At 33.7% G+C, this 72,089-nt stretch overlaps 1 long non-coding RNA gene across 1 annotated transcript; it reads left to right on the forward strand.

Annotated features, from left to right (window-relative positions):
• The first annotated feature begins 904 nt into the window (after positions 1-904).
• On the forward strand, positions 905-29,150 carry LOC116423098. Its single transcript, XR_004233569.1, has 3 exons — positions 905-971; positions 23,661-23,749; positions 29,062-29,150. It is a non-coding gene; the product is annotated as an uncharacterized LOC116423098 (long non-coding RNA).
• Positions 29,151-72,089: the final 42,939 nt, after the last annotated feature.

A 72,089-nucleotide genomic window follows, 5' to 3' on the forward strand; every position in this document is an offset into this window, starting at 1 on the left:
GAGAAAAATAGAAAAAAAAAAAACCTTTATAAACTAGAGCAAGATAAAATAAAAAGAGACAGAAAAATAACTTATACAATGATTATCCAAAATTGAAATTTACAGAATAAAATCAGATAACAGCTGAAACTGAATGCTGTGAAATTTTAATGATTAAGTTTAGTTTCTTTCCTTGTTTCTTTGCAAAGCTGAAGAACCATGGATATGGAACACTGAATATAATAGGATATTATTGGATGGATTTCTGTTTTTTTTTTTTTTATATATGTTTATTTGATGAATCTTTTCTTGATTTCTTTAAAAAAATTTTTAATTTTAATTTTTAAAAGAAGGGATGGAAGTAATGCTAAAACAAAAGTTTAAAAACATAATTTCAAAATATTATAAATGTTACATACCTTACATTTATATAGAAGTCTATAAATAATGCCCTTTGGCTCATTACAGTTATCCTTCCCTATTGCAACTTTATCTACTGAGGTTTTTATATATTCTGAATTATTATATGAAATTAAATGGGAATTTTGTGGGAGTTTGTAAAAGCTTTACAACAAAAAGGACAGTAGAGAACACTGAAAAAGTTTAGAAACTCATAAATGCCTAAAATATATGTGTAGTATCATGTAATATCATTTTTTTATCTTTTATTTTTTTATCTTTTTATCTTTTTTATATCTTTTAATATATTATAATTCAGGTTTTTCTTTGGTATGAAGGGAAGGTCAAAAAATTTGGCTCAGACTTTCTAGTTCATAGGCATACCACACTCCTAACTGCCTTGATGTGAAAAAGAGAGTTAATTTTCATCACAATGCTTTGAGGTAACCAGGATAGTCATTATTACTCCTATTTTACACATGAGGAAACTAAGTCTTAGAATGTTGTGATAAATGAATTCCAAATATTTGGCAGAAACAAAATGCTTTCCCAGGTCTTCTGAATTTGTATCCAGTGCTCATTTTCCTCTGCTTGTGAGTACACTGTCTTGACATGTAAGAGAGAATGATTTTATATATATATATAGCTGAGAGCTTTTGAATTGCTGATGTTTTTAGCCTATTTGTCCATAAAGCTAACTTTTGTAAATATGAATCCTATTTTCTCCTTAATATTCTTCAAAAAAACCCCACTAGATGTAGTTCAGTAGAGAAACTCTTTCAAGCAGAAAATTCTCAAGTATTTTCACTGACTGTTCTCCATTCCTGGAACTTTCTCCCTCCTCATCTCAACCTCCTTGACTTTCTTCAAATCTGTTAAAATTCTTGCTTTCTACAAGAAACCTTTCTCAGCTTTCTGTAAGCTTTTTTTCTTGGGATTATTTCTAATTTATCCTGCATATTTTTGGTTTGTACATTGTTATTTCCTCCTTTTAGACTTGAAGCTCAACGAGATGAAGTGAGATTTCTCAAGACAGTTGTGAAAATTGAGTAAGGAAGGCTTCATCTACCCCAGAGTTGGAGTAGACCTGAAGGTCATTGACTCAAGGGCATACCTAGGTCCCTTTCTTGCTATCCTCCCATGACATATTTTCTTCCTACCTCTATCAAATATGGGCAACTATGTATTTATTGGCCAAAGTTCAATTTCCTGGGTAGTTCCCAAGATCCTCAGCCAATGAGCCTCCTTTCGATTGCTCATTCTGCTGGAGGGACACCAGCTTCTCTCGAGAATGTATAATAAACTTTCGTTTTGCTTCTAGCTATATATTTTTTTAATTAAATGGTGATCACTCACCTTTCTGACCACACAAAGCTAATTGTTGTTTTCTAATCTTTTTCCTCTTAGACTGTGAATCTGAGATCAGGGACTGTTTTGTGTGTGTGTGTGTATGTGTGTTTATTTTTGTTTGCCTTTTGTGATTGTACCTTCGCTGATTAGCACAATGACTGGCCCCATAGTAAGTCTTAAATACTTGTTAACTTAATTTGGTTATCATATTTCTTTTATTTTTGTTTCTTTTGTTTACCTATATGTATATTTTTTGTTCGTTTTGTTTGTGTTTTGCCATTGTTTGTACCTCCAATGATTAGCACAATGTCTGGCCCCATAGTAGTTCTTAATAAATACTTATTAACTTAATTTGGTTATCCTTTTATTTATTTAGTTAGTTTTTGTTTGTCCATCAGTTTTCTTCTTGCTATCTAAATGAGGTATTTCCTTAATTTTCAACCTCAGTCTTCTAAACATTTTTCTTTCTACCCTTTCACCATTAAAAGATTAAGGCAAAGCTTCAACTGACCCCATTTTGTGGATGATCCCCAAACTTAAATCTCTCGTTCTCAACAAAATATTTTATCTATACAAAATCCGTGATAAATATATCATCTATAAGATCATTTCTTAACAAGGTTCCACTGATGTTCAGGACAGTAGAAGATTAAGTCTTTGTCGGTCCTCATATGTGCTGTTAAATCTTGTACAAATTGGATATTTTTGGAATTTTAGTTTCCTCATCTATAAAATGAAAATAAAAATATTTATTTGCCTTATCTATCTCACAGGATTGTTGTGAGGACCAAGTGAGATAATGACTTTCAAATTATGTAAATGTAAGCTCTTTTAAGCTTTATTTGTGATAATGTTTTTGGAAAAGGAAAGTTGACATTAATTTGTCTGCAAATAATTTAAGCATCATAATTTCATGTTGACATAAAAATATCTAATCATGGCATTAAGTAAGAACATTTATTAATGAAGTATCTTGAACCCAAACAAATGCAGAAAGTGAAGATTCTTTTATCTGGAACAAATAGGAGCAGGGACTTAAAATCAAGGTAGAGGAACTCCCATTAAACAGATTAGACAAATATTCACACATATTCACACACTGTCATTCTAATGACACTAGTCAATGTTTTGAGGAGGAATAGGACCATAGGATTTCTTTTCTTTTCTCAGAATAGAACATAAAAAGACAAAATAATTATTTTGGATGTAAAATTGGAATTGTTAGTTTGGGGCTTACATGTCAATTAACTAAATTGGCTTTTTAAAATGAGGATTAGGTGCTTTTGAGGAACAATGTGTGAAGCAGGAAGTCAAACTTCAAGTTTCTGGTACTGTTTTATGTTGATTTTTCAGAATTTTATTTTACAAGTATTCATGAGTATAAATATTATATTTTAACAGAAAATTGCTTTTTCCTTAAATGTATCACATAAAAAGGTATATTGAATTATCTGTGTGTGCATATATGTGTTTATATATATATATACATTTTTATGCACATATATTTATAAATTTGATATCACTGTCGGTAGTTCCATTTCTTCCTGAAAATCTGCTCTCCCCAAGTCTTCTGCATCCAGAGAGAGGACTATGGGGACTGAATGTGGATCACATCATGCTATTTTCACCTTTGTTGTTGTTGTAGTTTGCTTGCTTGTTTGTTTTTCTTTCTTCTTTTTTTTCCTTTTTGATCTGTTTTTTCTTGTTCAACATGATAAATGTGGAAATATGTTTAGAAAAATTGCACATATTTAACCTATATATAACTTGTCTAGGGGAGGGGATGGGGGAAGGAGAAAAATTTAGAACACAAGATTTTGCAAAGGTAAATGCTGAAAACTACCTTTGCATATACTTTGAAAAATAAAAAGCTATGCATTTTTGTTTTCCTTCTCAGGTTTTTTTTTTTCTTTCTTTCTAGATCTGATTTTTATTTTCTAACAAGATAACTATATAAATATGTATAGATGTATTGGATTTAACATATATTTTAACATATTTAACATGTATTGGACTACCTGCCATCTAGGGGAGGGGGTGGGAGGTAGGAGGGAAAAAGTTGGAACAGAAGGTTTTGTAAGGGTCAATGTTGAAAAATTACCCATGCGTTTGTTTTGTAAATAAGAAGTTTAATTAAAAAAATTAATTTAAAGTTAATTAAAAAAAGAAAAAGTTATTATTTTAAAAAAGAAAAAAAAAGAAAATCTGCTTTCCCCCAAACCACAACAACAACCCACACTTCCCTTATTATTAATAAGTATAGTGAAGCAAATTAAATCTACTAAATGATCATGACTAGCAATATCTGCCTCATTCAACATTTTCAGTCTGTCATTTATCAGGAGGTAAGAGGAATGTTTTATTGTTGTTGTTTTTGTTTTTAAATCATTAGTCCTAATGGCTCTTTTCAACAATGAGATGATTGAGCCTATCCCAACGATCTTGTGATGAAGAGAGCCATCTATCTATATATACCCAGAGAGGTCTGTGGGAACTGAGGGTGGATCACAACATAACATTTTCACGCTTTTTGTTATTGTTGTTTGCTTGAATTTTGTTTTCTTTCTCATTTTTTTTTTCCTTTTTGATCTGATTGTTTTTGTGCAGCAAGATAATTGTATAAATATGTATGCATATATTGGATTTAACATATATTTCTAACATGTTTAACACATATTGGATTTCTTGCCATCTAGGGGAGGGAATGGGGGGAGGGGGAAGAAATTTGGAACACAAAGTTTTGCAAAGATCAATGTTGAAAAATTATCCATACATATGTTTTGAAAGTTAAAAAAAAACTTTAATTAAAAAATCATTAGTCCTCTTTATTGGTTATTGAATTATTATTTTTAAAAATTTGGTAGCAATAGTATAAATTGTTCTCTTAGTTCAGCCTCACTTTGCTATGTATCATATTATACAAATCCTTCTAAGTTTTTCTAAATTAATTCCTTTCATTATTTCTTCTAACTCAATATTTATTCATTCATTCCATTCATAATGTACCATGCTATTCATTTCATAATTTGTTCAGCCCTAATCCAATTGATGGATACTTCTTTATTTTTTCTTTCTGATTCTTTGCTACAGCAAAAATTGCTGCTACCTCTTTGTGGTTATGGGAGGTTTTTTTTTTTTTTTTTATTCTTTCTTTTTTATTTTTGAGGTATAGAATTTGTAGTGAGGACTGGTATTACCAATCATATGACAGGTACAAAGAGTATTCAGAATTGATGGCTTTGGGGGTGTAATTCCAATATGCTTTCCAGAATGACTGGACCAAATCACAGTTTCATTAGTAGTGAATTAGTGGGCTTATTTTCTCATAACCCCTGCCATTTTACTTTTTTTTTTACATAACAACTGCCATTTTACTTTTTTGGTCTTCTTTGCCAAACTAATGGATATGAAGTAGAGCCTCAGAGTTGCTTTCGTGTGTGATTCTCTTATTATTAGTGATGCAGAGATTTTTCTATATAGTTGTCAATAGCTTAGATGTTTTCCCTTTAACACTGGCTGTTCATGTCCTTTGGCCCCTTTTGGGGGAATAGCTCTTATTCTTACATGTTTCAGTTAATTTCTATAAATTATTCAGGTTTGTCTTTATTTCTAAACAAGTATTTTGTGATTGTTTTAATAGACATTTTAATAAACGGGCTCAAAAATATTTTATATATTCTATAGTTAATTTGAATGGAATTTCTCTATTTCTTCCCATTGCATTTAATAAATAATATGCAGAAATGTTTATGGTTGTTCTAAGTTTATTTTATATTCTGGTACTTGTTCTCTCCAAAGTTATCATTATCATTTGCCAAATCTAATGGCCTTTTCTCAGTTCTTCTCTTTCTCCACCTCAGCAGATTTTTACACACTTGATTATTCTCTTTTTTGTGACATTGTTCTCTTCTGGAACTCCTTCTGCCTGTCTGGCCACTCTTTCTCATTCTCTTTTGCTGAATTTTTATCCCAGGCCTTGCTTAGTAACTGTGGGAGTCCCTCAAGACTCTGTCCTGTTCTTTTCTTCTCTACTTGATGATTTGACGGCTTCTTTAAATTCAGTTATCATCTCCATGTATGTAATTGATTCACAGATGTATTTGTTGAGCCTGAACTTCTTTCCTGATCCTTAGTCTTGCATTTCTAGATGCCTATTATAGATTCCAAACTATATATCTTGAAGACATCTTAAACTGAATTTTTTTTTTCTCAAATCTCCTCTTCTAAACTATCCTATTGGTAGTATCCTATTGATAGTATCAAGGATACCATCATCCTCTCAGTCATTTAGGATTGCAAGGTAGGAATCATGCTAAAATCCCCACTTTCATTCATTTCACAATCTAGTTATCATCAAGCGTAGTCAAGTTTACTTTCTTTTTTTTTTTTAATTGTTTTAACTTTTTTCTGGTTATACACATGTATTAACTTAAAAAAAACATTTCTTTATGAATCATGTTGGGAGAGAAAAATCAGAACAAAAGGGAAAAACCACAAAAAAAGAAAAAAACAGAAAAAAAGTGAACATAACATGTGTTGATTTACATTCAGTAGCCATCATTTTCTTTCTGAATGTAGATGGCATTTTTTATCTAAAATCTTTTGGGATTGCTTTGGATCACTGAATCACAGAGCAGAACCAAGTCTTTTATAGTTGATCATTGCACATTTTTGCTGATATTGCTGTATTCCTGGTTCTGCTTGTTTCACTCAGGATCAGTTCATGTAAATCTTTCCATCATCAATTTTTATAGAACAATGATATTCCATTACTTTCATGTACTGCAACTTATTCAGCCATTCCTCAGTTGATAGGCAGGCATTCACTCATTTTTCAATTCTTTGCCATCACAAAAAAAGTTGCTACAAACATTTTTGTAGATGTGGATCCTTTCCCCTCCTTTATGACTTCCTTAGGATACAGACCCAATAATGGAACTGCTGGATCAAAGGATATGCAGTTTGATAGCCCCTTGGCCATAGTTCAGATTGCTCTCCAGAATGGTTGGTTCAATTCTCAACTCCAACAATGGTGCATTAGTGTCCCAGTTTTCCCACATCCCCTTCAACATTTATCATTATCTTTTTCTGTCATCCTAGCCAATCTGAAAGGTATGAGGTGGTACCTCAGAGTTGTTTTAATTTGCATTTTTCTAATCAATCAAAATAATGCACTTTCTCGAATCTAAAGTGATTTAGAGCATTTTTATATGAATATAAATGGCTTTATTTCATCATCTGAAAATTGTTCATATCCTTAGACCATTTATCAATTGGGAAATGAAGTTTACTTTTTTACTATCTATCATATATATAGTCCTCTCTCTACTTGATATGGCTACCACTTTGGTATAAGCTCCTATCACCTCAAATCTAAACTATTGCAAAAACCTTCTGCTTATTCTCTCTACCTCGAGTCTCTCCTCACTTCAGGTCATTGCCTATTGCTCTAGAAAATTAATCTTCCTAAAACCCAGGTGCCTCTGATCATCTCACTGTCCTTTTCAATAAACTCAAATGCAGTTATTAACAGGAGCAAATACAAAATCCTCTGTTTGACTTTTAAAGTCCTTTCTATCTCTACCTTTCCAGTCTTCCTTCCATGTATTCTGTAATCCATGACACTGGCCTCCTTTCTGTTCCTTTTATAGGACAATCTATGTTCTGATTCTGGATGTCTTCACTGGCTCTCTCCCATTCCTGGGACTCTCTTCCTACTCATTTCCACCTCCTACATTTGACAACTTTCTTCAAGTTTCATATAAAGTTCTACCTTCTCCAAGTAGTCTTTTCCAGTTTTCCCTATTCTTAGAGCCATCTGACTAAGATCATTTCCAGTTTATCCTGTATGTATCTTGTGTATGCAAAGATGTTTGCATATTGTCTCTTCCCCATTAGATTGTAAACTCCAGAGACTGTTTATTTTTGCATCTCCAGTGTTTAGGAGAATATCTAGAACACAATAGGTGCTTGCTAATATACTGAATACTCACTAAAGCTAGTGTTTAATTTTTTTTAATCTCTTTGGTGCCCTGAGTAGACCATAATATCATCCACAAAAATGGTGATTTTTGTCTTCATTTTGCCTCTGCCTTCAATTTCTTTTTCTTGTCTTATTGATATAACTAACATTCCTCTTTTTGTTTTATTTTGTTCAGGCATTTTCAGTCCTGTCCAACAAGACTAAAAACAACTAAACAACAATGAAAGCATCAAGTGTGGGAGAAAATTATTCATGTAGCTTCCTAACTGGAAGTCTGCATACTACATTATAAAATATGGTTTATTATAGGCAGAATACGTGCAAGAATTTTGTGGTGGTAGAGTCTCAAGAATAATAATGAGGGAAGATGGAGCCAAGATGTCAGAATAGAAGCAGCAATCCAGTCAAACTTTCTTAATATTCCTAGCCAAAGAACTTTAAAATAATGTCTCAAATCAAATTTTGGAGTAGCAGAGCAAACAAAAGTCTACTATGAGATATTTTTTATAGTCTAAGACAATTTAGCAGATTGGCAGAAATGGTCTATAACATTGGGATAGTGGCTAACCAGGCAAGATTGAACAAGGCAAGAGGACCATTCGTGGGCCTTGAAGATAGCATCTTTAGTGTCTCTCAGTCCAGAAATGTTACAGTTATCAGACAACTGATCAGAAAAAGATTACAGGGGATCCTTTGCTGGCAGTGGGTATAGCTGGTACTATCAGCTCTGTTGCCCATATGGAGAGAACTCTTTCACATTTTCTTCCATTTTTTTTCCATTCTTTTGACTTTTTTTTTTATTATTATGATTTCATGAAGTCTCATGGAGACATTAGCTTCCACTTGCTCGTCTTCTTTTTAAGGAATTATTTTCTTCAGTGAACTTTTAAACTTTTTTTTTCTATTTGGTCAATTCTGCTTTTTGAGGAGTTCTTTTCTTCAGTGAATCTTTGTGCCTCTTTTTCTATTAGGCCAATTTAAAAGTGTTATTTTCTACAGGTTTGGTTTTTTTGTGAGTATATGTTTCTTTTGCCAAGCTGTTCATTCTATTTTCATAATTCCTTATGTCACTCTCATTTATTTTCACAATTTTCCCTTTACCACCTTTTTATCTTTTCCAGGAATTCTTGTTGAATTGGGGTCCAATTTTGAACTTGAATCTTTTTGATTTTAGTTATAGCTATTTTCACATTGATGTTTTCTAAGTTTGTATCTCAGTCTTCCTTGACAGAATAGTAGCTTTTCATAGTCAAGTATTTTTTAAAATTATTGTTTGCTTATTTTTCCAATCTATTTATTGATTTTGAACTTTATGTTAAAGTTGGGCTCTATTCATCTTGGTGTAGGTATTGTCCCAATCTTCAAATTTCATCATTCTGCTCTTTTCAAAGCTAGCTCTAGGGTTCTGCAAATTTTCAGTGCTTCCAAGATGGGATGATCCAGAGTGAGATATGGTCAGTGTTCCTTTGGTCTGTACTCTGGCCTTAATGCTGGAAAGACTCCTGTTCCCTTGCAGCTTCAAGTGGTATTACTTCCCTCTGCCTTGGAACTTTTACCAGGGCTTGTTCCTTTGTAACTTAAGGGAACTCCTCTCCACCCTGCAACCTTGATTCAGAACTTCCTAAGGTCAACAGAACTGATAGTACCCACTGCCAACAAAGGATTCCCTATAATCTTTTTCTGACCAGATGTCTGACACCTGAACATTTCTGGACTGAGAGACCCTAAAAATGCTATCTTCAAAGCCCATGAATGGGCTCCTGCCTGGTTCATTCTTGTTAGTTAAGGGGTGGTTGGGCAAAGCTTGACCCTTACTCTTATTAGATAAAGGGGAAAAAAAAAAAAATATATATATATATATACACACACACACACATAATACATACATACACACACATAGTTGGGTATAGAAATCTATTTTACCCATCAGAGAAATAGGGAGAACTGGAGAAGAAAAAGTGTGCATGTGAAAAGAAAAGGGAGGGTGGATTAACAGAGGCAGTGGTGAGAAGCAAAATAGGTTTTTGAGGATAGTAGGATAAATGAGAGAGAAAGCTAAAAAGAAGAGAATAGAATGAAGGGAAGTATGTAGTTTAGTAATCATAACTGCAAATGTTAATGATTTGAGGTCAAGCAGTCAATTAGAAACAAAAATCTAATAATATTTTGTTCACAAGAGACACTTGAAAAAGAAGTACATACACAGAGTTACAATAAGAAAATGGAAGAGAATCTGTTAAGCTTCAACTGAAATAAAAAGTCAAAGCAAAAGCAAAAATTGACCTAATGAAAAGAGATAATCAACGAAACTACATTTTCCTAAAAGGTACCATACATAATGAAGTGAGAGCAAAAATTTTCACAGTAAATTTCTCAATAAGGTCTTTTATTTTTTAAGCATATAGGGAAAGGAATCAAATTTATAAAAATAACAACCATTTCTCAATTGATAAATTATCAAGGGATATGAGCAATTTCTCACTTTATTTTTTACACTTTTTTTCAATATGGCTAATAGAGAAATATGTTTTGCATGATTTCACATGTATAATTGATATCATATGGCTTGCCTTCTAAGTGGGTGGGGAAGGGTGGGAAGGAAAGAGAGAATTTGGAACTCGAAATTAAAAAAGAATTCAAAATTTAAAAAAAAGAAAAAAGTTAATTAAAACATGTAGGCACACTGGAAATCACTTCTTAATGTTTTTTTTCAATAATGTCACTGATTGACTCACCTGTCAGTTATTTTTAGTCTAGGTAAGTGCTAATTTTTAAACTGAGCTTTCTAGGTGGTATGCCAACTGACCACTTTTCTAGTTAGTGACTGGGAATAGAATGGTAATGAAAAACAATAGACCCATTTTACTCTTCTTTCCCACTTAATTGATTCAATGAAAGAAGAAAGGCTAAAAATGTTGAGTGGCAACATTTCTTAGCAGATCTTCAGACTATTTGTATAGCAAGACTTTTCTTCTTTCTTCTTTAATTATAGATCTAGATCTATAATTATAGATCTAGAAGATTTGGGAGTAGGAAATACATTTCACAGTGAATGGAACTGCTCATGTAATGGGTTAGTGGATATCAGAGCCTTCCTGATTACAGAACCAGTGCTTTTCCCATTTGCCTGCTTTTTAAAACTCTTAAGAGCCTGGTTCCTTCTTCATTTTACATTCACACTACACCTGCTTCCTATTTGGAGATTTATCTAGACTGGCCCCCACCTATGGTGAGCCATATTCCATCTCTATGCTTTTGTACTTTTTTTTTTTTTTAACCCCAACCTCATCCCTCCATGGTTTGGAATGCTCTCTCCTCACCAGCTCATCTTGGAACTCTTCCCTTTTAAATTGACTTCAAGAGAGACCTTGTACGTGAAATCTTTTGTATCCCCTCATTTAGTGTTCTCCCTTCACTACCATGAATTCATGTTGTATATATATATATATAGATATATGCATTTGTTTATATTGTGTGGGACCACTACCCCTGATTACAAAACTCAGTCCCTTCCCCTAAGGAGCTCATCTTCTTACATTCTTTTGGGCGATATAACCTCCATCCCTGTAGGTTTCAATTTTCTAATTTAAGTTTCATTTCTCCAATTTAATTTGTATACTGTGGAAACCAAATAAATCAATTTCTCACAATATTCATACACATATTACATATATTTCCAGAACATTTCTCAGGTTAGAATGGAAATACCTTTAGGGCAGGTTTTGTTTTACTTTTCTCTTTATATCCCCAACAATTAGCATACAGTTCCTGCCTGGCACACCGTAGGTACTTAATAAATGTTGGTTGGTTACACCACATTGACAGCCGATGGAAAGGCAAGGGAAAGTGGGACTTATTTAACTCTAATTTATAAGAAAAATTTCCAGAGTGAATCTGTTCTGCTTAGTGATGGATTCCTATGTAGCATTTAAACCATTAGGATCCCTCCTCCACCCCCATTCTATTATGCAGAGTTCATTTTATAGGTGACAAAATCAGTAGCAGCTGGACATCATCACAGCAAGGACTGACACTGTTTGGGGAAATATTAACCACTAATAGTAGAGTGGTTGGGTTTTTTTCCCCCAAAGAGTAGAATGAAAATAATAGCACATTACACATACTTATTTACACTTCTTTTTCTATTAAATGTCTAAGTTAGTGGAATGATTATAAAAATATAATTATATTTCAACTTCTCTTGAGGAAATGTTATTCAAGTGCTAATTAAAAGGGCTTAATTTCTTAGTAACTCTTTAATGAATTTCTAAACAATAATAATTTTTAAAATCCTAAAACATTAAGCTAAACATGCCTTAGGCAGGGAATGATGGCACTTGGAGAGAAATCCACTCCCATATTGCTTAACTAAAACCTAATTATGGAGAAAACATTCTGGAGATGACAGAATGTATTCTAAAAAATTTACAATAGCAGTTTGATTTGCTGATGCCTTCTATCACCTCATATCAAATGGCTGTTGAATGAGACCCTGTCAAAAAGAGTTGCATTTAATAATCCAAAGGGGGAGAGGGAGGGATTAAAAACAATTTATTTTAAAGATGAAGAGCTTAACCCAGCAAGGTTTAATTTTAAATATACAAACTGCAGCCGGAGGCAGTACCATCCATTTCCCACAGCATCAAGAAGGCTCCGCCTCCTTCTCTTTCACTGTACCCTGAGGGCCAGACCCTATTTCCAGCACCTAAACAGCTGGCTTTTAGAAATTAACTCTTTGCTGACTCATTTTATACTTTTCTTTCCCAAGATTTGGAAATACTAAATTAAAATAGAAGGGAACATAGGAGAAAACTTTGATTTATACACCCGCCAAATGTATTAATGCTTATTATTAAAACAAAACAAAACAAAAACAAAAAGCGACCTCCTCAAAAACAAATTAAACTAACTGCCCCTAGAAAGGCTCCTAGTAGGAAAATGAATGGAATAAGCCTTCTTTTTTACTCCGTTATTATTTCTAGCCTTAGGTAAACTAAATGACCTCTAAGTTCCCTTCCAAATTGGAGTCAGTGAGAAAATGAAGCTATTTCCAATATTGAGTTAGATAGTAAAGGAAAATCACCTCATCTGCAAGAGATTCAGTGCTCTTGGAATCTATCTAAAAAAGATGGGATTTGGCTAGCAGATGAGCTATAGTGTCTAAATACCAAATGATCCTCAGGGGTGTGATTTAAAAAATAGTTAAATGTTCATTTGCATAACTATTGAGATTTAAAAACAGATTAATCAGGTCATTTCAGGCTCTCTGGACTTCTTCATTTATCCCTGGGAGGAATTTAGAGTTGATTTGACTTGAGTCCAGACTTAAATTCTGTTTATTTTCAACAAATTCAGATCAGTCACACTCCAGGTGGGGGCCATTTGGCTCCAGTGCTTAGGCACGAAGAGCTCCTAGACTGAGTCCGCAAGGAGATCAAAGAAATAGAATAGGGATGCTGGCATGAAGAGGGGAGGCAAGCTGTGTTTACTCCTCTAACAGCAGAATCACTTTTTGAGAACCATTCTAAATGAAAATTTCTCTTAAACAAACAGGTCTTCTTCCTTCTTGCTGGCATGGTCATAATGATTGATATCTCCGTTTTCTGCCAATAACACTGCCGTGTACACGTGGATGCAATCCATCCATACTTCCTTTCTCAGTGTGATTCTTTCCCAAGCTTCCCACCCTCCTCCATAGAGGATTTAGAATGGCTCATAGCACCACACTGCAGCTGTTTGTACAGACACAGCCCCTAGGCTTGGAGGGAGGGAGGCTGGCTATCTGAGGCTGGAAGCACTCTTTCCGAGGCTTGAAAAGGAAAAGAAATCTGTTCCTACCTTAGAATGAGCAAAAGACCTTAGGTATTGGATCAACAAAAGCCTCTGAAATGAAGCAAAGGATGCTATTGATCATGTAAACACACATGCAATAAAAACAGCCTTACTGAGTCCTAGTAGGTATTTTATTCTTGCTGGAGACCTAGATCTAAACTATTTACTTATATAAATCTCACCTGGAACACAAAGTATTATGAAAAGTGTAGCAAGGGAGAAAAGGAGTGAGTGTTTAATTATACTCATGGTTTCAGAGATATTCTTTTACTTCTTAGGTTAAAGCAAGACCTTTCAGATTGAAGACCTCCTGAAATAAGAATAGAGCTGGCAGGGAACTTGGACTGTTTTATTTATCCTATAGTAACACAGAAGGACAGATATGTGATACAGTGGATAGAATGCCAGATCTGGACACATGAGTTCAAATCTTGCCACAGACTTTTATTAGATATATGACTTGGTGAAATCACTTAACCATTAACTGCCTCAGTTTCCTCCAGGAGGACAGAAATAGCACCTATCCTCTAAAGTTGTTGTGAGTATCAAATGCAATAATATTTGTAAAACACGTGGCACAATGCCTGGCACATGGTAAGTGCTTAATAAATGCTAGTTTCCTACTCTATTTCTTTCCTCCAGTTCCTCTTTTCTGTGGAGTTTCATTATTTGAAATAAACCTGTCTTCATAATTCAGGTTTAGTTAGGAGATGTGAAGTGTATGCAGTGGGACTTCTCATTGCTTACTGTAGTATCCATTACATTTAACAGATTTTCAGGTCTAACCAGAGAAATTCATTTCATAGAACAGGCTCTCATCTTGCCACAGTCCTAAAGCTATAAAAACAGAACATTTGGGGAATGTAGATACAAAAATGATTGTTATAGACAACTTAATCCTAGCTGACTTCTCTAGCTGCCCCCAAAACAGGATTTCAGGGAATGAGAATGAAGAGGAAGTGTTATAATCTACTTTTGGTTCATCAACTTGGGGCATATACTGGTGCCAAACCTTCAAAATGTCTTATTTACATGTTTTTATTGAGCTGCTGAGAAACACTATGGTGTCTTTTGTTTTTCCTTTGTAAAATAAAAAAAGTTTCTTATGGGATCCTCCAAAACTCAAGGGACCCTTGGGATTTTTCCCCATAGAGCTGCTTCTCTACTTTGTTAAATAATTGCTTTTGCCTCATTTGCCAGTTATTCTGGATTTTGTTGTTAAATGCTCTAACTGTAGTTCTTTTTGTTGTTATTTATTTAACATAATTAGTCAGTGGCTTTGTGAATGCATATATATGTGTATGTTTCTTGCTCCATACTTGGAAAGAGTTGCAATATATTCTTGGGCAAGAGTCTGCTTAGAGTGGAGGAAGATGAAGTTGAGAAATAGTGAGGGGACAGGTGAAAGAGGGATAGTATTTCTGTTCACAGAGGTTTTTTTCTTTCTTTTTCATTTTTGCTTTTTCTCTTATATATACTATAAGAGGTTGAGAGACTGTTTGCTTTTATAGATGAAGTAGGAACAAAAAGCTATGTGTAACTTGCCTTGGAGGAGAAAGACTCAAGTTAATAAACATTTTAATGTTTACCTACCATATACAAGATATTGTGCAAGGTTTGGGGGACATAGAGATGGACAATAGCATGTGGGAAGATATTGAATAGCATGTGGGAAGATATTGAATAGCAATGTGGGAGGATATCGAATAGAATAGAGATACATAATAGTCCAACATGGCTGAATACAGAGTGTGAAAATGACTAAGGTAAACTAAGGCTGGAAAGATAGGTTGGAATCAAATAATGGAGGACCTTAAATTTTAAATTAAGGAAGTTGTATTTTTATCCTACAGGCAACAGAGAGCAATTAAGATTTTGGAAAGGAGGAGAGGAGGAAGAGAGAATTGATATAGCATTAGCTATTTCTAATGCTTCCTAAGAGGACGGTATTTAGGTTGAGAGCATGATAGTTTCACTTTTTGACTATCTAAAGTTTGAGATATAGTGAAATATCCAAATAGAGATGGTCCACAGGTAGTTGGAAATGCAAGTCTATACTTCAAGAGCAACATTGGGGCTAGACACATAGAATTATCTGTTTAGAAGTAATCATAAAGTCACAAGTTTACAGTTTTAAAAAGTCTTAAATAGGTACCTAGTATAAGCAGTGGAAATGTTTAACAACCAGCTCTCCAAAAAAAGAGTTAGTGCAATATACTTTAAAATTTGACATATATTTTTAACATTTTTTACATTCCTTCCTGATCAAGAAAACAAAAAATCAAGGCCTGATTTGTATTGTGTATGAATTTCTGAGGTATTAATTAATGCAGAAAATTTTTGAAAATTTAAAAAATATTTAATGTTTTCCCCCAGTTATAGTCAAAGCAATTCTTTTTTACATTTGTATTTAAGATTTTTGAGTTCTAGGTTTTCTCCCTTACCCCCACCCACAATTAAAAAACTATATGTGAAATTATTCAGAACATTGCCACAAAAGTAAAGTTATAAAAGAAAACATCTCCCACACTAATGAAAATAATAACTCTCAAGAAAAAAATTAAGTTAAAGAGAGAGAGAGAGAGAGAGAGAGAGAGAGAGAGAGAGAGAGAGAGAGAGAAATAGAATGCTTTGGTCTATATTCAGGTTCAATAAGTTCATTCTCTGTGTATGGATAAGTTTTTCATCACAAGTCCATTTTACAACTGGCCATCCCAGAACATTGTTATTACTTTGTTTATGGTATATTTCACTTTGTTTATGGAAGACTTCCTGAAAACATCTTGATCATTATTTTTAAAAAAATTTTTATTATAGCTTTTTATTTACAAGATATATGCATAGGTAATTTTACAGCCTTGACAGTTGCAAATCCTTTTGTTCCAACTTTTTCCCTTCTTCCCCCCCATCCCTTCCTCCAGATGGCAGGTTGACCTATACATGTTAAATATGTTAAAGTGTAAGTTAAATACAATATATGTATACATGTCCAAACAGTTATTTTGCTGTACAAAAAGAGTCGGATTTTGAAATAGTGTACAATTAGTGTGTGAAGGAAATAAAAAATGCAGACAGACAAAAATAGAGGGATTGGGAATTCTATGTTATGGGTCATAGTCATCTCCCAGAGTTCTTTCCCTGGGTGTAGCTGGTTCACTTCATTACTGCTCTGTTGGAACTGATTTGGTTCATCTCATTGTTGAAGAGGGCCACGTCCATCAGAATTGATCATCATATAATATTGTTGAAGTATTTAATGATCTGGTCCTGCTCATTTCACTCAGCATCAATTCATGTAAGTCTCTCCAGGCCTTTCTGAAATCATCCAGCTGGTCATTTCTTACAGAACAATAATATTCCATAATATTCATATACCACAATTTACCCAGCCATTCTCCAATTGATGGGCATCCATTCCATTTCCAGTTTCTAGCCACTACGAAAAGGGCTGCCACAAACATTCTTGTACATACAGGTCTCTTTCCCTTCTTTAAAATCTCTTTGGGATATAAGCTCAGTAGTAACACTGCTGGGTCAAAAGGTATGCACATTTTTATAGCTTTTTGAGCATAGTTCCAAATTGTTCTCCAGAATGGCTGGATGTAATCACAATTCCACCAACAATGTTTGATCATTATTTTCCAAAAACAGAAAAACTTCAAAAAAAAAATTTTTTTTTTTTTTACAATTACCATTACAATTCCCTCCATTTATTCTCTCTCCTTTCTCCTTGTCCATTATCAAAAGTGTTGCTACTGGCCACAAATATGTCCTCTCTTTTATCATTCTCCCTCCCCTTCCTACATACCATTCCTTTCTTATTTTCCTGCAGGTTAAGATAGATTTCTATGCCCCTTTAGAGTATGTATGTTATTTCCTATTTGAATCAATTCTAGTAAGAGTAAGGTTCACTCACTCACCCTCTCTTCTTTCTTCCTCTCTATTGAAAAAGCTTTTTCTTACCTTTTTTTTTTTTTTGCACCATTTTTGCACCATTCCACTTCTCCCTTTCCCTTTCTCCGAATACATTCCTTCTCACCCCTTAATTTCATCATTTAAAAAAAATTATTATCCCTTCATAGTCAATTCACATCTGTGCCCTCTGTCTATACATACTTCTGTCACAATAATAAGAAAATTCTAATAAGTTACAAGTAGCATCCTTCCATGTAGGCATGTAAACAGATAAATCTTAAGTCCCTTATGATATCACTTTTCTGATTACCTCCTTATACTTCTCCAGAGTCCTGTATTTGAATATAACAATTTCCATTCAGCTCTGGTCTTTTCATCATGAATGCTTGAAAATCCTCTTTTTCATTGGATGACCATCTTTTCCTCTAAAGGATTATACTCAGTTTTGCTGGTTAGGTGATTCTTGGTTGCAATCCTAGTTCCATTGCTCTCCAAAATATCATATTCTAAGCCCTTCAGTCCTTTAATGTAGAAGCTGCTAAATCTTGTGTTATCCTGACCATGCTGTATGTGAATTATTTCTTTCTGGATGGTTTCAATATTTTCTCCTTTATCTGGGAGTTTCAGAATTTGCCTATAATATTCCTTGAATTTTCATTTTGGGATCTCTTTCAGGAGGTGATTAGTGGATTTTTTTCAATTTCTATTTTGTCCTCTGGTTCTGTAATAACAGAATAATTTTTCTTGATAATTTCTTGAAAGATGATTTCCAGGTTCTTTTTTTTTGATCATGAGTTTAAGGTAGACCAATAATTTTTAAATTATCTCTCTTAGATTTATTTTCCAGGTCAGTTGTTTTTCCAATGAGATATTTCACTTTTTTCCTATTTTTTTTTATTTTGCTTTGTTGTATTTTGATTTCTTAGTTTCCATTTGCTCAACTCTATTTTTTAAGGAATAATTTTCCTCAGTGACTTTTTGTACCTCCTTTCCCAACTGCCCAATTTTGTTTTTTAAGGCATTCTTTTCCTCATTAGTTTCTTTGTATTTCCTTTTGCACCTCTCTCAATTCCTTAATTTTTCCTCAGATTTTCATAGTCCTTTTTGGAGTGCCTCTATGGCCTGAACCCAATTCTTATTTTTCTTGGAGGCTTTGGATGTAGGAGCTTTGACTTTATTATCATCTTCTGAGTGTGTGTTTTGATCTTCCTTGTCACCAAAATAATTTTCAATAATCAGAAACCTTTTTTGTTGTCTTTTCATTTTCTTAGCCTATTATTCAACTTTTAACCGTTATAATAGAGCTCTATTTTCAGCATGGAGGGTGCATTATCCCAAGCTTCAGGGGGTTTTTGCAACTGTTTTCAGAAATCTTTCTGGAAATCTGACCACAAGAACTCTTTTCTGCCTTGGAATTGTTAGATAAGTCCCCACCCACAGTAGCTGTAAGATGAAGGATGCTGGCCAAGGCTGAGACTTGGCTGACCAGAGCTGCCCTGGGACTGTACAGCAAACTCCCACATCATTGCTACAGACCCTTTCCATTGACCTTCTGAGTCCTCCCTGGTGTCCCTGATCTGAGAAGTCCAGAAGTCTCCAGCACTGCTGAGTATTCAGAGGTCCCACCTTGCTGACACTGTGATTTGGGCCAGAGCTGGGGCTGGGGAGCAACTATGCTGGGACTGCCTGGTAGTTCCATTCTGGCTTCACAAACTTTTCTGCTGACCTTCCAGGTCCTTCTTAGTATCTCTGGGCTGAGAGGTCTGGAAGCCTCCAGTACTGCCACTAATTCAGAGATCTGGCTTAGCCAGGCTGAATCTGGGTCAGGGTTGTACTGGCCTAGGGACTCCCACCTTGATGTCTTAGACTTTTTTTTTGCTGAACTTCTAAGTTGCCTTTGGTTGGAAAATGTTCCTCCAAAATGTATTTAGAGTAATTATTTAAGGGAATTTGGAGCAGTCTCGGGGAGAGATTGGACCAAGTTCCTGTCTTTACTCCACCATCTTGACCCTGGCTCTCCTTCACTCTGAAAATTTTAACAATTGTCTCCTATGAGCCAGTTCTAGCTGGCTCAAGACCACCGCTAAATCTAACCCTCTCATTTTACCAAATAGAAAATGGTGAAATGACTTATTTGAAGTCCCACAAACTTAGAAAATGGAAGAGCAAGGAGATAAAGTCAGGTATTTTGACCTCAAGTCCACCATATCATCTAGCCTTCTTAAAGCCATGGGAGGAGATGAATTCATTAAAGGAAAGTATAGTGAGAACATACAAGAAGACTTTGGACAGGCTTGTAAGAACATTAGCATTTAGGATGAACCAATGAAGGAGACCAAGAAGGCACAATCATCGAAGTAGGAGAAGAAACAGGAGGAAACAGTGTCCCAGAAATCAAAGGAATAAAAAGTATTCATGAAGAAGGGGTTAACAGTTTCAAAAGTTGCATAAAGTTTAAGAAGGACAAAGACTGAGGAAAAAGTTCATTTTATTTGGCAATTAAGAGGTCAACAGTGACCTTGAAAAGAGCGTTTTGGGATAGAAACCAGATTGCAGGATGATGAGGAATGAGTGGGTGGTGGGAATGCAGAGTCAGATAGAACAGACTATTCTTTCTGGAGGTTTTTCAGGAAAAGGAATGGGAACAGGATAAACTTGAATATGTTTTGTAAGCAACAGGGAAGACTCCAGACTCCAGCAGTGATACAGTTAGAACACATGAAGATTATGGAGAGAGAGAATAGAATAAGGTTCCAGGAATTCTCTAAGACTGCAATGAAGGAGAAGAGGTTGGATAGAGTTTTAGAAGGTTTTTAAGGAGGATCACAGAATATTGGAATTGGAAGAGATTTTAAAGATGGAAGACCCTTCATATTTTTCTTCTCTCTGTTTCTGTTATGCAAAATGGCTTTGGGATTGAAACTAGAGAGGAAATGATATAACACAGTTAAGTGATCAGAGAGGTACCATGCTAAAGGAAGATGCTAGAGTGCATGTCAGCCAAATAGGTGCATTTCCATTACTCAAGTGATGAGTTAGTGGCAGTCAGAAATCTCTTTCAAGTATGTGATAGCCCTGACTAAGTAAACTTCTGTCTTTTTAAAAAATCTACTGGATTCACAGTCTATAATTCAAATGCCATGAGTCCCAGGTTCTGAGTTCTACAGTTTCTTTATTACCAAATAAAATGACTTGTCTTGCTAGATATGAATCTAACTTCAAGTTTTGAACCATATTATATTATTTAAACTTTTTTGCCTACTCAGAGGAGGACTACGCAGAGTAATTCCTAGAATTGAAGGATTTAAGAAAATGGCAGACTTGTTCATTAAACATTGGTCATGCATTTTTCTTTTGTTGTTATATAGTGTTTCTTGCTTATTGATTCTGAAATCTGGGCTCCTCCAATTCTCCTTAATGTGGAGATTCCCCAGAGGGACCTTTTGTACATGCTTTGTTTGCTGGAAGTGAGAAGTGAATGGAGGTAGCCTTTTTTTGATTGGCTTCAGCTTTAAAAACTGGTGAGACTGAAGCAGTCAACCATCTTTTCTGTACTGATTTTATATTATGCATTCTAAAAAAAAAATCTTATTTAATATTTTACTTTTTTCAATTACAAGTAAAAATAATTTAACTTATTTATTTTCAAATTTTGAGTTCCAAATTATTTCCCTCTCTTCTTCCCTCACCTCCATTGAGAAGGTAAGCAATTTGACATAGGTTATACATGTATAGTCAAAATACATTTCCATATAAATAATCCATGAAAGAAAACACAGACAAAAAAAAAAAAAAAACCAAGAAAAATATAGTAAAGAAAAATATCTTTGATCTGCATTCAGGTGCTACCAGTTCTTTTTCTGGAGATGGAGAGTACCTTTTATCATAATTCCTACAAAATTGTTTTGGATCAGTGAATTGCAGAAAATAGCTAAGTTTTCACAGTAGATGATCACATGATATTGCTGTTACTGTGTATAATGTCCCAATTCTGTTCATTTCACTTTGCATAAGTTCATGTAAATCTTTCTATGTTATTGTTTTTTTTATGAGCACCCTGCTCATCATTTCTTAAAGCATAATAGTATTCCATCATAGTCATACACAACTTGTTCAGTCATTTTTCAGTTGATGGAAATCCCCTCAATCTTCAATTCTTTGCCACCACTAAAAGAGCTGCTATAAATATTTTTGTACACATAAGTCCTTTTTCTTTTTGTGTTTTGTCTCTTTTGGATACAGATCTACTAGTGGTATTGCTTGGTCAAAGGGTATGCATGGTTTTATAGCCCTTTGGACATAGTTTTAAATTGCTTTCCAGAATAGTTGAATTGGTATATAACTTCATCAATAGTACATTAATGCTTTAATTTCCCCATAACCTCTCCAACATTAGTCATTTTCCTTTCCTATCATATTAACCAATTTGACAAGTATAAGGTATTAGCTCAGAGTTGTTTTAATTTGCATTTCTCTCATCAATAATGATGTTTTTTATATGACAACAGATAGCTTTGATTACTTTGTCTGAAAACTGCCTGTTTATACTTTTGACCATTAATCAATTGAAGAATAGCTCTTATCTCTATAAATTTGACTTAATTATATGTTTGAGAAATGAAGTCTTTATTAGAAAAACTCACTGTAAAATTTTTTTATGATTACCAACTATGTGTTTTCCTCCATCCTGTGTTCCCCATTTATCTTCTTTCCTCTCCTTTTACCCTATCCATTCTCAAAAGCTTTTTGAATCTGTCTTTTACCTTTCCCCAAAATGCCCCCTCCCTATTCCCTCTCCCCTCTTCTTTTATTCCCTTATCTTCCTATTTTACTGTATGGTAAGATAGATTTCTGCATCTACCTCATGAGTGTGTATATTATTCCATCTTTGAACCAATTCTGATGAGAGTAAGATTCATGTATTCCCCTCCCTGTTTCCCTTATTTTCACCTTCAATGTGAAATCATTTTCAGGTCTCTTTTATGTCAGATAATTTATCCCATTCTACCTCTCCCTTTCCCCTTCTCCTAGTATATTATTCTTTCTCATCCCTTAATCTTATATTTTTAATATCATATCATCACATTCAACTCACACCTCTTCTTTCTGTCTATGTATATTCCTCCTAACTACCCTAATAATGAGAAAGTTTTAGGAGTTACAAATATTATTTTCCCATGTAGGGATATGAGCAGTTTTACCTTATTGAATCCCTAATGATTTCATTTCTTTTTACCTTTTTATGTTTCTTTTGAATCTTGCATTTGAAAGTCAATTTTTTTTTATTCATCTGTTGTTGTTATTTTTTTTTTAGCAGAAATGCTTGCAAGTCCTCTATTTCATTTAATAAATATTTGCATTCCCACCCCCCCCAAAGGATTATATTTAGTTTTGCTTGGTAGGAGTTTTTTTTGTTTTGTTTTGTTTTTTGCCTGAGCCTTTAATGTAGAAACTGCTAAATCTTGTGTTATCCTGGCTGTGATTCTACATTTTCTCCTTGATTTGGGAGTCTGGAATTTGGCTAAGATATTCCTGGAAGTTTTCATTTTGGGATTTTTTTAAGGAGGTGATTAAATTCTTTCAATTTCTATTTCACTCCCTAACGATTTTCAAAATCCTTTTTGAAGGTTTAGAGGTTTTGGATGTTGGAGGTTTGACTTCATTATTTCCTTCTGAGTATTTTGTTCTTCCTTGTCATGATAGTAATTTTCCATGGTCAGAATTATTTTTCCTGTTGTTTCCTCATTTTCTTAGCTTACTACTTGACTTTTAACTTCAACTCAAAGTGGAGCTCTGCTTTCCAAGTGGACAGGGTACAGTTGGGGGCCTGTAAATTTTGGGTTTTTCAAGGTGATATAATCTAGGGAAAAGTGTGTTTACTAATCTCCTGTATTGTATACTGGCTTCTGAGCGACTGCAAGCACGCTTTTCAACTTTGGATGTGACCAGGGTCCCTACTCCCTTGTGGCCACAAGTTCTTCCTTGCACTGGCAATCAATTGATTGAGATCCAAGTCCTTGCCTTCTGACTAGTTATCGTTGGATATGAAGGGTGGGGAGAGGATTGCAATAGTAGATGGGGGCTCAGAACTACTTTCTGATTGGTAACTCCAAAAATTTACATACCCATTAACAATACATGGATGCTGCCTTCTAGAGAGGAATAGAACTAAGTGATATCGCTAATTCTCTGTGAATTGTAGGTAAGACAGCACTAACATACACCTTCGACTCAATGGGACATGCAAAAACCACCATGATGATTATAAGACTCAGCAGGACCCTAGATCAGGTAAGTAGTTATTAATGCCCCCTCATAGTTAAAGAGATAATTTTACATAGGGGTAAACTGAGGTTTAGAGAGGTCAAATGACAGTGTGGCAGAGTTGGGATTTTAACTTTAGTTCATTAGATGTTGAGTCTAATATTCTTTCTAATATAGTATACTTCCTACCCAAGAAGAATGGGAAGAGTTTTAAATGCCATTTTGATAATAAAGGTAACAGGGAGCCATTTGGATTTATTGGATGTGTGTATGTGCTGGGGATGGAGATGGTATGTGACTATGTGACAAGAGCAGTTAAGGTCACTAACCCCTGGGACCTTGTCCTAGTAGAACCTAGCTAGAATGTGTGATATATTAGACTCTAAAAAATGGCAGGAATAGAATAGAGAGAACCTTCTTCAGTGGTTGTTAGGACCAGATAGCTTTTTGGACTTACACAGTGGAATCACTTTTTCATTCCTTCCCAGATTTGAGGTTCTATCTCCAACTCAAAACTTTCCACAAGGAGAAAAATCCTTTTTCTCTCCTCAACAAGTTAAAATATTTAGACAGACGCTGAATGACTGGGCATTTTCCCTTTTGATAAAAGCATTTCTCAATGGTATTACTATTTCTAGGGTTTTCATTAGCAAAAAGTTATTTCACATAGCTATGCTTAAAAAGAACCCAAAACTATTTGCCCTGATAATGGAGAATTTTTTTCTGTGTTCTTTTTTAAAAAAAAAAAATTTTAATTAAAGATTTTTATTTTCAAAGCATATGCATGGATAATTTTTCTACATTAATCCTTGTAAAACCTTGTGTTCCAAATTCCCCTCCTCCCCCACCTCCTCCCTAGATAGCAAGTAATCCAATATATGTTAAATATGTCCCTGATGGAGTTTTAAAAGACAATTGCTTCAGTGGTCAATCAGTTGGAGTTGTTTCCACAACTCATCTATGCTGTTAGTCATTACAAATTATTTTCTGGGACCATGCTTCTCATGATACTATAGTCATATCTTTTTTTCATCTGGCTAATAACTTTCTTTTATTGCAATACAGGCAAAAGTAAAATCCTTACTCCCTCTCTTGCCAGTAAGTGAACTATGATGTTTACTTTTGTTCTTTTTAAAAGGTACTCAAAAATATAAGTAGGACAGAGGTAAACAATTTATATTGGCTGGGGAAAACCTTTTTCTTAACAATTTTAACCAAACTTGACCCTTGGGGCTCATAGAGTTATTAGCTGTTGAAGGTAACTCAGAGATCATTTGGTTCAACTACCTTATTTTGCTGTTGAAAAAAATTCAGTTTTCTAAAAATGATTTGCCTGAAGTGGCAAAAATTAATGTGGCAAAGCTGAGGGTAGAATCCATGTCTTCTACCCTAAGTGTCCCCACCCTCCTAAATCTCTAAATTTTCCACTGACATTTTACTATGTCACCTTTAAAAAAAGTTATGAAATGTTATTTGATTACATTGGGCAAAAGACAACAGAGACTGAGATTACAACATATTTAATATCTTTGTACTTTTTTTTTTCCCAATCTTACCATTAGTGGAAAGGCTCAGAGTGTTAGAGAATGAAATTTCTAACAGTTGTAGATATTTTGTTATAATTGGCCTTTTGGGATATGGGTATATGATAAGTATATTCATATTAAGAAAGTAATTGAATATATTATAAATGAATATCAAAAGAATCTTTAAAAAAAACAAAGCAAACAAAAATTTGATAACAACAGTCATATCCATGGAGTATTTTAGAAATAACAATAAGCAGTTTCCCTTCCTTTCTATCCCTATCCTCTACCCCAGTCAATGTCTACTTGGGCCAACAATAAACAATCATAAGCAAGTACTTCTAATAATGAGGAAGCGTTGCTTTGAGTTCAGGCTAAGCTTAGTGTGTCCCTTGCACATCATTAGGACATCCTTGATATATTCCTCTGTGGCTTCTTCTATGGGACCATATCAAAGCTCAAAGTTGACTATGTTGACCTGAAAAATAGAAACATAGTCAATACAACTTTTCTTGTATTTGGCACATATAAAGTTATGGCTGACCCCTTCCCTATTGCTCATCTGATCTCCATCTCTTTATAGTTCATGTTCTACTTCACTAGAACAACCATGTATTGATAGTTTTATGGAGTTTTTCTCTCATTTCAGAATGATAACTGTTTCAAAGTCACAACACCAATGACTCATGACCAATCATTTCAACATCTCCATGATATATGAAGACAATGTTTAAATTACTAAGCGTAGATCTTTTTTCTAATTCTTAAAAAAAGAATCTATTCTTCCACTTCTACCTTCTCCATGAAGTTTAAAAGCAAATGGTATCTAAAGTATTTTCCTGCTCATAATCTATGATGTCCTGATCCTTTAAATAAGACATTTAATGACGCAGATATTGTTAAAGAAAGAAGGTACAACTCCATATCTGGTCATGGCATCATAGATTGAAAACTGGATCCTCTTAGTATTTTACATATATATATATATATATATATATTATATATTATTATGTTATATGTATATATATAATTATAATGTAATATTACAAGTGAGGAAATTCAGATCAAGAGAAGTTCAATAACTTGTCCCTCAATAAAGTCAGGAAAACCTGATCAAATTTGGCCTGAGACACATACTGTTGTGTGATCCTGGGTAAGTCACTTAACCTGTCTGCCTCAATTTCCACATCTGTAAAATGGAGAATATAATAGCACAGCACAGGGCTGCTTTGAAGACCAAATGAGAAAATATTTATAAAAAGCACAGCACAGGGTCCAACACATAGTAAATATTATTTAAATGCTTATTTCCTTCTATTTCATACCTACCCCCCAATTGCCCAGTGTCACACAGATAGTAAATTTCACAGGGTGATATTTAAACCCAGGTACTCAAAAGAGTAAATATTCTTTTTACTGTATTACATCGTTTTCTTTGGGTTTAAATGAGGCAATAAATATACAATATAAGGGATCTGATCAGCTTTTTGTGATATCATCAAGGGCCACAATCAATGTCTTGGAGTAATTGGGAAAATCTTTCTATTTTCAACCTTAATCTAGGACTTTAAAAATAAAATTCAGCTCTATGAAGGTAGAGCTGAGCAATAGCAAATAAATCAGATACCCAAAGTTTATTGACAATTTGAAGATTTTATAAAAGAAAAATTCAGTGCTTTCTTAATTTAGCACTTAGAAGCTACTGCAAAACAACCCAGCAATTAAAGTAATTTGAGAAATTTAGAGACTCTTTAAAATGCAACCATAGTGAAGAGGAAAATGGCAAATGCTTGAGGGGATTTGGAAAAATAGGGTCCTTAATACACTTACTGTTGGTGGAGTTGTGGGTTGCTCTAACCATTCTGTAGAAAGATTTGGAATTATTTCCAGAGGGCTATAAAATTGCATACTTTTTGACCAAGAAATACCACAACAAGATCTGTATCCCAGAGACATCAGAGTCAAATCAAAAAGACCTATTTGTACAAAAATATTTATAGCAGCTTTTTTTGTGGGGGTGTGCTAGCAAAGAAATTGGAAATTGAGGGATTGTCCATCAATTGGGGAATGGTTGAACAAGTTGTGGTATATAATTATGATGAAATATTATTGTGGTATAAAGAATGACAAGCAAAATGGTTTCAGAAAAAACATGGGAAGTTTGACATGAATCTATGCAAAGTGAAATGAACAAAATCAGGACGACATTGTATACAATAACATTAATATTGTAATGATGATCAACTGTGAAAGACTTACCTATGTGGATCAATACAGTGATCCAAGACAATTTCAGACTTATGATGAAAAATATTATCCACCACAAGAGAGAATTGATTAATTGAATCCAGACTGAAGCATGCTTTTTCTATTTTCTTTTCTTTTTTGCCTCTTAAAAAATGACTAATATGGAAATATACTTTGCATGATTTCAAATGTATAATGGGTATCATATTGTTTACCTTCTCATTGGTTAGGAGAAGGGCTAGAGGAAAGGAAGAATTTCAACTCAAAAAAAATTTAAATGAATGCTAAAAATAAATAAATAAAAATTTAAAAAGAATATGCAGAGGAGGAAAAAAACAGCGATAAACAGGGTAAGGGTGGGGGCCTGGAGAGGTGAGTCTCATTACATTGGACTAACATGAATAAAGTCTGAGAGGTAGAAGAGACTTAAGAGGTCATTTCTAGTCTGATTCGTACTTAAATAAATCTCCTCTGTAACATATCAATAAGTTACCATCCTGCATCTTTGAAAACCTTCAGAAAGGGGAACTCATTTCCTCCTATAAAGCAGCATATTATATTCTCTTTTGAATAGCTCTAATTATTAATGATTTCCCCCTCCCTTCCTTATTTTCCCCCTCCCAATCTATGCTAGTTTCAGAAAAAGGGAAGAACTGGTAATACAAGTCATTGAAGTAATGGTAATAGAAAAAAAAAAAAAAAAAGAAGAACCCTAGCTGCTGTTCCAAATTTTGACTATCTCACCAATAAGATTGTTGAAAATAAATAGCAGTAACATGCAGATCAAGCACCAACTCATATGGAGATGGCATAAAGTTGGCAAAGAATTTTTGTCAAAACAATTTTGTCAGGTACATATTCTTAAGTATAATCGTCCTTATTTTTCAAATGAGGAACCTGAGGTTTAGATAAGTGAAGCAAGTAGCTGAAAGGGAAGAGGAGTCTGTCCAAAATGATTAGATTAGAAAGCCTGGGTACTTGGCATGAGTTAGGGTTTAGTGTTATTAAACTTTCTCTTGTGAGAGGACTGATGAGAAGAGATATTTGCATTCTCCTTTTCTACTTTGGACTTATTTGGAGAGGAATCACATATTATATTTTCCTGCGTTTTAGAGTTCATTTACATTTTCTGTGTTAATTAGTACTAATGCTAGCTTACTCTAAATAAAGATTTGCTTGATTGTAATTGTTCTAGTTTGCATAATTCCTTATTTTTGAACAGAGAATTACAAAAGATGGAGGAACTGTTGCTGGCACAATGTGCAAAGAGAAGACACAGAAAGGCTGAACTATATTTGAATTTCCAGCAGAGTGAATTTTCTCCATTCTTCCCTCCCCACTCAGATGTGTGGATATGTTATCTATATGGAACAGAATCTTAAAAATTTAATAATGTTTCATAATTCCTTGAAAAGTAGAGAAAATATCAAGCTATGTGATTCTGCATCATTAACTTTAAACATTGTTTGAGTTGTCAGTAGGTAGTTTTAAGTTAGGAAAAGAGAACTAGTAAGCAAAATGAAGTTCTGTAGTTTAGACTCTTAATTCCACTGTTCTATTTCACAGGAATTTCTTCTCCAGAGTGATGCTGAGAACAGGAACCAGAGTAGGTTGTGCCCAGTGACATCCCAAAGGTGGGAGTTAGATAAGTAAATGTTTGCTGATTTAAACCCTTTTAACCTCAGATATTGTGATGCTACCAAAAAAACCTGTCCCCTGACCCTTGTATTCTATTGATAACATTTCCCTCCTCATTTCTGCCTCTTGAAATCCTTAGCTCCATTCAAGGCTCAACTCAAGCTAAGCTTTCTTCAGCAAAAGTCTCTTTTTGATTCCATCCCAGTTTTTGAGTTCCCCTTTGCTTTAGAAACAATTTTGGGATAATTTTGTATTTCATTAACATTGTGCATCTTGTTTCTCCTCAGTAAAGTATAAATTCTTTAAAGGCAGGAACTGTTTGAATTTATGCCTTTATGTCTTATGCACTAAGGAAAAATATATGAAAATTATACGTACTTTATAAATAGCCATTGAATTGTTGAATTGAGTACAGCTAACTATCTCATGTTTTTTACTGCTAATTTTTGGAAGAAGGATGTCTGCCTCTGTTGCTACTTCTTCCATAACTCCTTGAAGACAATCTTCTACCACCCCCATTCTATTGAAATTATTGCCTCAAAGGTCATTAGTGATCTCCTAATTGCCAAATCTAACATTCTTTTTTTTAGTATTCCTTCAGCTTGAGCAGGGTGATTATACTTAAAGTATGTATCCAACAATAATTTTTTGACACAAATTTTTTGTCAACTTTATGCCATCTTCATATGAGTTAGTACCTGATCTGGATGTTACTTCTATTTATTTTCAACATCAAATGATCCTATTGGTGAGATGATCAAAACTTGGGACAGCAGCTAGGGTTCTTCCCTTGAGGTCAATAATGTACATATTCTTTTGGTTCTCAGTAATTCTTCAAACCATTCCTCTTTTTCTTTCATTGATTCCTTATCTTCTTACTAACTTACTGTTGAAAATGTTCCCAAAATGTTCCTGTCTTCTCTCTCTAAAATATTTTTTCTGGTTTCCTTTCTATCCCCAGGCTTTACCCATCACCTTGATGTAAGGGGTTCTCAAATCTCTATTTATAGTCTTGACTTCTTTTCTAAGTTCCAGAATCTTGCTTATCTTAGCTCTGACACCTCAATTTCAACATATTTCAAACCAAAATATTACCTTTTTTCTAACTTTATTCTTCCTTCTGACTTTTTGTCAGTGGCATTCATCATTTCTCCATTCAAAACCATAGATTTGTCTTTGTTTATTTTGTTTCTTACCTAGTTATTACCAGCTCCACTTTTCCCCTCCAAATGATACTTAATACTACTACCAAAATAATCTTTCTTTTGCTAAGATTTGATCATATCATTCCTCTGATAGGAATGCCAAGTGAATTGTAGATTTTTCCCCATTAAAGATAAAATCTTCCCAATCTGATACAGCTCTACTCTTCCAGCTTTCTTTCATGTTTCACCCCTTCACATTCTTTAGTGAAACTACACTGTCTACTCCTTTGAGTATATTTTATGTTTTTCTAGTCCTGTGTCTTTGAAGTATTCTGTGAAAATATCTATTAAAATGACAACTCCACAACTGAAGCCTTCCCTTGTTGATAACAACTTTTCCTCTTAGACCTCATGCAACAATTTGTCTTGTATCATATGAATGCATTTATCATACATTATATTCATCTGTTTTTGTTCTCCCTCACATACTGTTACCTCCTCCTCCACATACATTACATTGTATACATTCCCTGAAATCACAGACTATGTTTCATCTAAACTCTGTAAACCTATACCCAGGTCAGTGCTTTGCACATAAAATACATTTAATAAAGATTTGTGGAAGGAATATGTTAATCATTACTTGATGATTCAGATGGTACTTCAGAATTTTATAATTCTTCAGTTCTGAACAACAAAACACCCACAACTCACTTTTGCTTAACACTTAAAAGTTTTTAAGCATTTTCTATGCAATATGTAGGTAAATAGAAATTCATAATTGTGAGGAGGCTGTATAAACCAATTTTATTATATTTATATATGAACTGGCTTACAGGACCCAAGAACCTTCTTGGGGAAGTATATTTCATTTCCCCATAAATGCACATTCTTATGAAAGCCAAGCTAAAAATACACAGAAAAGAAAATAGAATATATTAGAACTTCAATTATTCCTCCCAAATCATGGTCATTCTCACTCTTTTCCTTGAAAAACTGTTCAGGCCTTTGGTAAAACTGTTGCATTAGAGCAAGAGTAGGATTGGGTTGACACTAACATGTTTTGGGTAGATAAATTGTTCCAGGGCTCCCTTTGTAGAGTGTTTTTTATGATTTGCTTCATTCTGACTTCCCCAGCTTTGGACCATCACAATGGTCCCATGGCATAGACTTCGTTACCCTGGGAAATCTAGCTTGACCTGGCAAAACATTTTGTTTACTCTCTCAAGTTATGACATGGACCATCCCTTCCTTTCTCTGGAGGGTTCTCTTTCAGGCTCTGTTAATTGCTCCTAATCAGGGACAGGTGTCAGCTCCATCCTCCCAAGGGAGAAGGCTCAGACAAGAATACTTTTAATCTTCAGTCATTGCTTTTTGATTTTTAGTTCTTGCTATTTTCTGGACCTTTATAAAATGTTTTGATATTTTCTGGTTTATAAAAATGTTCTTCTTCATCACCTATTCATGATACTTATTGTATTTATGGTACAATATAAAAGTAATAACATGTTATTAGCTCAAAATATTCATTTCCCCACTAAAAATAGATTAAGGCCATTCATCTTATAATTGCCAGGTGTTGGGCTACCTGAAAAATAAGATTACAAATTCTTTTCTGAATGCCAATAAATAGGGGGTTGAGATTCCTTTTTTTCCTAAAAAGGGATAAATGGAAAATATTTAGAAGTTTTGTACCATGGTTATTTGAAATTTAGGATCTATTTGTTTATAGGTCCAACTAGCACTTGGAAGTCACTCAAGCCTGGGCTCTCAGTAAGCTACTCCAAATTCTGAATAGTGAGTCAAAATCCTTTCAAAACTATGGTCCCCACCAAATCAAAGTCCTCCACCCCCACTGTATTTAGTTTTTGCTACTTAGTCACAAGAAACCCTAAATTCACATCAAAAGTATTTAATAAAATAACATGGTAATAACATATCAACAGAGCATTCCTCCATAAACCTTGAGTGCTCCCTTATATATGGAAACTCTCAGTAGGAAGAATGGATTTACATATGAATCATTCATGTTGCATAAATATATGTGAAATAAATATCAATAAATCAAATAGTATATATCGAGAGTCTCTTATGTGTCATGTACAGCCCCATTAGAGGCTGGGCTAATGAAACCGTTCTTGCTCTCAGGATGCTGACATTAAATCTATTAAGAACTATTTATTTATTAAGTGCTTACTATGTGCCAGGCACTGAACTCAAAACAGGGGATACAAAGTAAAAGCAAAAACATCACCTGCCCTCTAGGAACTTATATTCAACATCTCCATAAATAGGTAGATAAAAGATAAGTACAGTAGATAGCAGGTAATTATAGAAAGGAAGAAACTGGCAGATGGGGACTGGGGTAGATGAAAGGTTGAGATGAAGACTAGAAAAGACCTCTTCCAACTGAGGGGACATTTTAACTAAGTTTTGAAGGAAAGCAAGAAATTCTAAAAATAGGAAGTGAAGAGGGGGAGCTTGGGAAACTAACAATGCAAAGAGAGGAATAGGAGTTACAGCAATATGTGGAAGGAGCAGCAAGGGCAGTAAGATTGATTTGTAGTTTATGGAGAGAAGTTAAGTGTAAAAGATTTTTACTTTTGCTTGATTATTCTCACTGGTTATAAAGGTTTTTGTTTTTGTTTTCTTTTTTATTTTTAATTGGGAGGAGATTTAGAAGGAAGAGAGGGGATTAGAAATAGTGATGCTAAAAAAAAAAGTCCATTAAAAACATTTTTAATGCACAGGAAACCAAAAGAAGTTCAGAAGAAAGCTCAGATGATCAGGACATTTCTGAAAGAAATAAATGGAATTTATTACTTAAAATAAAGAAATAGTATAAAATGGGGAATCACAGATTCATATACAATCCTTTTTTTTTTTTTTTTTTTTACCTATGATGTATAGGGAAGTGTTACTTTTGTGTGTGTGCACTTAAGTTCAGAATAAAAGTAACTTTTTAAAAAACGATTGATCATTGAAAAAAAAAGATTGATCATTGGTGTGCAGTGGATAGAGCATCAGCCTTGAAGTCAGGAGGAACTGAGTTCAAATCTATTTCAGACCCTTAATACTTCCTAGCTGTGTGACCCTGGGCAAGTCATTTAATCTCAATTGTCTCAGCAAAAAAAAGAAAGAAAGAAAAAAGAAAAGTCATTGATAACCTTAGAAAAAAAGCCATTTCTATTGAGTGATGAGGTCAAAACTATATTGCAAAAAGATGAGGAGTGAGGAAGTAAAGACAAGATATTTCCCAGAAGAGAAATAGAAAAAGATGAAGAAGAAATAAGAGAAAAAGAGAAGAGAAATAAAAGATGAAAGCAGAAAAATTGGTAGAGTCCAGTAAAGGCTATTTTTAAGAATCACTGATCATTGGGAAAAGCTGGAGGAAGTAGGAAAGGAAGAAATTTAGATGAGAGGTAGAATTTGCTGAAGAAGGCAAATTTATTTTTGCAGGGTAGGGGATGAGTGGGAAAGGATCAAATCTACAAGTAAAGGGACTGACCTTAGCAAAAAGAAGCATCTTGTTTTCAAAAAGTGGAAGAAAAGAACAGTGGGAGATGGTGTCAAATGATTTTGAGAAGAAGAAAAGATGAGAAGAAGCTCTTGGTGAATTATTTCAATATTCTCAGTAAAGAATGAGTCAACATCTTCCACTGATTGTGTGGAGGGAGAGGCAGAGAGGGAAACTTGGGAAGAGTTTTAGCATACTTTTGGAAAGTGGTGTAGGAAACCAGTGAATGCCTGGTTGTGACTTGACATTATAAATTTGGATTGTCCTCAGTCAGTTTGGTTATGAAATTTCCTCTGTTTAACAGCACATGAGTAATGTCAGAAGAGGAAGATGATTAAGTAAACAAGAATTTATTCAACACTTACTGCTTGCTATTTACCAGGTTCTGTGTTATGTCCTTGGAATATAAATACAAGCAAAAAGATAATGTTCTTGTCTTTGAGGAAGCTACATTCTAAAAGGGAAAGACAACATATAGAAGGGAGGTGAAGCTTCTCAAAGGAAGACAGAGAAAAGACTAAAGATGGGAGAAGTATGTTGCATGATGGATTTTCTTGATGCAACTTCCTTCAGTCCCAGTTTTTTTTGATGGCTTCAACTTCCCTGATGTATCTTCCTGGTCTAAGGGCATAAAAGTTAGTCCCAACTTCTTGTATTCTGGGTCTTTTAGACTTGTAGATACCCAAGACCACATGGGTTGCACAAATCTGATGCCATGTTAGCCAGATGTGTTTCCAGATAGTGATGAAGGGGACCATGTCCAGAGAAATTCATTGTTCCATGTCTTTGTTACTCATTCTTTCTGTGGTAAGCCAAAACTAACCTTCTTTGTTAAATGTTTAATGACTTAGACTAGAAGGTGCTGCTATTAAAACTCTATCTATAATGACTGGCCTGGCAACTTAAATTTTTTAAAATTTATTTTATTTTTAATTTATGGAATAAAATAAGCATTTCTGTAACAGTATCAAAAAAAGGCAATTGCACATGAAACTGCAACTCTATTATGTACAACTTATTATTCCTTTTAAATATATAATAATCATGTACATTTAATTTTTTTCTTTTTTCCTCCTTCTCCCCCCACCTTAGAAATAGCTAGCATCAGACACAAATATATACATGTGTAAAATCATTCTACATGTACATCTATTATATCTGTTATCTCTCTAGATGCAGATAGTATATGCTTCAAATATCCTTTGTAGTTCATTTGGGTAGGTATACTAGTTAAAAGACTTTTTCATAATTGAAGTTCCAGAAGTAATTTGCCAGTTAGAGAAGGGGACCAAGATGCAAAGGGATCGTTCAGAGTTAGAAGGCATGAGATTCCAAGTTTGGGGTTTGGCAGCAGTGAGCTTTAATAAGATTAGGAGACAAGGAATCTGTAATTAGAGTACGACATAGAATTGAAGAGGTTAGCTCTAGCTTGAAGATTGGGAATGGAGAAAAATGAAGTTTGAGCAAGACTAATGAGTTGGGAAAATATTAAAGAATTGAGGAATTGGAAGTTGTGATCAGGTTGAAGAACAGGTTTAGAGAGCTAAAGAATAGGAAAGGGGAGCAAGAATAGGAAATTATGATCAGATAGTTCTTTCCACTCAGCAGCCAAATAAAATATTCTTCATCATCACTTCGTCCAAACTCCTATATATGGATAGAAGTAAGATTCCCCCAAGTTTCCAGTGGTCTCCATTGGCCAGTCCATCTATAATCCTCATGTATGATATCTTTCATATTCCTAGAACTATACTGAAGGTCAAATTCTCCAATTGTGGCTCCACAGATGTGGCTGTAATTACATGTACCTTTAACTAGAAAGTCCTGAATAGATTCAGATAGAAGAATCACAGAATATTGTAGAGTTAGGAAGGATCTCAGAGATCATTTAGAAAGGAATTCCTATTACAATATACTTGTATATTTCTAGGTGGGATAGTGGATAGATTGTGGGGCCAACAATTAGGAGGACCTGATTTCAAATTCTACTTCAAATTGCTAGCTGTATGATCTTGGGCAAATCATTGACTTCTGCCTCAGTTTTTTCAACTGAAAAATGGGTATAGCAATAAGCCCTTACCTTGCAGAGTTATTGTGAAGATCAAATGCGATAATATTTGTAAAGTACTTAGCACAGTGTCTGGCACATAGAATGTACTATCATGCTAGCTATGTACCTGAGAAGTGGTCATCTAGTTTGAAGACTTCCAATGAGACAGAACCAACTACTTCCAGAAGCATCACATACTACTTTTAGACAACTCTTATTATTAGGAAGTTTTTCTTGATATCAAATTTATATTTGCCTTTTTGCAACACAATATATTTTTCCTGGTTTTGTTTGCTGGGACCAGTCAGGACAAGTCCCTTTACATCCCTTGAAAATTCTTGATGATACATGAGGATAAATGTCATGTCTTCTTGGTGTTATCTCTCCTAAAAGCTGAAGATCCTCATTTCCTTCAACTGATCCCCATGTAATGTGAACTCAAATCACTTCACTGACCTGGTTGCCATTTTGGAATGTTGTCTAACCCGGTGATCTTTCCTAAGCTGCTGTCCTCAGAGTGAAATACAATACTCCACATAGGGTCTAGTAAGGGAGGGCACAGAAAAACTAACATCTCTTTATTCTGGGAAGCCCTGCATTTCAGTATTTCTGGCTTCTTCATATTTCCAACTAATATTGAGCTTGTTGTCCACTAAATAAAGTGTGTGTGATTAAAAAGAATAAGTAAAAATGGAGGCATTATAAAAGACTTTGTTCTTTCTGGAAGGCAATTAGTGTTAAGTGACTAGCCCAGGATCACACAGCTAATAAGTATCAAGTGTCTGGAGATGTATTTGAACCAAAGTCATTCTGTATCCCCTATCTGCCCCAAAAGGTTTCTTTCTTAAAATACAGTAGATGATAAAGATGAATGCAGAATACAAAGAAGCAGAATCGACACTGAAGGAACAGAACTAACTACCTTCCATAGGAATACATCTAAGAGTGAAGTAAAATAAAAAAATAAAAAAATTGAGGAGAGAAAGTAAAGAGAATTAATGAAGGGGAAAAGGTAAAGAAATTTCTTTCTAGGAAAAGAAGCAAATAATGAAAAAAACATCCTAACAAACAAACCAAGTTAAAAGGGAGATGAAGAGGGAGTTTTTAATTAACTACTTAACTGAGAGAGGAGAAGGGAAGAGTTAATAACTAAGTAAAAGAAAGTAATAAAAAGGAATCAATCAATTAAATAAAACAACAAAAACCAAGAACAGGGTGACAAATGAGGTGGAGGTTGAGAGTGAGAGAAAGAGAGCCTATTGGAATAGTATTTCTTTAATGGGAATTAAGAAAATTAATTAAAGAGGCAAAGCACTGCTTTATGGAAGAAAAGGTCCAACAGCAAGAATAAAAATACTAATTCAGAAAAAAAAAAAGGCAATATTAGAAACACAAATGGAATAAAATATTAACCCATCTCTCTTAAGTCTAAAAAAGAATAGATTAAGCAATTCAATAAAAGAACAGCAGTTTGGATAAGAAAATAAAACATTACAATCTGTTGCTTTCAAGAAATACAGCTAAAAATTGAAGATATGCACAGAAAAATGGGCTGAAACACAATTTCTTATATAACAGGTGAATCCAAAAAAGCTAGTCACAATCTCAGACAAATAAAAAGCAAAACAAAAACAAGTATCACAATATGAATAGAGGTAAATAAGAAAATCAAGTTGAAAGGAATCAGAGGCAATAAATCAATATCAATATTAAATCTACATGCTCCAAAGCTATAGTATCTAAATCCATAAGAGAAAAATTAACTTGATTATAAAACAGACAGTAAAAAATAGTAAATTTTAATGTCCTCAGATATGGACAAATTTCACAGAAAGATAAGACAAAATGTAAAATACAGAATCAAGCAAATTGCTAGAAAAACAGGTCTTGGAGTATCATATAAACATAGATTCTGGACAGTGCTTGTTGTTGTTACATTATATTCAGGTTGGTTTTTTTTTTTTTTAACTTGCCTTCTTTTGGGGAGAGGCTTGTGATCCTTAATGTATTTTGATTCCTTATTTATACTGTATTTAAAAAAATACATTAGTTTGTAAAATCCTTGAAGGCGAGAACTTAACTTTTGCCATGCCTAGCACTTAGCACAGTGCCTGACAGATCGGTACCTAATAAATTTTTATTGATTGATTGAATAATATTTTCTTTTAATTATTTTCCCGCAGATTGTTATTTATTTCAATATATCTGTATTTTCAATCAGTTTTTCTCTTCTTTCTTACAAGAGATTAACTGTTTGAATTAAAGTTTTTTATTCTACCAATTATTTCTTTTTACCAATCCATTTAATCAGTTACATCTTTTAAAAAATATTTAAATATTTTATTTTTCCAATTATATGTAAAAATATTTGACCTTCATTTTTAAAGTTTTGAATTACATATTTTCTCCTTGCTCTTTATCCCCCTCACTGAAAAGGCAAGCAATTTAATATAGGTCATTATACATGTGCAGTCATGCAAAATACATTTCCATATTAGTTATGCTGTGAAAGAAAGCAGACAAAAGACCCTAGGAAAAACAAAGAATGTAACAACAACAGCAAAAACAAAATAAAACAAAACAAAAATCCAACAACAACCCAGTATGCTTCAATTTACATTCAGATTCCGTCAGTTCTTTCTCTGAAGGTAGATGAGATGATAGCATTTTATCATAGGTCTTTAGAATTTTCTTAGATCTTCATGTTGCTGACAATAGCTAAGTATTTCACAGTTTATTGCTGAACAGTATTACTTTCATTGTATACAATGTCCCCCTAGTTCTGTTCACTTGCATCAGTTCATTTTTCTGAAATTTTTCTGAAGATTTTTCTGAAATCATTCTGTTCAGCCTTTTTTATAACACAGTACTATTCTATTACAATTATATACCACAGCTTGTTCAGCCATTATCCAATTGATGAGACATTTCCTCAATTTCTAATTCTTTGTCACCATAAAAAGAACTGCTATAATATGTTTGTACATATAGGTCCTTTTCTTTCTCCTCCTCTTCCACTTCTTCCTCCTCCTCCTTCTTCCTTCTTCTTTTTCTTCCTTCTTCCTTCTCCCTTCTTTTTAAAAAAAATTGGGGACAGACCTAGTAATGGTTGGTATTATTGGTTGGATGAATATGTACAGTTTTATAGTCTTTTGGGCATAGTTTCAAATTACTCTCCAGAATGGCTAGATCAGTCACAGTTCCATCAACAATGCTTTTGTGTCCAAACTTTTCCACATCTTTTCCAATATTTATTTTTCTTTTTTAGATATTAGCAATTTTTCCCCCTAGATATTAGCAAATCTACTAGGTGAGAGTAAGATGGTCCTTCAATAGCAATTTAGATAATTTTTTCCTATAACTATAAATAGCTTTGATTTCTTGTTTTGAAAACTGCCTGTTCTTAACCTTTGACTGTTTGTCAATTGATGAATGGCTTGTATTCTTATGAATTTGACTCAATTCTCTCTATATTTGCGATATGAAGCCTTTATCAGAAAAATCTGCTATGAAATTTTTCTCTTTCCACAATTTTCTTCTTCTAATCTTCTAATCTTTGCTGTACTGGTTTTGTTTATGCAAAACTTTTTTAATTTATTGTAATCCAAATTATTAGTTTCCTGTATGCTCTCTATCTCCTGTTTTGTAATAAATTCTTCCCTTATCCATAGATTTGACAGGGCCACTATTCCACACTCCCTTAATTCACTTCACTTACATTTAAATCATTTTGGCCTTATCTTGGTATCTAGTGTGAGATACTGGTTTATACCTAATTTCTGCCAAATGCGTTCTAGTTTTATTAACAATTTTTGTCAAATAGTGAGTTGTTGTCCCAAAATTTAGGTCTTTGCATTTACCAAACACAAGATTATTATGATCATCTCTTACTGTGTATATTGTGTACTCAATCTATTCCACTGGTCTACCATTTTGTTTCTTAGCCAGCACCACATTGTTTTGATGATTATCACTTTGTAATACAGTTTTGAGATTTAATACATCCAGATCACCTTCCTTCACATTTTTTCCATTAATTTCTTGATATTCTTGACCTTTTATTCTTCCAGATGAAATTTGTTATTTTTTTCTAGCTTTATAAATTTTTTTTTTTTTTTTTTTTTTTTTTTTTTTTTGTAGTTTGGTATGGCACTGATTAGCCATTTTTCTTAAATAATTCAGAAACAGTGTAGCAGGCTACACTTCCATGTTCTCTTAGGAATATATAGGACTACATGTTTCATCAGGTGTTGGCTTAATTTTCTTTGCTTTATCTTCCTTCTTGATTTATCTGATTTTTGACTGAGTTTTTTCCCAAAATTTATGATATTTCCTTTATACTTACTGTTTTGCTCTTTTTTTTTTCTTGATTTTAGGTTTACCTATCTGCAGGGTTAGACTACAAACTTGCCAGCCTCCTCCCCAATTGGGGAATTTATTATTCATGGGCTTTGGTCCTTACTGTAGATAAAACTATTGGAGGGATGAAACTGACCTAGCTCTTTGCCAATCCTCTTTACTTCAGGCTTGTTATGGTTGTATTTCTGCCCTGGTTCCTCTTGTTCTTTAATTCTGGGCTGAGTTAGTGTCTGTCTCACTTTGTAAATTTGAGGGAAGAATCGATATTCTGGGCACAGTATCTCCTGCCTTGGAATTTCCTAGTTGAAGAGCTATCCCAGATAAAGAGTGGTTCTACTTTTCTATTCTCAATTTCCCAAAATCCAACAGTTAATTTGGTAAAGCTGAGATCTGTTGCTTGTTTCAATAACAGGTTGGGGAGGAGAACAGGGCAGTATGTGCTAACAGAGGTTGTAATCCTGAGTGGTTCCCAGAGTATGAATCTGTGGGTCTGTTTGTGAATCATTTTTCAGCATAGAGGCTGGATCAGCATTTCTAGTATTGATTCATTAGGCTGTTATCTTATTGGATGTCTTGGTTTCTTGTCCTATTGATATAACTGCAATTGATCTACCAAAGCATATTTTCTCTTTTCCCCCCTTTTAAACTTTCTTTTTTTATATATTTAATTTAAACACCAAAAAAGAGCATTCTCTTGTCTAGAGAAGAACAAAAAGAGAGGATTCTTTTTTGAAAACATGACTCTCCATTTCACATCTTTTTAAAAGTATAGAATAAATTTTATATATTTATATATTATTTTTTATAACTATTCTACTTGTTAGAGCTTCCATCAAATTTTTCTTCTGTTCCGTAGAGTAAAAAAAAAAAAATCTGTGTCTTTTTTTTTTTTTTTTGCATCACTGTTTGCATTACTTCTTCCTCAATTTTTAGAAAGGGGAGAAAACACATACAAACTTTGTAACCAATAAGCTTAGTCAATCAAAAGAAATCCATATCATAACCATATCAAAAAAAGTATGTCTGCATTTTGGGTGCATTATTTATCAGGAGGCAGTTAATGTACTTCATCGTAACTCCTCTGGATATATAATTAGTTACTGCCTTGATCAGAGTTCTTAGGATTTGTAAAAATGTCCTTGTGTTGATATCATTTAAATTGTTCTCCTGGTTCTATTCCCTTCACTGTGTCTACTCTCCTGCACGATGGAAGTGTCTGAAAATGTCTCTTTCATAATTTCTTAGAACATAATGAAATTCTATTATATTAATATTCTGGACAGCTAGGTGTGACATTTTGGATAGAATGCCGGACTTGGACACAGAAAGACCTGAGTTTAGACACTAGTTGTCTGACCCTGAGCAAATCATTTAATCCTGTTTGCCTTAATTTCCTCATTTGCAAAATGAATTGGAGAAGGAAATGGCAAACCACTCTGCCAAGAAAATTGGAAATGGAGTCACAAAGAGTTGGATACAACTGAAAATGACAACAACAACAATTAGTTAATAGTGCACAATTTATCCAGTCATTCCTCAATAGTCTAAAAAGCAATATAAGGTACTCTTTTGGATTCTGGCACAGTGCCAAGCATATAGTAAGTACTATATAAACGTTAGCTGTTATCATTATCAGTTCTTTTCGCTTTTCTTTTTCCCTTTTAAGAGGATTTTTTGGAGAGGTAATGAGGACTGGAGAAACTGACTAGTTCTCTCTTATTGGTTTGGAAGAAAATTTCATCAAATTAGAATCAGCCTAATGTTCAAATTTGTTAACATCTTTTAGTAGTCTGATTGTTATCTAGTGCTTTAGCTAGTCTTCCCAACTCTATATAATCAATATATGATCCAAGTCACTGATAAAAATATTCAATAGCAAAAGGCCAGGTGAAGATTTTTCCATTGGAGACTACCTACCCAATTCATTTTTTTCCTTTTATTTTTATTTATTTATTTGGAGTTTAAATACAAAATAGGAAAAGAAAAAATATTGCCATGCACACAGCAGAACATGAGAAGAATATAAAGCAATGCATTTCCATTTCAAGAAAGTCTATATAATAAATATTGCACATTGTGTTCTGAACAATCTGTTCTTTGCTTTCTTGTAGATTTTTTTTTTTATTCTTTGTTGTATACTTTTTCTTTTTTTCCCCCTTTTTCTCATTCTTCCCCAAGAAGGTTAAGTATGGATACACACACACACACACACACACACACACACAAATACATACATACAAATACATATATATCTATAATTATACACACATACACCTATACGTTCATATGTATTCATGTAAGACTGTATAATACTTATTTTCCCTTTTTCTCTGAAGGTCAATAATATCATCCTTCTTAAGTCCAAATCTTTCATTTTTCTAAATCCACCAAATCATTATTTCCTATTCTAAAACAACATTCCAATTTTATACTCTGTAGTTATTTTAAATAGTCTAAAATAATTGATTAATATGACTGACATATAGCATATTTTCCCTATTTTTTTCTTTTGATTGAATCTATTTTAGCTTAAACTTTGAAATCATGATGACTACCCCTGCTTTTTTTATATAATAAATTCTACTCCTGATCTTTCTTTATATGTGTACCCTTCTATTTCCTATCCCTCCTGATTCCTTTGCTTTACTTTTACATACTACCTTGACCTTCTATTAATCTATATTCCCTCTTAGGAGTCTTCCCTTTTTCCTCACCCTCCTGATCTTTTTCTCTTGGTTGTTTTTTTTTTTTTTTTTTTTTTTTTTTTTGTTTTGTTTTGTTTTGTTTGTTTTGTTTTGTTTTGTTTTTGGTGGATTTAGAAGACTTAAAGTTCTCCAAATATATATATATATATATATATATATATATATATATGAAATTTTCTCTTTATCCCATTCCTATTAACCGACACAACTTGTCCCATTCTCGTTAATCTATATACCCTTCTCTACCGCTTCCCCCAATCCTATTCCCTTATTCTCCTATTTCTTTATAAATTTAGAAAATTTTTATTCCTTTCTAAAAGTATATGTTGGTATATGACCCATTCCTGATGAGAGTAAGGTTCTAGAACTACCAGCTCTTTTCCTCCTTCTAATTCCTCTGTATCAGTTCTTCCTCTTGCATCTCATTTGTATAAGACAATTACTCTTTTTACATGGTTTTGCTTTTGAGAATTACATCATACTCAGCTCTTCCCCAATCTTTCTTGAAAACTACCTAATTAGCACTAATAATCTGAGACACATAGTTTACATTTTCATGAAGTTTATCTTTATTGAGTTCAGATCTTGTATGTCAATTTTTTTTTTTAACTAAGTTCAGGTCTTTTTGCCACAAAACCGTGAAAGTCTGGCAACTCACTGAATGTCTATTTTTTCCTTTCAGGATTATGCTTAACTTTATTGGTTATGATATTTTCAGATGCAACCCTGATTTTACTATTGTAGCGGTCTTTTAGTAAAACTGCTACTAGATCTTGTGTGATTTTAATTGTGACTTTACCATATTTGAATTGTTTTTCTTGTTGCTCATAATATTTTCTCCTTGACCTGGGGGTTTCAGAATCTGCCTGTGATATTCCTGTAGGCTCTCTTTCATGTAGTGATCTGTGGATTTTTCCTGTTTCTATTTTCCCATCTTGTTTTAACACTTCAGGACAATTTTCTTTAATTATTGGTTTTATTATTATATCAAGATTTTTTTTTAATTGGAGCTTTCTTTTTTGTTAAGTTCTGTTTCTGGTTTTCTAGTTGGTTGACTTTCTTTTCATAATCTTCTTGTTTTTCTTGAATTGTTCCTATTAAAATTTTTCCCTCAATCTCTCTCATTTGATTTTTAAAGTCTTTTTTGAACTCTTCTATGAATTCTTTTTGGGCAGGTGATCAAGAATTTACTCTTTGAGTTAGAAGAGTCCTTTTTTTTTTTTTTTTTTGCATTAGTATTCTCCAATGAAGATGAATTATGGTCTTTTTTATTCCCATAGAATTTTCTATGGTTGGATTCTTTCTCCTTTGCCTGCACATTAAGCAACCACCAAAAAAATATTATAGAAGCTTATATTGAAATCCTGGGATGTGGGGGATGGTGCATCTGGCCTCAGGTTCTCCTACAGATCTCCATTCTGGTATGGAATACCCAATTCACTTTGAATCATTAAAAATTACACCTTAAAGCAGCAGCTAAGTGATGCCGTGGATACAGCCTGAAGTTAGGAGCATCTGAATTCAAATCCAGCTTTGGACACTTGATATTCACCAGTTAGTAACCTTGGACAAGTACTTAAACTTGGTTGTCTCACAGAAAAGCAAACAAAAACCTCCCATTAAAAGCTTCAATGAATTATAATAAAATATCCTTTTAAAAAATTACACTTTGATTCCAGTCATTCTACTATTATCAGATCCACTTAATTGTATTAGTATCTGGTTCACATTTTTTCATCTTTTCCCACAGGAATAACATGAGGTACTTTATCAAACTTTTTTGACATGTAGGCAAATAATATCTATAATATTTCTCTGATCTGCCCATTCCAAAATTTTGTCTAAAAAGAAGTTTAGAGGAGTTTTTGATGAAGCTTTTTATAATCTTTGCTCTCTCTTCCAAATGTTCACTAGCCTTCTTTTCAGTGGTGAAATAAATCTAGCTATTTCCCAAAAACTGAGGTCATTCTGATTAGTTTATTTTTACAGAATCTGTTTTATTCCCTTTTTTGAAAATCAGGACAAAATTTGTTCTTCTTCAGGCCTGTGGTATCTCTTATATTTCACAATATTACAAATATATTTGTAATATTTTTTTTAATCCTTTTTGCCTCTCATTATTATTTTCCCCTTGCCTCAGTTTTATTGTCTTTAGTTTCCCTTGCCAGGCTGAAATCTTTTTGAGTTTTAGCATTCCTGATACTATTTTTATAGAATTGTGCTACCCTCCTATTCATTTCTTTTTATCTGGTCTTATTTCCATCTGCTGTTTTTTTTTAAAGTTGGTTGGTAAATTTCTTGTATATGCACATTAGTTTCTTCAAACAAATTCAGTTCTTCCACTTCAATTGAATTGTTTCTCTTTATGTCTTTAGAATTTATTTTTTTTAGTATTTCCTAGCCTTCTAAAGTTGACTTCCCTTGTAGCATTAAATCTAAAAAAACTTACAAATTTTTCTCTAAGCCAAATAATATCTACATTTCCCAAATCTAAGGTGAGCTTCAGACAATGCTTACTTAGCTTTTCTCTGGATTTAGAGCTTTTTTTTAAATTTTTTTTTTTTTTATGTGACTCTTGATAGATTTGATTTCTTCTTCTGATAACTGCCTGTTCATATTATTTGGCCATTTATCAATTTGAGAATACTTGGGAAATGATCAATTCTTGCCCCCAAAAGCTTGGGTCTTTGGCTTTATCAAACACTAGATTACCATGACATTTGCTACTATGTATTGGATATTCATTTCACTGATCCACTATTCTATTTCTTAACCAATACCAAATTGTTTTCACAATTACCATTTTGTAATGTAGTTTGAAATCTGATTGGCTGTTTTCAAATCATATTTTTGCATTGATTCCCTTGATTTTTTTACTTTTTTTCTCTAGATTGAATTTTACTATTTTTTTTGATTCTATAAAATAATTCTCTAGCAGTTTGATTATCATGATAATCAAAAAAAAATCCATTTAGATAGACTAGTAATTTTCACTATGTTGGCTTAGTTTACTTAGTTGTTTAGATCTGTCTTTATTTGTATGGAAAGTACTTTGTAATTGTGTTTATATAGTCCTTAGGTTTGTCTTAGCAGGTATACTCCAAGGTTTTTTTTTTTTTTTTTTTTTTTTTCCTGAAATTATTTTAAGTGGCATTTCTCTTCATTTTGTTGATAACATATAGAAATACTGATGATTTTTATGAGTTTATTTTATATCCAACTTTGCTAAAGTTATTCATTGCTTCAAGTAGTTTTTTAGATGATTCCCTAGTGTTCTAAGTACAATATCAAATGATCTGCAATGAGTAATAGCTTTATTTCCTCATTTTCTATTCTTATTTTTTCATATCAATAGTTTGATATCCATATCAATATGCATTAGGAAAACTGGTCTCCAGTTTTCTTTTTCTCTCTGTTTTGCTATCTTTGGGTTAGGTATGTGGACCATATTTGTGTTCATAGGAAGAATTTGGTGAGGACTTCTTTTTTACCTATTTTTTCAAATATTTTATTTCATGTTGGAATTAATTATTTCTTAAATGTTCTTAAATGTTAAATATTCACTAATAAATACATCTGATTCTGCAGAAGTTTTCTTAGGGAGCTCATTTATGACTTGTTCAATTTTTTTTTTTCTAAATTTGACTTATTTAAGTATTCTATTTTCTCTTCTGTTAATCTGAACTATTTATATTTTTATAAACATTTATCCATTTCACTTAGATTGTATGTTTCACTGGCATATAATTGGTCAAAATAACTCCTAATAATTGCTTTAATTTCTCTTTATTGATACAATATTCACCTCTTTCATCTTTCCTAATAATAATTCTTCTTTAAAAAAACAACACATTAGCCATTTATCTATTTTTTTCCCATAAAACCAGATCCTAGCTTTTTTTTTAGTTCCAATTTTATTAATTTTTTTTTATTTTTCAGGATTTCCATTTTAGTGTTTAATTGGGGATTGTCAAATTGTTCTTTTTCTAGTTTTTCTTGTTGTTTTAGTTGCAAGTCCAATTCATTGATCTGCTCTCTCTGTTTTATTGATGTAAGCATTTAGAGATATAAATTTTCCCCTAATTACTGCTTTGACTGCATCCCACAAATTTTATGTTGTCTTTTTTCTTATTCTCTTTAATCAAGTTATTGATCTTTTCTATAATTGGCTCTGGGGCCCACTCATTCTTTAGTACTTAATTATTTTGTTTCTAATTAACTTTTAATCTTTGCTTACAAAACCCTTTATTACATGTAATTTTTATAGCATTATTGTCTGCAAATGGTGCATTCAATACTTCTGCTTTTCTGTATTTGGTGATGAGGTTTTTATATTCTAACCTATGGCAGTGTTTTTATAAAGGTGTCATATATAGTTAAGAAAAAACTATGCTCCTTTTTATTCCCATTCACTTTTTTCTAAAGATCTATCATACCTAACTTTTCTAAGACTCTATCCATCTCCTGGACTTCTTTCTTATTTATTTTATAGTTAAATTTATCTAGCTATAAGAGGATAAAATTGAGGTCCATTACTGTGTGGGACAAGTGCTAGACCCCTTTTCCCAAATTAAACATCTTCAGGTACAAAGAGAAAGCATTTATTTAATTCCTGCAGAGAGAGGCCCAAGCACACACCTGGGAGCTATCCGAGCTCCTACCATGTGCTTGTGGCACCACACCAACTTCTGACTTGTTGGGGATTTAAAAAGCAAAAGATCCAAGCCTTTTCACTGGATAGACTAAAAGGACATAACCATCTCTGACTAATGTTGTCTGCTTCCTGTGGGTCATATGACTTTCTGTAACCACTAATTTCTTGAGGGTCTGACCTTTAGAGACCATGTGATACCCTGCAAGCCAGTGTTCAAGACCTCATCTTCCCGCTCTGGGAATAGGGATCATGTGACTTAGTCTCAAACTGAGAAAACTTCACCCAATCAGTCCCACTAATCACTGATTTTTTTTTTTTTTTTAGTTTTTTAGTTTTGCTACCTATTTCCTCCTGTCATTCATTTACATTTTCCTTTAAAAATTTAGACACTCTGCCATTTAGAGGGTATTGTAGTATTGATATAATTTCTTTGTCTATGATTACTTTGAGCAAAATGAAGTTTTTATGATTATCTCTTTTAATTAAGTCTATTTTTCTGAGGTCCTGATAAATAAGTTCCCTTATTTTAACTTTGTGTATTTCTTGTACCATATTGTTGAATTTTGTTTTTTAATCCATTCTGCTTCTATTTTATGAGGGTGTTCATCCCATTTACATTCATAGTTATTATTACTTAATGTATATTTTCTTCTATTTTATTTTCCTTTTTTTTTTGTTTTTCTTTCTTTCTTATTTCATCTTTTCTCTCCTTAAATGTCTATTTTGCTTCTAACTATTGCCTTCCTTTATCTGCCTTCTTGTTTATCACCACCCTTTCTCTTCCCCCCTTTCCGTTCTATTTCCCTATTAGATAAGATAGATTTCTATTCCTAATTGTTTATGTGTGTGTATGTGTGTATATGTGTGCATGCTTGTGTATGTGAGAAAGACAGACAGAGAGAGAAAGAGAAAGAGAGAGAAAAAATATTCTTCCCTTTTTGAACCAGTTCAAATGAGAGTAAGGATTAAGCATTGTTCATTGCCTCTCCCTACCCCCATTTACCCCTCCAATGTAAGAATTCTTTCTTGCATGCCTTTTATTTGAGACAATTTTCCTCATTTCTCCTCTTCTTTCCTTTCAATGCATCCCCCTTTCTTATTCATCCATATTTTTTGATACCTCAACATAATCAACTCAAACTTGTGACTTCTGTGTGGACTCTTTCTATGTGCCCTAATAATGATAAAATTCTGAGAGTTACAGGTATCTTCCCATACAGCAATGTAAATAGTTTAATTTTATTGAGTCTCTTATGATTTCTCTTTCAAGTTTACCTTTTTTATGCTTCTCTTAAGTCTCACATTTGAAAGTCAAATTTTCTATTCAGCTATGGTCTTTTCATCAAGAAAACTTCAAAGTCCTTTTATTAAATGTCCATTTTTTTTTCTCCTGAAGTATTCTATTCAATTTTGTGAAATAAATTGCTCTTGATTGTAATCATAGCTCCTTTGCATCCAGAATATCACATTTCAAGTTCTTCATTCTTTTAACATGGAAGTTGCTAAATATTGTGTGATCCTGACTATGATTCCACAATATATGAATTGTTTATTTCTGCATTTTTGTAATATTTTCTCTTGACATGGGAACTCTGGATTTTGACTATAATATTTCTAAGAGTTATCATTTTGGGATCTCTTTTAGGAATTGATGGGTACAACACAGCATTTTCAATCTTTTTGTTATTGTTGTTGTTTGCTTGCATTTTATTTTTTTCTCATTTTTTTCCCAGTTTGATTTGATTTTTCTTGTGCAGCAAGATAATTGTATAAATATGTATGCATATATTGGATTTAACATATATTTCTACCATTTTAATATATATTGGACTACTTGACATCTATAGGGGAGGGGTTGGGGAAAGGGGTTGGAGAAAGGGGAAAGGGTTAATTTTGAAGAATTATCCATGCATATGTTTTGAAAAATAAAAAACTTTAATAAAAAAAAAAAGGAAAAGATGGGTAGATTTTATCAGTTTCTACTCTGTCCTTTGAATTTAAGATATTTGGGTAGTTTTCCTGAATAATTTCTTGAAAGATTATGTCTCAGCTCTTATTTTGATCATGGCTTTCAGAAAGTCCAATAATTCTTTTTTCTTTTTCTTTTCATTATTATTATTAATATTATTATTTTGACAAGGCAATTGGGATTGAGTGACTTGCCCAGGGTCAGACAGCTATTAAATATTAAGTATCTGAGCTTAGATTTGAACTCAAGTTCTCCTGACTTCAGGGTCAGCGCCCTTTTTATCTACTGTGCCATGTATCTGCCCTAGTCCAGTAATTCTTAATTTATCTCTTCTCAGTTTATTTTCCAAGTCAATTGTTTTTCTGATAACTTCTTTCAAATTTTCTTTTATTTTTTCATTTTTTGATTTTGTTTTATTATTTATTGATGTTGCATGGAATCATTAGCTTCCACTTCTTCAATTTAAATTTTTAAGGAATTATTTTCTTCAATGAACATTTCTACATCTTTTTCATTTAGCCAATTCTTGTTAAATTCTTTTCTTCACTGAGATTTTGAATTTTTTAATAGTGCTTTTTTATTTTCTTTAGTATTTTTTTTGCTCCCTTTACCAAGCTGTAAATTGTAGTTTCATAGTTTTCTTGTATCACTCTATTTCTTTTCTCATTATGAAGATTATTTTGGCATTCATGACAGATAAATTGGAAAAAAAATCAGGAGACTGGAAAATCAGTTAGTAGTATACTGCTATAATAGCTCAATTGAAAGGTAATAATCCTGATTCAAGAGGGTAGATAACATGAAGAAAAAGAAGGGAAAATAAAGGAAAGTCGAACTGAAAGACTTGACAATTGATTAGACATGGAAGGGAGGGAAGGAAATTGGAAGATTCTAAGAGTTGAGGCTTTGGTAACTTGTGTCAATCACTGTCACCATCCCTTGGGCATAGTAGAGTCATCAGCGGAAGTGAAGATTTTTAAAATAGCACCAGTTTAAGGAAGGGAAAAAAAAATAATTTTAGATAAAAACTGATTGGGTTTGAGTTTGTGGTGGTGAGAGGACATCAAGATCAATGCCCAGAAAGAAGATAGGTGGTTAGGGATAGAATTAAAGAAAACTAATAGTGAAGGATATTACCCTGCTCCTGACAAAAGATGAGATGGATTCAGGGTGCAGAATAAGGCATACATTTTCAGACAAGGACAATATGGGTATTTGTTTTGCTTGAGTATGCATTTTTTAAAAAGGCTTTCTGTATCTTTTTGTTTTTTTTTCCCAATCAGCAGTAGATGGGAAGGAAAGGGGCACTTATCTTCAAGGAAAAAAGAAAGAAAAATAGAAAGAAAGGAAAAGAATTATTGAACTATTTTTAAATGAAAAGAAAAATAGTAGGAAGATCAAAAACAATGACATAAAAGAAGAGGAGCTCAAAAAGTTGCCTGTTGAACAGTCAATAAATAGTATTTATTAAGACTTACTAAAAGCAATTAGGTTATCCAGTGATGGTTCTCTGTGTCTAGAGTTAGAAACTCCTGAGTTCATATCCAGGTTTAGATGCTTATTAGCTCTTTGACCCTGGCAATTTACTTAACTTCTGTCTGCCTCAGCTTTCCCAGCTTTAAAATACAGATAATAGCACCGTACCTCCCAGAATTGTTGTAAAGATCAAAGGAGATTTGATTAAAGCACTTTGAATAGTACTTGGCATATAGTAAACATTTAATACATGTTTATTGTCTACTAGGAACCATATAGTTTCACAGTTTCATGTACAATCCTCTTTTTCTATTTGTTTATGCATATAGAAATATACATTTTAGTTGCTATTTGTTGAGTTCAGAATAAAACAAATTAAAAAGAGAGATAGAAATGAAGCTCCAGGAAGAGAGTGGGACTGGATATGTAGGTTGAAAATCATTTGCTATGAAAAAAGATTATTCCACCAAGCCAGAAATTTAAAAAAATAATAGGAGATAAAAGGGCCCAGCACATAGCCAAGGGAGGATCTTATACTCAGGAAATGAAAGCTGGAGAATTAAATTGGAAAGGACTTATTGGTCTTTGACAAGTCCCTAAAACATAAAAGGGGAGATCATAAAACTACCAGTTTTTCTGGTCAGAATGGATTCAAATGTTTACCCTTCTTTAAAGAGAAAGCCTCCATCTTGGTCTGATGAGAAGGTAAATATGAGCAGAAAATAAAGATTTATATTTCTGCCTCTTCATAAATGTGGTAGCTGCCATCCCCAAATGAGGGACAATTAGGTAGCAAAATGGATAGAGTCCTAAGTCTAGAGTCAGAGACTCATCTTGGTGAATTCAAATCTGGCCTGAGATACTAGCTATAAGACATTTAGCTCTATTTACCTCAGTTTCCTCATCTGCAAAGCAATCTGGAGAAAGAAATGGCATACCATTCCAGCATCTCTGCCCAAAAAAAAAACCCCAAATGGAGCCATAAAGAGTCAGACATAACTGAACAACAACAACAAAAAATTCTCAAATGGCAATATCACCGATCGCAAAAGTGCAAAATATCTGTAATTTCTTATTCTTCCTGCTCTTTAAACTCTCACATCCAATCATTTGCTTTGCATTTGTTCTGTTATTATACCTCTAAGATATTTCTCATATGAATTTCTTGCTCACCACTTATAATCACCATTAAAATTCAAGTCGTTAAGAACTCTATCTCGGACTATTGGAATAGCATACTAATTGTTTTTCCTGCTGTTAGCTTTTCCCTTCTCTAATATTTATATAACTAACTGGACATAGGTGTTACTCTTGCCCTAAGCAGCCAAGGTAGAATCATACCAATTAACTTTGGTCTTTCTCTTCATATATTATTTAGGGTACCTGATCTTTTCTAAGTACTGCTATACTTCCCATTGATTTTCAGCATTGATCCATGATTATTAGTTGTGTGCATTTTCTCCTTTAGGCAACTGCCAGGATAATGAATGGTGTGAATATGAGATGGAAGCAGAAGTATGATTTCCCTGATGGCAGGGTAGACTTTGCCTAGCAGAGAAGCCTGAACTTGAATAATTTTTCATGATCTAGAAAATATAGATAATTGATTAACATGGAAAAGAAACGGTACACTTGGCAAGATGACAGGCCTGAGTCATTGTCCAACTATACCACAATGTATGACTACTTAACTTAAACAAAAATTAGGTATTTTTTCTGAGTGTGTAATAAAATATTGTTACAGTTCTTGGTGAATTGTTATGTTGGTCATTAGGCAATTGTGCCAGTGAATGAATAGGTAGACAACTTTTGATCCAATATATACTTTTAAGATCATGAGTCTTTGAGGTATTTTACTAAGCAACTTTTAAAGCTATATTTTACAAAGGAAAAAAAAATCTACTCTTTTCCCTCATGTAAAACCTTAAAACTAGGTTGATAGCTTTTCTTCAGTCCTCTCCTTGCTATTTTTTGTGATATGACTTTAACCACCAATTTGTATAACTGTTGACTTGTTCTGTAGGTGGGTGAAATGGCCAACTTTACAGATACATTTTTCATAAGAAATGTTATTTTAATAACATTGATTCTTTCCAGCAGTGATAATGGCCATGTATTCTGCCTGGACAATGAAGTTTGAATAGTGCCCAATAAGAGATTAAAATTGAATTTGAATGTTTTTATGTAGCTTGTAGAACTTGAAAATTCCTCTATATTTGTCTATTTCAGATAACAATTCTATTTTAGTACCTTCCCCACTAACACATACATTTTGTGCTTGTATGTATATGTGTTTTAACCAGAGATCAAGAAATGGAAGGATAGGATCACAATCTTTTGTTGCTGTTTTTGGAGATTTATCCCATGATAGTTGAGCAGGAATTAAATGACTATATATATGACTAATCCTAATCAAAAGTTATTATTGTTTAGAATAAATACCATGCAATGGTAGTGTAATATAGTGAGCAAGGCTGTTCAACCACTTCAGTTTTCATATATACATATATATATATATATATACATATATATATACACACAACACATACACACGCACACACACATACACACACATAGTATATATACTGAGAGCAGTGTGATTGTAGGGCAGGAAATATTGTGATTCTGAGTAACAAGGACCTTTTTGATAGTATATAGGAAGTTCTCTTCATGGATCAAGATGCTGGCCCTGATTCATGCAGAGTGATTAATTCAGCTGGTACTAGAGAAGGTTGCCATGGTGGCTAAAGAAAGTGCTATATCTAGTATTCCCAGGTTTTTATTAACTCTCCTGCAAAAGTTTGATTACTAGTACAATAAGACAAAAAACAAATTATCCCAGAACTTAATAAGAATTCTCAGCTTTTAAGAGGCTCCCCTCATGAAAAGAGGAGAGCCAATAGATAAAGAAACTGCAAAAGCAAAGGAAGCTCTTCTGATAGGGGAGCAAAGCCAGGAACCCACTGTACTTCAATATAGCCATTTCATTGTATCCTACTGAGAATAAAGATGGAAAATGAGACTAGAAGTGAAGAAGAAACTTGGGAACAACAATTTTTTTCTTACATATATATATATATATATATATATATATATATATATATATAAAGTAGCAGTTAAAAAAAAAAAAAAGCAGCAGACTGATCTTATTACTGCTTTTGGTAAGAGAGTGATTTCTTCCACTGAGAGAACAGGAGCAGGTAGGCTTTCACCACAAAGGAATTAGGGAGGCTGCATGAGAAGTTCAAATAGAAACCTTATGATACACTGGAGTGGGGGCTTCTTAGAATATATAGTGAATGCTGACTCACTTTCGGAAATAGAATTTTCTAGACTTGAGGAACTCTCTGAGAAATTTTTGTTACTGAGTCAGCTCAATCAATTAGACTTTAGCCAAATACTGTTTCTGTCCTTTTTTAGGTTGCTAATATGGCGAGTTATTCACACCTGGTCCCATTAAAAAAGATGAATTTATTGCAGTATTCTCTTACATTCTCCTACAAGAAAGAGAGTAAAGTTTTCTTTAAATTAATTTTAATTTTTATAATAGCTTTTTATTTTTCAAAATACATGCAGAGATAGTTTTCAACATTCACCCTTGCAAAACCTTGTGTTCCAAATTTTTCTCTCTCGCTTCCCATCTCCTCCTTCACTAGACAGCAAGTAATTCAATATAGGTTAAACATATGCAAGTGTTCTAAACATATTTTCAAATTTACCACACTGCATACACACATACAAAATCAGATCAAAAAGGAAAAAAATAAGAAAGAAAAAAACAAGCAAGCAAACAACAACAACAAAAAAAGGTGAAAATATTATGTTGTGATCCATATTCAGTCCCCTCAGGCTTCTTTCTGGGTGCAAATGGCTCTCTCCCTCACAAGTCTATTGGAACTGATCTGAATCACCTCATTGTTGATAAGAGCCACATCCATCAAGGTTGATCATCACATAATCTTGCTGTTGCTGGGTACAATGTTCTCTTGGTTCTACTCACTTAACTTAGCATCAATTCATATAAGTTTCCCCAGGCCTTTCTGAAATCATCCTCCTGATCATTTCTTATAGAACAATAATATTCCATCATATTCATATACCACAATTTACTCAGCCATTTTCCAATTGATGGGCATCCATTGTTTCCAAAGGGCTGCCACAAACATTTTTGTACATGTGGGTCCCTTTCTCTCCTTTATGATCTCTTTGGAATGCAGATGTATTACAGACACTGCTGGATCAAAAGCTATGCACACTCTGATAGCCCTTTGGGCATAGCTCCAATAGAAAGTAAAGTTCTTAAAGGAAAGAGGTTTGATAGATTGGACCTACATAGCTCTTCCCCCACAGCCTGCTATAGTCCAAGATTAACTTGAGCTAGGGCAATTAGACTTCAATTTCTGTGTGAAGTCCCATCTTAAAGACTTCAGAATTAACTATAGGTCTCCCCTGACATGTAAGATGTGGGCTGAGCCACTGGTCGAATTTTGAGCAAGAGGCCAGATCAACTGAGCAAATACTAGTCAAATCAACTTAAGCAAACACTGCTGTTAGTATAAATAGGTAATCTGAAAAAAAGCGATGGAGTCATTCTTCATAGAGTTTGCAGTCCCTCTAGCAGGGCAGAGGACAAGGCCATCCTCTTTGGGAGAGTGCTTAGATCCCAAAACATGGGATTAATAGAAAATAATTTAAGGTCAGTATTTGGGGATATTAGTAAAATTATACAGGAAAGTTCAGCACCAGAACAGTAGAGGCCTTTAAATCTCAACCTAGATCAAAGCATTCTTTTAATTATTTATTTATTTGACAATAGCCTTTTATTTTTCCAAATACATACACAAATAATTTTCAACATTCACCTTTGCAAATCCTTGGGTTCCAAATTTTTCTCCCTCCCTTTTCCCCCATCCCCAAGACAACAAGCAATCCAATATAGGTTAAACATGTGCAATTCTTTTAAACATATTTCCATATTCTTCATACCGCATAAGGAAAAACAAATCAAAAGAGGAAAAAACACAAGCAAATAAACAAACACAACAACAGAGGTGAAAATACTAAGCTTTGATCCACATTCAGTTTCCATAGTTCTCTCTGGGGAGGTGGATGATTCTTTCTATCACAAGTCTATTCAAATTATCAAGGCCTTCTTTAAAGTCCATATTTCATTTGAATCATTTGGGGAGGCTATAGAGGGTAGACCTTGGAGGAAAGGATATCAAGATTCTTGGGAGTCAGCACTTTTCAGCAACTTCAGTGCAGATTATTGTGGATAGAACTAAATGGACACCCTTGGAATTGCTTGAACTATTCCATGTTTGAACAGTATTAGATTGGGAATGAGTAGATATATTTTTTCTCTAGTGATAGAGATGAAAAAAGATGCAATAGTTCATTATACCAAGTCCTTTTACAATGGTCTTAATTTACCTCATTCTCATCATTACAGTTGTTCCTTGTCACTGTCATAAACTAGGTAAACCATGCTCTGGGTTAGTGGTATTCAGTCAGTGATTTCACTAATGCTTTCCCTCCCCTCTATTCCTATGGATTAGACTAGTGTTGAGAGAGAGAGAGAGAGAGAGAGAGAGAGAGAGAGAGAGAGAAACTTACAAACTTACAAAATAGGACATTTGACATTTCTTAAATTTCATTTCATTTTTCAAGATATTAAAAACTAGTATACAACTAAGAAAAACGTTTCCACTGAACTTAGGAGTCAAGAAATGGAGAGACAACCTCAATTGTTCATTTAAACATAGTAACTAAAATAGAGGGCTTGCTGAAACAATTCCTTACTGACACATCAGTCATACATTGTGAAAAATTTTGTGTGTTTTTCACTAAAAAGAAAAGAATAAAAACTGTAGATTCTAAAGAAAAAAAATTAAGTTTTTTCCCCAATTACATGTGAAAACAATATTTAAAATTATTTTGTTTTTAATTTTGAGTTCCAAATTGTCTTTCTTCTTCTCCTCCCCCACTTTGAAAAGGTGAGCAATTTGATATAGGTTATACATGTTCACTCTTGCAAACCACATTTCCATGTTAGTCATGTTATAAAAGAAAGTAGAGACCAAAAAAAACACAACCCAAAAAAACCCAACCTTCAAAACCCCAGCAAGAAAAATAAAGTTTAAAAAAGTATGCTTTGATCTGTATTCAACTCCATCATTTCCTTCTCTAGAGGTGGGTAGCATTTTTTTCATCATATCTTGAATCATTGTAATACTGAAAATAGCTAAGTCATTCACAGTTAATTATTCAATACTGCTGTTGCTATGTGCAGTAATCTGCTTCTGCTCATTTTACTTTGTGTCAATTCACATGTAACTCCTCAGATTTTTCTGAGAGCATTTCACTTATCATTTTTTATAGTATAATAGTATTCTATCATAGTCCTATATAATAACTTGTTCAACTTTCTTCTAATTTTCTAATTCTTTGCCACACAAAAAGAGCTGCTATAAATATATTTGTACATATAGGTCCTTTCCCTTTTTGTTTTTTATCTTTGATATTCAGTTGTAGTAGTGGTATTGCTAAATTAAAGGGTATGCACAATTTGATTGCTCTTTGGGTATAGTTCCAAATTGTTCTCCAGAATGGTTCAATCAGTCCACAGCTCCAACAGTGCATTAGTGTCTCAATTTTCTCACACTTCTTCTAACATTTGCCAATTTCTTTTTCTGTTATATTAGCCAATCTGATGAGTGTGAGGCAATACCTTTGAGTTACTTTAATTTGCATTTCTCTAATCAATAATGATGTAGAACTTTTTTGCATATGACTATAGATAGCTTTGATTTCTTCTTCTTAATCATTTATCAATTGGGGAATGACTTATATTCTTGTAAATTCGACCCAGTTCCCTATATATTTGAGATCCTTATCAAAGAAAATTCCTTAGAATTTTTTTCACAGTTATTATTCCTGTGTGTTTTCTCCATCCCATTTTCCCTCTCCCTCATTTGTCCTTCTCTCTCTCTCTCGCCCTGGTGGAACAGATTTTTGAGATTTGTATTATTCTCCTGAATGGCAGAAAAATCTAGGATCTCTGGCTTTTGTTCTTCTCCAAGATTTTTTCCTTTTCCTTTCTTCTTGTTTTTTTTTTTTTTTAATTTTTAATTTTTATTAAAGTTTTTAATTTTCAAAATATATGCATGGATAATTTTTCAACATTGACCCTTGCAAAACCTTGTATTCCATATTCTCCTCCCTTTCCCATCCCCTCCCCTAGATGGCAAGTAATCCAATATATGTTAAATATGTTAAAAATATGTTAAATCCAACATATGCATACATATTTATATGATCATCTTGCTGCACAAGAAAAATCAAATCAAAAAGGAAAAGAAATGAGAAAGAAAAATCTTTCTTTTTGTTTTTATGGTGACTTGAGGGAGATAAATTTTTTTCCTTTTTCCATTTAATATGGTACCCACCAGAACAATTATATAGTAGAAATAAAAGCATTTAAATGGTGGAGGTTGTTCAAAAGCCCTTTGTATTTTGCTAACATGGGGTGGCATATGATAGGTCTATAATTCCCCCGTTTCCTGAAACAGGAATTAGTTCAACTTGAAGTGTATATAAATTGAATTGGGGATCTGATTCACCCCTACCTCTTCAAACCAATTCAGAAAAAAAAAAAGAAAAAAGAAAAGAAAAGAAAGAAAGAAAGAAAGAAAGAAAGAAAGATAAGGTCTATAATTCCCCTGTTTCCTGAAACAGGAATTAGTTCAACTTGAAGTGTATATAAACTGAATTGGGGATCTGATTCACCCCTACTTCTTCAAACCAATTCAGAAAAAAAAAAGAAAAAAGAAAAGAAAAGAAAAGAAAGAAAGAAAGAAACAAACAAACAAACAAAGAAAGAAAAGCATATTCCTTAAGATTCCCAATTGATTCCCCAAAATTAAAATCCTCTTCATTTTTCAAAAGACCACAGATAAGAGCTGGGAGGGGACTTTAGTGGTCACTTTGTGAGAATCTCTGATTTGAGGTAACTAATGTCTAAGAGTTCTCTGTACTAATTAATGTTTAGGCAGCCCGGTGATACAGTGGATAGACTCCTGAGCTTGAAGTTAGGAAGATCTGAATTAAATACATCCTCAGATTTCTAACTGTGTAAACTGAAAGAGTCACTAAACCTTAGTTTGTGTTTCCTCAACTGCAAAATGAGATTATCAATACTTACCTTTCAAATTGTTGTGAGAATCAAATGAGATATTTGTAAAATGTCTAGAATAGTGCTAAGTACATTGTAACTGTTGTATAAATACTTATTCCCTCCCCCTTATTTTCCCTTAATCAGTTTTAATAAATTTTTTTTTTTTTTTTTTTTTTTTTTTTTGCTTTTGGCTATTCTCTACTCTATCCCCACTTATGAATCCCTCTTGCAATTCTCCTCTTTCCTTTCCCTAAATCCTTTATCCCATAGAAGATAAATTCCTTGACAGTAGGGATTGTATTTGCTTTTTGTATCTCTATCCCCAGTTCTTAGTACAGTATCTGGCATATAGTTAATGCTTAAAAAATTCTCTATCAATCTATCGATCTATCAATCTAGTGATCTATCTATTCTTCCTCTGATCTCACCTCCATTTCCTGGTGAGCCTGTTTTCTGAGAGGAGATTGCTAGAGGCCTGTGGAAATTCCATCTGTGCAAATTGCAAGACAACTTCCACCTTCTGTGGAAGGAGGAGAAAGGGAGGCAGGTGACTCTGCCCAGTCTTCTCTCACTTACAGCCAATTCACTGTCATGTCCTGGCATCACCTCCCTGATGTCATGGTCTTTTCAAGAATGAAGAACAACAACAATACAGTAGGTACCTCCTCTCTCTCTTCCCTCCATCAATTACTAATGCTTTATAATCTGGTTTTGATCTCATTTTACAGAAACTGTTCTTTCTGAAGTTACCAATGATCTCTTAATTACCAAATCCAACACTCTTTTCTCAATTTTCATTCTTTTATTTCTAGGTAGCTTTTGATGTTGTCAATCACCCTACTTTGATTCTCTCTTTGATTACTCTGTTCTCTTTGATACTCTCTTCTCTTTAGGTTTTTGGGTCACCACTCTCTCCTGGTGCTCCTCCTACCTGTCAAATTACTCTTTGCCAGTCTCCTTTACTAGATCCTCATCTGGAACATGTCCCACAGAGTTTTGTTCTGTAACTCTTTTCTCTTCTCCCTATACACTATATGATGAGATTATTGGGGAATTTCATTCATGTCTTTGGCTTTAATTACTATCTCTATACTTATGATTCTCAAATTAACCCATACTACCTTAACTTCTTTTCAACCCTCCAATCTCCATACATCCAACTGGCTTTCAAAATCTTGAACTGGTTATCTAAAAGACATCTTAAGCTCAGAACTGAACTCATTATTTTTCCTAATTACATCCTCATTATGAACTCATTATGTCAAAACTGAACTCATTATGTTTCTCCCTAAATCCTCTGTCTCCTCCTAAATTCCTTATTATTGCAGAGTGCAACACCATCTTTCCAGTCCCTTAGGTGTGAAACCTAGGGGTCATCCTCAACTTCTCATTATCTCTCACCTACCACAGCCAATCTGTTGCCAAGGACTGTTAATCTTTGCAACAGCTTTTGAATATGCCCACTTCTCTCCTCTGAAATTGACACTAGTCTGACATAGGTCCTCATTACCTCGCATCTGTTCTATTGCAATAACCTGCTGGTGAATCTGCCTGCTTCAAATCTCTCTCCATTTGGGTCTATACCCCATTTAGCCATTAAAGTGATTTTACTAAAACCTGAATCTGACCATATCCCTCTTCTGCTCAAGAAACCCAAGTAGCTCCCTATCATTTCTTTTTCCTTTCTTCCTTCCTTCCTCCCTCCCTCCCTTCCTTCCTTCCTTCCTTTTTCTTCCTTTTCTTCCTTCCTTTTTCTTCCTTCCTTCTTTCTTTCCTTTCTTCCTTCCTTCTCTCCCTCCCTCCTTTCCTTCCTTTCTTCTCTCTCTCCCTCCCTTCCTCCCTTTCTTTCTTTCTTTCTTTCTTTTTAAAGCTTTTTATTTACAAAGCATATGCATGGGTAATTTTTTCAACATTGACCCTTGCAAAATCTTTTGTTCCAAATTTTCCTCTCCTCCCCACCCCCTCCCCTGGCTGGCAGGTAGTCCAATACATATTAAAGATGTTGAAATACATGTTAAATCCAATATATGTACACATATTTATACAGTTATCTTATTGCACAAGAAAAAAAAATCAGATCAATAAGGAAGAAAAAGAAAAACTGAGAAAGAAAACAAAATGTAAGCAAATAACAATAGAGAGAGAGAGAATGCTATGTTATAATCTACACTCTGTTCCCTTGGTTCTCTCTCTGGGTATAGATGACTCTCTTCATCACTGCACAAGTGGAACTGGTATGAATCATCTCAATGTTGAAGAGAGCCATGTCCAGCAGAATTGATCATCATATAGTCTTGTTGTTGCCGCATATAATGATCTCCTGGTTCTGCTCATTTCACTTAACATCAGTTCCTATAAGCCTCTTCAGGCCTCTCTGAAATCATCCTGTTAACCGTTTATTATAGAACAATAATATTCCATAACATTCATACACAATAACTTACTCAGCCATTCTCCAACTGATAGACATCCACTTAGTTTTCAGTTTCTTGCCACTACACAAAGGACTGCCACAAATATTTTTGCACATGTGGGGCCTTTTCCCTCCTTTAAGATCTCTTTGGCTCCCTATCATTTCTAGAATAAAATACAAAATCCTGCATTTAGTGTTCAAAACCCTTCATAACCTAGCCGCCTCCTACTTTTCCTTCTAAAGAGTATTACACATTACTCTTTAATATGTAGTCTTTGGTCCAGTGACACTGGCCTCCTGGCTATTCACAAGTAAATGACTTTCTCTCTCTTAATTCTGGACATTTTTTCTAGCTGTTGCCCATCCCAAGAATGCTCTCTTGCTTTAACTTCATCTACCTGCTTCCCTAACTTCCTTTAGATCCCAACTAAAATCTTATTTTCTACAATAAGGTTTTCCCAACCTAGTGTCTTCCTTCTTTTAATTATTTCTTATTTAGCTTGTATATAGCTTGTTGGTTTGTGCTTGTTTACATGTTATCTCTCAGATTTGATTGTGAGCTCCTTGAGGTCAGGGACTGTCTTTTGTTGCTATTTGTATTCTTACTGATTAGTACTGTGCCTGTTAAATATTTATTGTCTGGCTGACTCTCTAGCTATTATGCATGATAACTAATTGGGGATTTATCTCTGAAATTTTAGAAAAACTACCATTATATGCTGAGTGAAACCAGCAGTACCAGGAATATATAGTAACAGCAAGACTGTGATGATCAACTATGAAAGACTTGGTTCTTCTCAGTAGTTGGGTGATCCAAGTCAAACCCAATAAACTTTGGATTGAGAATGCCATCTGCATCCAGAAAAAGAACTATGGAGACTGAATATAAATCCACACATGCTATGTTCACTTCTTTTTTCTGTTTTTTTTTTTCCCGTTCTTCCATGCTTTTTTCATTTTGTTCTGATTTTACTCTCCCAACATGATTCATAAAGAAGTATATTTAACAACTAGCATTTTTACTTCTTTTGTTGTTTGCTTGAATTTTATTTTCTTTCTCATTTTTTCCTTTTTGATCTGATTTTTCTTGTGCAGCAAGATCATTGTATAAATATGTATACCTATATTTGATTTACATATATATTTTATCATGTTTAACATATATTGGATTACTTGCCATCTAGGGGAGGAGGTGAGGGGAAAGGAGAGGAAATTGGAACACAAGATTTTGCAAGGGTCAAGTGAAAATTTATCCTTGAATATGTTTTAAAAATAAAAAACTTCAATAAAAAAAGAAATGTGTATTTTAAAAAACAAACAAATAAAAGAAAAACTATCAATGTAATAGTTCATTTTAATAACAAAAATAAAAAACTCCACAATTATAGACAAAAAACAACAATCATGGGATAAGAATAAGCCTACCAGGTTTCCCTGTAACTCCCTTCTCTTCTTGCCTCATGAATTAGGAAAAGGATGTAAAGTAAACTTTTTCTTCTCAGTAGTATAATTTTCCCAAATACATGTGAAGATAGTTTTCAACATTTGTTTTTGTAAGATTTTGTGTTCCAATTTTTTTCTCCCTCCTTCCCTCACCTCCTCTCTCCCCAAGACAGCAAGCAATTTGATATAGGTTATACGTGTATAATCCTTTTAATTTTCATATTTGTCAAAGCAAGCAAACAAAAAAGGTGAACATACTATAATTTGATCCACATTCAGTCTTCTTGGCTTGCTCCTTGGATGCAGATGGCATTTTCCATCCCAAGTGATAGCAAACTTTAGTAGTCCAGGGGTAAGGCCTTTGCCTCTCTAGTCACCTTGAATTACAAAAGGTCCTATCTACATGTGATGTAGCTATGCAAACCACATGAGAATCCATACCATGCCTTTCTGATCAGATGTGTTTTTATAAGGGGTCAAGGGAAACCTTGTCTATAGATGCTAAGTGACGCTAAAAGCTGCTATAAACATTTTTGTACATATAGGTTCTTTTCTCTTTTGTTTTTCATCTCTCTGGGAGTGGCATTTTTCATGATTTTGAGGGGACAAGGGAAAATTTGATGATATCAACTAGTGTCAAAAAGATCCCTGAAGGCCATCTATTTACTTTAAAAAAGCACAAATTAAGATTATGTTGCATCGCATTTTTATTTTTTTTTAACCTTTCTCAATTATATTTAAATCTGACTCAGGTAGTATTAAGGGAGTTTTATAGGCCAGGAGTTTGACAATTCTGATTGTAAACAAATATATCAATAAAAAATTATTTTCAAAAATAAGGAAAATAAAAGCAATAAAGACAAAAAGCAATAGGCCTAAGGGTATTATTTTGCTCTGGTGATCACGTTTGCTCCACAGAGTTTGGCTTCTGGGGCTTAGATTTTCCTACTTAGCAAATGATGGGTTTCAGAGCCAAGATTCTGAAGAAGCAGAATTGGGGGTGTTTTCTGAGTAAGGATTCATGCTCTTTCTAAGAAAGCAAAGCCACACCCTAGCTAAAATATCATCTGAGTCAGAGCTGGAGATAGTAAAGCGCTATTTGACAGTAATCTTTGGACTATCAAGGAGAGGTCCACTGAATCCAGTGGATGAATACAATCCTCAGAAGAGATTGCCAAAGGATCACCACCACTCAGCAGAAGCTTTGCAACGTTTGAATTACAAGGAAAAAGCCTCTCCCCCATCCTACACCATTCCCAATATGTGAGTCCCTCATAAACAAATTTTTTGCTTACTCACTCTTCCTACCCATGTATATATGTTAATGAGTATGCTCTAAGTTTGTACAGAAGTAGAAAATGTCCCATTGCAAACCTTATTATCTTATTTCATTAAATCCTTTGCCTTAAACACAAAAGATATGAGTAGAAATTTTCAAAAACAAGTTCACCCCAGTAGACATATCTTTATGCCTTCAGCTTGGAACTTTTGATTGATTGCAAAAAAAGAGAATTTTTCTGAAAGAAATACAGTTTCACAGTTGTGTAGGACGGGTCAGGTGCAAGACCCCCTTCCCAATTAACTAATCAGAGACATCATCAGGTACAAAGAGAAAACATTTATTTAATCCCTGCAAGGAGAGGCCCAGACACACCTGGGAGACATCCCAACTCCCGCCATGTGCACCTGGAACCTGGCCAGTTTCTGGCTTGTCCAGGGTTTAAAAGGCAAAGGACTCGAGCCTTCTCGTTGGATAGACTAAAAGGACATAACATCCTTGACCAATAGTCGCCAATTCTGGCTGCCTCCCACAGGTTATGTCATTTCCTGCAACTTCCTGTATCCAGTTTCAAAGTTCATTCCTCCAGAGATCAAATGACCTCCCCAAGGTCTCAAAGTTCTGGGACTGAGAAATACTTCATCCAATCAGTCCCATTCAATAGTGAATGCAAATCTATCTGGATACAGATCTATGATTATTCCTGGATAAAAAGAAATTATTTAGAGAAGAGGGCACAAGCAGCTTTTCTGGTATTTCTCCTGGTACTTTACTTTTGACACATGTTCGCTGACATCAGACTCTGTACAATTTGCCTTTACATTTGAATTTTGGTGAAAATCCCACTTGGTTTTTTCTAGGGCCAATCAATCAACTGATCAATCAATAAGTATTGATTAATCCCCTGTGATGTCCCAGTAGATCGAATACTAGAGTTGGGAGGTTAGATCTGGAATGGTTTTATGCAGAAGATTGTGCTTGGGTTGTCTTAAATGAAGAAAGATACTCTGTGAAGCAATAGGTAAAGCAATTCCTACTTCAGGTGAGGAGACTAATTAGTAGCCTATTATAATAATCTAGTTGAAAGATAATGAGGACCTAAAATTCTCCAGAGGAAAAGGAATTATTGGGTTGGGTAGTTAACAGGAAATCAAATACTGCGGAGAACTATTGTCTCTTCCAAATATTTTCTTAGTTTAGATGAGATCTTAATAAAGGTACTTCTTTTAGACACTCTTCCTTCCCCCATCCTCCTATCCTCATCTATGTAAAATTTGGACAAAAATTCCAATTGTAATTATCATGTTATGAACAAATTTTCAATATCATGGAATTCTGTTATCATTCTGATGGATTTCTTATTTGATTTGCTTTTGTTTGTCACGTGCTCGAGGGTGGTACCAATTTTCAGTTAAGCATTCAAAATTGTAAATATGTGCTTTTATATTCAAAGTGACTAGTACTTAAGTATTGAAAGGGATGGAGTTATTTTTATCAGAACATAATTAAAATAGAGACAAACTAATAATGGGTGGAAGTGTGTTACAACTAATTGAAGGCAATAAAGACATTGTGATTGTGTGGCCATTAGCAAAGCCAGTGCTTTAAATGTAATGTAATGCTGTTTATATTTAATTAAGGCATTTTACTATTTGAACCAGATTACATAGAAATTGAACTTCTCAAAATTGCTAGCATCTCTTCTTTCTTTAGAAAGTGGTGCTTTAAAAGTATGGTCTAAATTCAGTACAGGTAGAGCTAGTTAAGGGGGAAAGTAGTGAAGATTCTCCATCAAAAAAAAAAAAAAGGAATTTAAGAAAATGATTCCTTAGACCGATATTCATATCTCTCCACAATTTCATCCCTATATACTCCTCAAACATTTCTTACCTAGTACCTGGAATAAGACTTTTGTCAGAGACAAGTTAGTCAATTGTTCTTGAAACACATTTCTATTCTTCCCCAGCTTTGTCTAACATTGTGTTTCTTCAACTTTCTGTCTCGTCCAACCCTGCATGATCCCATTTGGAGAATTCTTGGCAAAGATGCTGGACTGGTTTGCCATTTCCTTCTTCAACTCATCTTACAGATGAAGAAATTGAGGCAAACAGGGTTAAGTGATCTATTCACAGTCACATAGCTATTAAATATCTGAATCTGGATTTAAACTTAGAGAAATGAGACTTTCTGACTTTAGGTCTGGGACTTTATCCATTGTGTTAACTAGCTACCTAACTACTTTCTATGACACAGTTCAAATACCATTTCTTCTTGTTTTAGAGAGGCAACCAGACAGACAGACACCTAATTCCCTAACCTGAAGATTGATCCCCTAAGGATGGAGATGTGGGAGAGGGACCTTCTGGGGCATGGATCCCATTAGTGTTATATATCTATATTTACATATCTATATTTTCTCTCCAGGCAGATTGTAAGCCCTTAAGAGCAGAAATGGTATCTCATGCCTCTTTGCGTTCCCAGAACAATGGAATCTGGATTAATTTCTATTGATGATAATGATAGAAGAAAAGGGAATATTGGATCCTCACTTACCCCTTGAGTGGCCAAGAAAAAAAGCTTTTTGTTTAGAACTGATCATGATAGTAAACCAATATTATTTAGGGGGCAGAAAAATATAATTTTGGCCTAGTAGCTCCTCTTTCAGAGGACATCAGAGATTCCAATCTTGGGGCTCTTTTTTCTTTCTCTTTTCAAAGCAAGAGTATCAGTGCCTCCCCTAAAATCATCTATCTATATAAAACATACATCTTGTGTGGGTATCGTATCTTGCACCAAGAAGTCAACAAATAGTGATAACAAAAAGCAGAGTATGGTTCACTAGAATCATCAGAATGCATTATTCTTTCTTTCCACCATAATGTATATTACTCCAAGAGAGGAGCTCAGGGTCAAAGAGCAAAGTAAGAATCTGATGGCAACAAAATGCTAGAATGCTCAAAACAGAAATCTTTAAAACTGGAACTCTCACCTATAAGGAAGCCAAAGAGATTTTTGCATTCACTGTGAAGCTTCTGCTATTTGCTTGGCAAGGTGTTAAAACATGTTTTACAAGCTTTCATGGGCTCCCAGTGCAGAAAGGGTGGGAGAGATGAAGAATTAATAACAGAAGTAGAATTCTCAGAAGGACATGGACTTTATTTTCTACTTTTTTTTTTTTTTTAATTTGGCTCAGGAAGTTAATTGAGCATCCCTGAAGGCAATATTAAATAATTCATGTTTTGGGAAAATCAAACAAACTAATCCTGGCCCCCTGAATTATTACTGTCAGATATTAGATCAGAAAATACAGTCTTAAAGAAAACATTTAGACATATGAACTATCATGCTATCTGTCAGTATGAATGATGACAATTCTATATAGAATATTACAAGATTTTAGGGTAATTTACAAAAAAAAAAGAGTTGTTTCATTTAATGATAGGAAAGATTTTACTGGAAATTAAAGTAATTTGCTACCAAAACCTTTAATTTCTTTTTTTTTTTTTTGGAATAACATTTTATTTTCCCCAATTACCTATAAAAACAACTCAACATTCATTTTTTACAATTTTGAGTTCCAAATTTTTTCCCTCCCTCCCTTCCTCCTTCCTTCTCTAAAAAAGTAAGCACTTTGACATAGGTTGTAAATGTGTAAAATCATATTTCCATATTAGTCATGTTATAAAAGAAAACACAAACCAAAAAAATGAAAGAAAAGAAAAAATTTTAAATAAAATCAAGTGAAAAGCAGTATGCTCTGATCTGCAGATTTTATTTCATCAGTTCTCTATTTGGAGATGGATAGCATGTTTTATTATTAGCCTTTTGGAATTTTATTGACTTATTGTATTGCTGAGAATAACTAAGTCATTCACAGTTGATCATCATATAATATTGCTGTTACTTTGTAAAATGTACTGCTGGTTTTGTTCTCTTCATTCTGTATCATGTAAGTCTTCTCAAGTTTTTCTGAAATTATCCTACTCATCATTTCTTATAATAAATATCAACCGATGGACGTTCCAATTTTTAATTCTTTGCTTCCACAAAAAGAATTGCTATAAATATTTTTTTGTACAAATAGGTCCTTTCCAATTAAAAAAAAAAAAAAACAATCTCTTTGAGATACAGATGCAGTAGTGATATTTTTGGATCAAAGGATATACATAATTTTATAGTCTTTTTGGGCACAGTTCCAAAATGCTCTCTAGAAAGTTTGGATCAATTCACAACTTCACCAACTGCATTAGTGTCCTAATTTTACCTCATCCCCTCCAACAGTTATCATTTTTCTTTCCCGTCTTATTAGTCAATCTGATAGGTGTGATAGGTAGCTCAGAGTTGTTTTAATTTGCTTTTCTTTAATCAATAATAACATAGAGCATTTTTATATGACTATATATAACTCATTACTTCTTCTAAAAACTATTTGTATTCTTTAACCATTTATCAAGTTGGGAATTTGTTTTAAAAATTTGGCTCAGTAGTCTTTGACTTCTTATAAAGGCTATGTAAGTGATAGGGAGTGCTGTGCTGGAACAATGGTGAGTGATTATTAATTTTCCCAAGAAACTGGCAAATGTTACAAAACTCAATTTATTAGTTTGTTGACTGTTGACTGAACTTAAGAAAGTGATAGAGAAAACATTACTAATGAAAATTAAACTGAAAAGTATGTGATGTGCAAAAAGAGGGGAAAGGATCTATTTGTACAAAAATATTTATAGCTACATTTTTTTTTTTGTAGCAAAGAATTCAGAGTTGACAAGATGTCCATCACTTGAAGAATGGCCAAACAGGTTGTGCTATTTGATTATGATAGAATACCATTGTGCCATAAGAAATGATGAGCAAGATGATTTCTGAAAAACTTGGAAATACTTACATGCATTGATGCAAAGTGAACCAGAGTATTTTACACAGTAAAAGCAATATTATACAATAAAGAATTGTGAATGACTTAGATATTTTCAGCAATGCAATAATCCAAGACAATCCCAAGGGATTTATAATGAAACATGCTATTTACCTGCAGAGAAAGAACTGATGCTGTCTGAATACAGACTAGACCTTGCTGTTTTTCCTTCTCTTTTATTCTTGTTTTTTTGAGTCTTCTACAAAATGACTAATATGGAAATGTTTTAAATTATTTTTTTTAAAAGTATATTGTGATATGTACATTTTCTCCCCATTAAGTTAATTGTTAAACATTTGGTAGCATACTCCTGTCTACTTGTCTTGTTTTTTAGCATCAAGGGCTAAAAACAGGAGCATACCAGGAAAGTAGCATCACCTTGATTTTATCAAAAAGAAATGAGTAAATGGTGGTCTTAAAACATATTAATGAAGGTCATTTCTAATAAAAGCAAAGCAAGCTTTAAAAAAACACAAAACCCAAGAACAGAACATATGGTGCTAAATTTCAAAAAATCCACTCTTAAGGAATTAAGAAGCAGAGTAAGATTGAAGAAAGCTGTCAAATCTTAAAGGTTCATATTACTTCTTGACTCTCATATTTTTTTCTTTGGGTTTATCCCTCCTCCATTCTTACTTCCATCTTATTCAGGTCTTTATTAATTCTATACTCTAGGTTGATATCCTCCTAAGTTGTCTTTCTACGACTGAATTTAACAAAAATGCAACAAATATTTATTAAATGTCTGCTGATTGAAGAACTCCATTTGAAGTGCTTGGGGGAAATATAAGATTTCCCCTTATAATTTTGTCCTTAGCCCTCTTGGAGTATTAGTCGATTGTGTGTAGAATAGGAAACTTCTGTTTTCCTGAAATTTCTATACACTGACCCAAATTTTCTCTCCAGGGTCAAGCAGAATCAGTTTAATTTTACCACCAGTTTAAGTTTACCATACCACGGCATATGACAACTTCTCAGATATTTGAATATTAACAGGGGAGAGAGGCAGCTAGGTGGTTTAGTGGATAGAGCACCAGGCAAAGAGTTTGAAAGGCCAAACAAAGCTCAGACACTAGCTGTATGACCACGGGCAAGTCACTTAACCCTGCTTCCCTCAGTTTCCTCATCTGTAAAATGAGCTGGAGAAGGAAATGGCAAACCACTCCAGCATCTTTACCAAGAAAATCCCAAATAGGGTCATGAAGAATCAGTTATCATGACTGATAACAATTGAAAAACCACAACAATCAGGTGAGACCAGGAACAGCTTTTTGGAGAAGGTGTTGCTTGAATTTTCTCAAAGAAATGAAGAAATCTATGAAGTAGAGGTAAGGAAGAAAGATGGTCTGTGCAAAGGTGCTGAAATGGAAGATGAAATGTTCTGTAATTGTTTTTTTCCCCCTTTGTTTTTTCTGAAGAGAAACCAGTTTGACCAGACTGTAAAATTTGGGAAAGCGAGTAATTTATAGGGAAGCTAGAATGATAGCTTGGAGCCAAGTTGTAAATAACTTTGTAAGTTCAATAATAATAATAATAATAGCTAACTTTTATATAGTGCCCACTATGTGCCAGGTAGAGGCAGCTAACAGGGCTCAATGGATAATGAAATGCACTTGGCCTGGAGTCAATATCTGAGTTTAAATAAGGTCCAGACCCTCACTAGCTGCATGACCCTTGGCAAGAAGGAAATGGCAAACCATTCCAGTATCTTTGCCAAGAAATCCCATGGACAGTTTTAACATGCGATGGTCCATAGGGTCATGAAGAGTTGGACATGACTGGATGACTGAACAACAACATGTGTCAGGCAATGTGCTAAACACTTAATAAATACTATCTTATTTGATCCTCATAATAACCCTAGAAGATAGATGATATTATTATCCCCATTGGATTTAATTTTTCAAATTTTCTTTTATCTTTTTAATAGTATTTTATTTTTTCCAATTACATGTAAAGACAATTTTCATCATTCATTTTTGTAAGATTTTGATTTCCACATTTTTTCCCCTCTTCTTTCCCAACACTTCCCCAAGAAAGCAAGCAATCTGATATAGGTTATACATGGGCAATCATGTAAAACATTTCCACATTAGTCATGTTGTGAAAGAGGAAGCAGAACAAAAGGGGGGACAAACATGAAAGAAAAAAAAACCCAAAATGAAAATAGTATGCTTCAATCTGTACTCAGACTTCATCAGTTCTTTCTGGATATATATTGTCTTCATTTTACAGATAAGAAAACAGACATGGGTTTTCCTGAAGGTAGGTTCAACTCTCTATCCACTAGGCCACCTAGCAATTCCCATATTGTAAGCCCTTTAAGAACAAAAATGATGTCATATGCCTATTTATATGCCTACCCTCACAGGGGCTTACATTTTATTCTAGAGGCAACAGGGGATTACTGGAGTTTATTGACTAGGGGAATGACATGGTCATTTCTGAGTTTAAGGAAAATTTCTTTAGTTAAATATTCCCATTTCTTTGAGCCATTTCCCATATGATAAGATTTTCAGTCTTTATTACCCCTCAGAACTGAAACCCTGGCTGTGCTTTGCTCAGTGAAGAATATACATATTTAGCTTACTTCAATGGCTTTATGACTTCACTGATCCACTGGTGCCAATCATAGCCCTTTTCATGGAGAGCTTGTCCACATCTTCCTGTAGACCCAAGAAAGGGAATACACTCGATGTTCTGGAAAACTTCCAGTTTTCTTGACATTGTGTTGGTACCAGTAGAGCACACAGGGAATCCATCTGTTATTCCTGACTACATTATTAGAACAATTCTTTTGCTCAAATATCTTCTAGTCTTAATAAAGGACATTATATCGTTTATCTTGCTTTTGG

The sequence above is a fragment of the Sarcophilus harrisii genome, chromosome 3 (assembly GCF_902635505.1).
Source record: "Sarcophilus harrisii chromosome 3, mSarHar1.11, whole genome shotgun sequence".
NCBI lineage: Eukaryota > Metazoa > Chordata > Mammalia > Dasyuromorphia > Dasyuridae > Sarcophilus > Sarcophilus harrisii.